This window comes from Gadus macrocephalus, chromosome 17 (genome assembly GCF_031168955.1).
Source record: "Gadus macrocephalus chromosome 17, ASM3116895v1".
Classification (NCBI taxonomy): Eukaryota; Metazoa; Chordata; class Actinopteri; order Gadiformes; family Gadidae; genus Gadus; species Gadus macrocephalus.
This window is the reverse complement of record NC_082398.1, coordinates 11,473,331-11,536,655: the sequence shown is the minus strand read 5'-3', so window position 1 is coordinate 11,536,655 and position 63,325 is coordinate 11,473,331. Positions and strand designations below refer to the sequence as shown.

At 44.4% G+C, this 63,325-nt stretch overlaps 4 protein-coding genes, 2 long non-coding RNA genes and 2 other non-coding genes across 10 annotated transcripts; 3 read left to right on the top strand and 5 right to left on the bottom strand.

The window, feature by feature from the left end:
• Positions 1–2,603: 2,603 nt before the first annotated feature.
• Positions 2,604–2,767, bottom strand: LOC132445802 (U1 spliceosomal RNA). The gene has a single exon (XR_009522694.1). It is a non-coding gene; the product is annotated as a U1 spliceosomal RNA (small nuclear RNA).
• Positions 2,768–11,716: 8,949 nt separating this feature from the next.
• On the bottom strand, positions 11,717–11,880 carry LOC132445801 (U1 spliceosomal RNA). Its single transcript, XR_009522693.1, has one exon. It is a non-coding gene; the product is annotated as a U1 spliceosomal RNA (small nuclear RNA).
• A 6,138-nt stretch (positions 11,881–18,018) lies between these two features.
• Positions 18,019–22,988, top strand: LOC132475427 (uncharacterized). The gene is made up of 6 exons (XM_060076564.1): positions 18,019–18,066; positions 18,152–18,496; positions 18,602–18,643; positions 18,909–19,040; positions 19,151–19,185; positions 22,742–22,988. The coding sequence occupies exons 1-6, from the start codon at positions 18,024–18,026 to the stop codon at positions 22,868–22,870; spliced, it is 726 nt and encodes a 241-aa protein (XP_059932547.1). The 5' UTR covers positions 18,019–18,023; the 3' UTR covers positions 22,871–22,988.
• On the top strand, positions 21,092–22,397 carry LOC132475432 (uncharacterized). Of its 2 annotated transcripts, none has more exons than XR_009529912.1 (4): positions 21,092–21,448; positions 21,538–21,878; positions 21,991–22,032; positions 22,301–22,397. It is a non-coding gene; the product is annotated as an uncharacterized LOC132475432 (long non-coding RNA). The 2 variants fall into 2 exon arrangements; XR_009529911.1 differs by having other exon boundaries at positions 21,534–21,878.
• Positions 22,989–23,297: 309 nt separating the features above from the next.
• Positions 23,298–40,127, bottom strand: LOC132445779 (uncharacterized). Its single transcript, XM_060035905.1, has 9 exons — positions 39,997–40,127; positions 38,757–39,187; positions 37,943–38,624; positions 37,334–37,346; positions 36,454–36,561; positions 30,975–31,408; positions 26,562–26,983; positions 25,682–26,398; positions 23,298–25,342 (listed from the first exon to the last, which is right to left on the bottom strand). The coding sequence occupies exons 2-8, from the start codon at positions 39,163–39,165 to the stop codon at positions 25,725–25,727; spliced, it is 2,742 nt and encodes a 913-aa protein (XP_059891888.1). The 5' UTR covers positions 39,166–39,187; positions 39,997–40,127; the 3' UTR covers positions 23,298–25,342; positions 25,682–25,724.
• On the top strand, positions 29,335–31,768 carry tifa (TRAF interacting protein with forkhead associated domain). 2 transcript variants are annotated; one of them, XM_060076567.1, is made up of 2 exons: positions 29,335–29,732; positions 30,851–31,768. In XM_060076567.1, the coding sequence occupies exon 2, from the start codon at positions 30,872–30,874 to the stop codon at positions 31,484–31,486; it is 615 nt and encodes a 204-aa protein (XP_059932550.1). In that variant the 5' UTR covers positions 29,335–29,732; positions 30,851–30,871; the 3' UTR covers positions 31,487–31,768. The 2 variants fall into 2 exon arrangements, with proteins under 2 accessions (XP_059932550.1, XP_059932551.1); XM_060076568.1 differs by lacking the exon at positions 29,335–29,732 and adding an exon at positions 30,597–30,668 and having other exon boundaries at positions 30,784–31,768.
• On the bottom strand, positions 33,917–37,901 carry LOC132475431 (uncharacterized). Its single transcript, XR_009529910.1, has 2 exons — positions 36,252–37,901; positions 33,917–34,704 (listed from the first exon to the last, which is right to left on the bottom strand). It is a non-coding gene; the product is annotated as an uncharacterized LOC132475431 (long non-coding RNA).
• Positions 40,128–44,872: 4,745 nt separating the features above from the next.
• Positions 44,873–53,432, bottom strand: LOC132475430 (cornifelin homolog). The gene is made up of 4 exons (XM_060076570.1): positions 53,294–53,432; positions 50,306–50,443; positions 45,359–45,516; positions 44,873–45,055 (listed from the first exon to the last, which is right to left on the bottom strand). The coding sequence occupies exons 2-4, from the start codon at positions 50,439–50,441 to the stop codon at positions 44,873–44,875; spliced, it is 477 nt and encodes a 158-aa protein (XP_059932553.1). The 5' UTR covers positions 50,442–50,443; positions 53,294–53,432.
• Positions 53,433–63,325: the final 9,893 nt, after the last annotated feature.

Sequence of the window (63,325 nt, the reverse complement as noted above, 5' to 3'; positions counted from 1 at the left end):
ACTGTAAAAACAAAAGGTAAAAACACAGCGAAAAACTACAATCACTAGGGATAAAGATATATATATATATATACATATATATATAAACAGAAGTGGGGGGGCTGACGCTGGAGCAGGAGCAGTCGATGAAGGTGGCTCATAATCAGCATCATCATCACTGTGGAACCCAAGAAGAAGAAAGAAAATAATGTAACTTCAAACAGACAAGTAACAATATGTTGGGGTAAACAAGACATGTACTGGGGAAGTCAACTAACAATCCAGTTTGCACCAGTTTGAGTGTGTGCATTTACTAAATTCATTGCAGGATAATAAATCAAATCCAAGTTTATTTATCACTTGCACAGCAATGCTTGGTTTGCTAGGTCGTCTCAACAATGCAAAAAGGAATAAAGAGAAGAAAGGATAGAGATAGTATCAAATAAACTATGTACAATATATTGATAATGATAATTGATGCAAATAATATCATAAATATAAATATAAGGCAAAGAGTACCGGTAGTGAGTGTGTGGAATGAGTAGAGTGAGTAGGGTGATCGATAGATAGATAATATCTAATAAGGTGATAGATCGTCAATTTGACACCAAATCAATAAGTAATCGATAACAGAGATTACATACCTTTCAGGTGATGGAATTCGATATTCTGAATCACTGTTGTCCGTGTCCAGTTCTGGCAACAGCAAGTCACTGACGTCAGACGACGACTCAAGAGGGACTACAGTAGCCCCACTGTCGCTAATGATAGCGAATGCCTCCGCAAAAGTATAGGTCTTTCTCCTGCCTGCCATTATTTATATTAAAATAATAACAAATAGAAGAAAAAGGCAAGAAAATACAAAATAACTAGCTAACTACCAGCTAACTAGAAATGCAAACGATGTAATAAGCGTGTAGTAGGAGCGTATGTCTCTATCTAGCCGGAGTGTCTGAAGAGTGCTCAGAAAGTTCTCGGCGCTTCTGGCGCGAATTATGCTGACCTTCCAGTCAAACCCTGGAAGATATCTTGGGTATCCATTGGTCAATTTGGATGATTGACCCCTCTATCGAACCGTTAGAGCCAATAGAGTCGAGGGACAGTCAAATCGAGGGACCCAAATTCATGTAAAAAAACACTATTCGCCAATCAAAAATATCACATTGTATAACGTTTTTTATTTGTTTATTTATTTTGCTCTTCTTTGGCTGCTAGTTCAGTGAGTTTTCGTCGTAGAGTGATGCCCGTTATATCATTGGAATCTGTGAAGCCTCAGCTTTCATATGACATATAGTTTGTTCGGGTGGCATGAAGTAGCGAAATCGGCGGCGGCCAGTATGAGCGCATGCACGTTTTGCGTGTTTTGCTATGGGCTCATTTAGTTGCTTGGTGTTAGAATTGTATTTTGTTTAGGTAAAAATGGTTATCATGGGCTTTTAGCCGAGCTTCTTCCCGTTACGTGGGTATGCACCATGGACATGTTGGAGCATGGTGGTGCTGTTTACAGCTGTTTACAGCACACGTTGGCGCAGCTGCCCCCGCCCCCGGGGGCGCTCGGGTTTAAGAGGTTAACCTTTGAATGTGTTCTGACCTTGAAACCATGTCGTAAAATATAACTTTGTGCCTGACTTAAATAAACGCCTAAAAACTGAAAAAATTGAATTGGTTCACCCAGGGCGAGGCTTAGCCATTGCACTTCGACTGCGCTGACCCGTGCGAATTCTTCAAATATGGGAATCTCAACTGCATAATTTGTGGTATTGGGGGACTGCGTGAGAGTCTGCATAAGAGTCTACATCTAGTGCTACCATTTGAGAAACATATTACAATCACCAGTCTTTCAACACAAATTACTAGAAATAAAGTGATATAGTTTAAACTTGTTATATAATGCACAGTTGTATTCTCCGCCCTTACGGTCCGTCGGGATCGATTTTGCTGCATCTTGAAAGTTGTGGAAATTTAACAAACCTAAATTATCCACAATTTCGTCAAAATACCACATACTACTGTCCAAAATTATTCTATTTTTTTGGTTCAGATTATGATAACAATGGTTGAGTTATGGCCGATTAATGTGAAAATACTAGTGCTGTCAAGCGATTAAAATAATTAATCGCGATTAATTGCATTAATGTAATAATTAATTAATTAATGCACAAATGTTTTTTCTATGCTAAATATCCCTTGATTTCTTTGTCCCATTAATTGTTCTCATTTTAATGCTCTTATCAACATGGAGAAGTGCATCGGCTTGCCTTGTGCAAATGTTTTTTTATTGATAACAACATTGGCATATACTGATCAAAACAGGACGATACAAAAAAAAAGCCTATAGTGCAATTAAACGATACAAACATACAAACATACTGCCTTGAACTTAGCAGTCAGGCTACTGCTTCTTTGTTTTGAGCCAAAGAAAAAAATAAAAGATTGCGTTAATCGCGCGATAAAAAAATTAATGCCGTTAAAATTGGTTTGCGTTAACGCCGTTAATAACGCGTTTAACTGACAGCACTAGAAAATACCATTATCCCTTTAGTAAACCAATCACGAGTCCGCTACAGAGAACTTAGAGGGATATATTACGTAATCACCAAAATATTTATTTTCCACAATATTATCAGGGGAGAGCGCGAACGCAGTCCCCCACTACCACAAATTATGCAGTCGAGATTCCCACATTTGAGGAATTCGCACGGGTCAGCACAGCCGAAGTGCAATGGCTGAGCCTCGCCCTGGGTGAACCACCTTCTTGATCATGGTGTCTCCCCTGCCAGGTAAGTATGAGTTGTACACGGCTCTCGTGCTGTACTAATTCTCCCACATAACAGTCTATATGATGGTATTAAAAAAAATGTGACTACAAAACTAGAACAACGGCTTGGCTATCAAACTACAATCAGCAGTCTGCTTTCCATAAGATACAATTAAAAGACAACTTAACTTAGTGATGTAATGAATATACTTATTGAGCATCTTGGTTGTTTCCCATCATGCATTTCTGTATTCTTCTGGGGTCTCCAGCTATAACAGTCTGAAGATACATCCCAACACTCAGTAGTACTATTGAGGATCTTCATCAACCACATGTCAGTTAAAAGTCCCTCCTAGGCACACCAAATCGGACTTTCAGACATTCAGAATATATATTACGGCAATTTCAGTAATAACATTCAACATCACTTGGTTGTGTGACTTGGAAGAAACGTCAGTCAAAAATATTCCTTTTTTTATTTGACTGCAAATGGGCTAAGATACATTTATCAAAGAAAACTGAACATAAATAACACACACCTTGCTACAGCAACTGTCAACAAATACAAAGATTAACGACCAAAACCGTAGAACCACAACAAAATGTAAATGTTTAGAAGGTTAACCAAGGTCTGTAATCTGAAGGTCATGCTCTAAACGAAAATCTGCAGTTTCATGGATAATTAATTAGATGTTAAAGATAATAGTATGCACATAACTTAATGTCTGTATTCTAAAGATGCATGAGTTTATATAAACAAGGCCGCCTTCTGATAGCCTGGACCTAGCTAGACTTGATATAGTCAAAGGTATATCCCGGTAGTAAAATTTATGCCGGTATATTTTTGAAAGAGATATGTAGTTGAGACAATATCACCATACCGGTATATTATATATTATTTTGATGTTCCCTTGCGAGCACTTTTTAATAAGGCAGACTGCTGCTCTCTGAGCCTACAAGCCATGTTCAGCTGCTCAATCCCACCCCTTACATGTACGTAGTGTTCTCCCACCCACGTTACGCATCACAACAATCTTTGAACAAAAACATAGCGGACACGGTGGTAGAGTGAGCAGTTGGTTACAAAGAAAATTAGAAGGCTCTGTTATTTGGAGTTATTTCGGGTTTAGGAATCAAGATGAACAGCAAAGCGACGTGATTTGCTAAACTGCTATTTATTTTTTATTTTATTTTTTTTGTTGCATTTTTCTCTTTTCTTTTAATGTGCATTGTAGCACTTTGAGATCATTGAATTGATATAAAGTACGTTATAAATAAAATGTATTATTATTATTATTTGTAAAGTGTGCAGGAAACAGGTTACGACAAAAAGTACAAATCTCTTCAGTCACCTGCAGCAGAACCACAACAGCTGTATCAAGAGTGTAAAAATATGTGGTGCTGCTGCTGCGGCCAAAGGCTTGCAGTCGCAGAAGGTCTCTCTCCCGAAGCAAAGCTTGTTGCAAGCTTCATTAATCAGTGCCGCGCCTTTTGACCATAGGTAAGCAGCGGCACGATATAACTAATTTGGTGACATTCCATATTGCAAAGGACATGTTCCCTATAGCTGTGGTCGAGAAAAAGGGTTTCATCAATTTGTTGAAAGCAATTGACCCACGGTAACAATTGCCCAGCCGTAATCATTTTGCTAGGGAGGTTCTGCCAGAGATGTATGCTACGTGCAGAAAAAAAACTTAGCGGAAAGACTAGCTAAAGTGACGCATTTCGGGGCTAACAACCGACATGTGGACAAGCCGCACATGCGAGCCGTATATGTGTTTAAGCGGGCACTTTATTGAAGAAAGGGAGATGAAAACAGCGTTCCTCCAAACTAGCTATTTTCCAGACAACCACACTGGTGAACACATTGCAGAGGCTCTTCAACATGCCCATGTTAACTGGGGGCTTGACGAAATGGGACTCGTAGCTATAACTACAGATAACGGGAGCAACATTATCAAGGCGGTGGAGCTGAAAGAGGATGCAGTGCTTTGGTCACAGACTTAATGTGGCTAAGTGTCTCCACATTATTATTGATGAAATAGTTTTAAAAAAACATTATTTGCAAGTTACACTAACATAATTATTTATGGCCATCATAAACAACTTGCTTGGATTTTTAGCTCATTCAGTAATGCGTTATTAAGTCCTAAAACAGTGTTGTGGGCTACCTTAAACAACCTACTTCGACTTTCCTTCATAGCGACCAGTTTTTTTTACTTTTAAATGCCTTTGGGTTTTTAGATAACCACTGGAATTGACTGAAAAGCAGATCAACCATATTTATATTTTTAAGAAAGCACTCTGCTGATCAAGTTATGATACCGATTCTCACAGGTCATGGGATGGATGACAGCCGCATCACAGGGGCCATTTCCCTGTGCACAAAGAGTAGTCAGGAGCTTTTCCTACAGCTGGCTGAGGAGGAGGGCGCTCTCTGAAGTCCAGCAACAGCTTGGCCTCCCAACTCATCAGCTCATTACAGAATCTGTCACACGTTGGGGATCAAGGCAGCTGACGGTCGAAAGGATCCTGGAACAATAGGTGGCTATCACCAAGGTCCCCTCCTCTGACAAAAGAGCCTAGTCCTCACATGGCAGGACATTGAGGTACTGGAGATGGTCCAGAAGGCTCTCAAACCTCTAGGATTGAGAGTAATACAGATCCTCTTAAATGGTGGAGGGAATATGAAATGATCTATACAGCGCTTAGCAAGGTAGCAAATAAGTACCTTTTAGTACCAGCAACAAGTTCTCCTTCTGAGCGAGTTTTCAGCTGCAGGGGTAACATTGTAAGCTGTAACTTACAAGGCCTCCCTGAGGCCTGAAACGGTTGACAGGCTTGTTTTGCTAGCACAGGACCTGTAAGTAATATACAAGTTTACATAGGAAGACTTGTCTTCTCAGTCTACCTCAGTGAATATTTTATTTTATTTTCACATTTATTGTTATTTGCAATATATCTAGCCATTTGAATATATTATGGATTATTTATTTTCTCTACATTTATTATTTTTGGTACCCATTAAGCAATTATTTTCATAGTTGACTAATTATGCAGCTGTATATTTTCAAACAGGTGAGGTCTGCACTACTGTGCAGGGGTTGACATTAAGGTTTCAAAAGCACTTGCCCATCGGGCAAGTACAGGTCAGGTTCAACTTGCCCGAATGTGATGTTCACTTGCCCAAATTATAATCAGAATCTTGAACAAGCCTCTTTTTGCCAGGCATGCGGCCTGGTTTTGGGGGGGCTCAGAAAAATCATCCAAGCTCAGACTGAAGCTGAATGTTAGCTTCCACACATGTTGTGTTTAAAAAATAACAAACCTTTGTTTACTTATTTATCGAGCGGTCACATCGTGCCATGAAGTGATTTCAGTCCACCGTTGCAACCTATTAAAGCTATCGCCAAGTTATATGTAGACCTAGGGCTGGGCGATATGGGCCAAAATGAATATCTCGATATTTTTTTACTATATCTCGATACACGATATATATCTCGATATATTTTGAATCTCCTCTAGAGCACATCATAAATGCTCGATTCAACCATGTCTGGCATAATGTTACGTCAGTAATAATTCTAGTATTACTGAAACATAAGTCTGCATGTAGATTACATGAAACAACATATTGTTTAAACTCATCAGTGCTTTCTATTGGAACAATTTAGAACTTGCACATAAGAAAAGGAAAATCACAGCAAGTTAGATTTACCAACACAGCATTTATTCAAACCGTTAATTATTTATTAACAGTTTGAATAATAATTATTATATATACACTGCCAGACGAAGGATCCAGTGCTATTCTTTTTCGAAACCAAATCCTCAGTTTCCATCCTTTTTTCTCTTTCTGGCTGTTCTCACTCACCAGTCGGAGGTACACGCACCTACAGCAGCGCGCCTTCCAGACTACGTCACACACGCGCGTCCATGAGAATCTCGTGGACTCGCAATGGGCGGGGGGAGTGAGTTTAGAGGGCCACCGGAAATAGCGAGAGAAGGGAACGCTGTGCGTGTGCGTTAAACAAACCCCGAGAAGCCCAATCCCTATGAGAGCTCCCCACGCTACGGCCATCAGGAGGCGCACAGAGCTTTTATCCGTGATATTATGTAACCAATTATATTATATTATATTATATATTATTATATATAGAGCTCCGGGAGTCGCAAACGGCAACAATCACTTTCTCCTCCGTGCTGCAGTTCACCCCGGACTGCACTGCACCGAGTTTGACGGTTGAACGCTGGTTGGCTGTTACGTTACACATGTCACTCAGTGGCCACGCTGTTGAACGCTGATTGGCAGATACGCGTCTCTACGTTCACTTTGTATGAGATCTTGTCGCCCCGTCGCGTGAAAGCACAATGAGTATGCCGGCGGCGGCAAAAAGAAACATTGCGTCCCAATTTATATTCGATGTTCGCGATATGGGCATTTTATACATCCCCTGGAGAACATCTCGCGATACATCGCATATATTCGATATATCGCCCAGCCCTATGTAGACCTGCATGATTTCATGCAAATGTACTTAACTAAATGTCAGAGGTAGTAGTAAAGATATGTCTTTTTTAACTTTCACGTTTCTTGTAGCTCTAACTGAATGATCACAATCGCTTTTCTATTAGTGTTGTCAGTCACGATACTGGATTTTCTAACTTTGACACTATACCTGGACAAATATCGATATTCTATACCATTTTCGATATCAGGGGGAAAGTTTTTTTTCAGGAAAGAACATACCCAAAGTAAATAGAGTATATCTCCACAACTGCAAGGGCGATAATGTCATCTTTGTGCCAAAAGAAAGATTGTTGTGCCAGTGAAATATTCAATGGGGATGATACTTGGTTAAAGTGAATAAAGCCATGGAACACAGCATAAGTGGAAGATAACATTTCCGCCTGAAATAATTATCAGTTGGTCGTTATCATTTGGGAGTGATGCCTTACTATGAGACACAAATAAAGGTAGATATCTTACAATTTTGACACTTGACACCTCTATTTAAATTTCAGGGCAAATATATTCAAATGCACCAAGCCAAAGACTCGCAAATACACATATGGCCACTAGATTGCGCTGAAGAATATGTTTTCTGATTGAAGGCAATTTACCTATTTCCTAAGAAACCTTCTCTTATTCATTGATTGAAAATACCATGTTTAGTTGCAAAATTTGGCCCAGACACTGGGTTATCTGTTTATGGTGGTTTTATTCGACCAGAATCAACTTTGTTGACAAAAATCACAAAGGTAATACTTCATTTTTGGTTGTTAAAGGTCCCATGACATGAAAATCTCAATTTATGAGGTTTTCTAACATAAATATGAGTTCCCCTAGCCTGCCTATGGTCCCCCAGTGGCTAAAACTTGCGTTTGGTGTAAAACGAGCACTAGCTGTTCTGCTCGCCTTTGAAAAAACGGAGGCTCAAGCGCGCTGATTTGGAAATCTGTGCTCATGACGTCATGAGGAATCTCAGCTCCTCCCCTTACTCTGCCTGGCCCGCCCAGAGACGTTGGCCCGCCAATGAGACTCGACCGTGCGAGCGCCACGTGTGTGTGTGTGTGTGTGTGTGTGTGTGTGTGTGTGTGTGTGTGTGTGTGTGTGTGTGTGTGTGTGTGTGTGTGTGTGTGTGTGTGTGTGTGTGTGTGTGTGTGTGAGAATACACACACTGTAACGCAAGTGTTTCTTGTCGGTTCTTTGACGTGTCTTGTATTTCCACAACGAGACTGTCGTGGGGGTTATCTAAGCCATGGTTGAGAAGGAATTGGGGGAAAGGAACTTTGGTTTGACTCGCTGAAGTACATGAACTGCGACATGCCGCCGGTTGCCGCGAGGCACCATCGCCCGGCAGCGGGCAGCCGGCCGCAGGCAGCGCGCGGTTCAGTCGACTTCAGGTTGATGTGGAAGAACCAGAGACGTCGCAGAACCCGACAAAGTCGTTTGTGATTCATAATATCGTCTGGAGGCGCACACAATATGTTATATGATATAGATATCTATGTATTATATGATATTATTTAGATATAGAGCTCCAGGACTGTAACGCAAGTGTTGTACACTTCCTTGTTATTTGGATAACCGTTCTGCTGTTGGTGTGATGGCGCATAACAGACTCTCGTATCTGGTATTTCTACAACGAGACTCGTATTGGGGGTTATCTCAGCCAAGGTTGAGAATGAATTGGGGGGAAGGAACTTTGGCTTTGACTCCCTAAAGAACATGAACCACGACATGGAGGAGAAAGGGATTGTTGGCGGCGAATGTCTCCCGCTTGAGCCCCGCTGAGGGACCACCGCTGGAGGCGGAGGTGCATAAGCGCTGCCCGGCAAAGATCCCTTTCTCCTCCTTGTCGTGGTTCATGTTCTTGAGGGAGTCAAAGCCAAAGTTCCTTCCCCCAATTCATTCTCAACCTTGGCTGAGATAACCCCCAATACGAGTCTCGTTGTAGAAATACCAGATACGAGAGTCCGACGTCACACCAACAGCAGAACGGTTATCCAAATAACAAGGAAGTGTACAACACTTGCGTTACAGTCCTGGAGCTCTATATCTAAATAATATCATATACATAGATATCTATATCATATAACATATTGTGTGCGCCTCCAGACGATATTATGAATCACAAACGACTTTGTCGGGTTCTGCGACGTCTCTGGTTCTTCCACTTTCACATCAACCTGAAGTCGACTGAACCGCGCGCTGCCCGCTGCCGGGCGATGGTGCCTCGCGGCAACCGGTGGCATGTCGCAGTTCATGTACTTCAGCGAGTCAAATCAAAGTTCCTTTCCCCCAATTCCTTCTCAACCATGGCTCAGATAACCCCCACGACAGTCTCGTTGTGGAAATACAAGACACGTCAAAGAACCGACAAGAAACACTTGCGTTACAGTGTGTGTATTCACATTGATGTGGACGTTGAAGAACCAGGAACGTCGGAGAACCCAACGCGGTCGTTTGAGATTCATAATATCGGCTCACACAGCTTTTGGCCGTGATAATATATATTATATGATATAGATATCTGTGTAGGCTATATGATAATATTTAGATATAGAGCTCCAGGACTCCCGTGTGTTCTAGAATATTTACAGAACACGGCTAAAGGCTGTGTGCGGCTCGCCATTGCGATACATCCACTGTAAACAGAGCGCATGGTGGCTGCAAGCTGCTCAGGGCCACACCCCCACCCTCCTCCTTGACACGCCCACCGAAACAGCGCATTTGGGGGAAGCTCAATGTGCGACTGGCTCGGAGTGGCTGTAACTCTGCACCACGGCTGAATTTAGGGAACGTCTTTGAATACTGTGTTAGTTGCCCACTAATACCTATATTAAAGAATACATAAAATAGCATGTCATGGGACCTTTAAAAGAAAAGGGGACGTTTCTTCTTAAGTTGTTATTTGCGAGTTTTAGTCACAGAATGATATGGTTTGGACTGTTGGAATAAGTGGAGGCTCAGCTTTCATGTAATATATAGTTTGTGAGGGTCCAATTTCGTGAAAAAGATCGCTATTGCTGTGCATGTGCACAGTTATGAAACCCAAAACCGTGTTCTTGTATATGACTTTCCTTGGTAATTTGCCTCAATCCAAAGTACTTCCAAACTGCACTCCTCCATCACTACTCCATTTTCCTTCTACCTAAACCGTTCGCGGAGGCGCTGCACTTGCGATCCTAGCTTTGTTGGCTAACCTTGAGCCAACACCTTCGAATCACGGCCAGAGAACGCACTGCGAGTGACAGAAGGCGGGGCTATATTCGCACTGAAGCGATGCGGGTCTGTTAACTCGCTTTCCGAGAGAAGAGAAGACGGCGCGCTGATCAATTGCAAATACTTATATTTTGTGTTATTTTGCGGCAAAAAAGGTTGTTCTGCAGTTTCTAAAAACATTTGAATAAATAGCCTTTCTATTAACATCCACCCAAAATCCACTTGCCCGTTCGGGCAACTGGATATGACTTTTGGTTGCCCCGGGCAAGCGGGCAACCGTTAATGTCGAGGCCTGCTGTGTACAATTGTATTATTTGCAGTGGTATGCCTGCCTATTAGAACAGAATATTGGCTTATGTAGGCCTGTGTTTTATGATATTTCTCTGTTTTCAATGTAATACTGTGAAGCCATAGGCCTGTTTTTGGGTCAGCCTGTTTTACATTTTTTGTTACTTGCACATTATACCTATAAGTGTAGGCTATTTGCACTGTTGCACTGCACTATGTTTATTTATTTTTTTACTTGACATGTTTCAAACAGGCAACACTATTGTTGTATATCTGTTGTTAAGGAACATCTGTGCTTCGTTGAGCAAAAAAAATGCAATAAACCTTAATAAATGGTTGATGGTGAATACTTGTGACGTGGAGTTAAAACTACACACTTTACCCGTTTTGTTCAAAATATCGTTATAATATCGTATATCTCCATTCAAACAAAAAATATCGAGATAGCGTTTTGGTCCATATCGCCCAGCCCTAGTCAAAGGTCACTCACATTCAAGCTGAAGCATTTATACTCAACAAGAATATCAGGGGATTGCTTTTCTAGTTCTCCCACATAAGAGTCTATATCTAGTGCTAACATTTGAGTAACATATTACAATCTGATACAATTTCAACACAAATTACTAGAAATAAAATGATATAGTTTAAACTTGTAATATAATGCACAGTTGTATTCTCCGCCAATACGGTCCGTCGGGATCGATTTTGCTGTACCTTGAAAGTTTGGGAAATTTAACAAACCGTAATCCTAAATTATCCACAATTTCGTCAAAATACCACGTACTACTGCCCAAAATTATTCTATTTTTTTGGTTCAGATTATGATAACAATGGTTGAGTTATGGCCGATTAATGTGAAAATACCATTATGCCTTTAGTAAACCAAACACGAGTCCGCTGCAGAGAGAACTTAAAGGGATATATTACATAATCACCAGAATATTTATTTTCCACAATATTATCAGGGGAGAGCGCGAACGCAGTCCCCCACTACCACAAATTATGCAGTCGAGATTCCCACATTTGAGGAATTCGCACGGGTCAGCACAGCCGAAGTGCAATGGCTGAGCCTCGCCCTGGGTGAACCACCTTCTTGATCATGGTGTCTCCCCTGCCAGGTAAGTATGAGTTGTACATGGCTCACGTGCGTTACTGGTTCTCCCACATAACAGTCTATATGATGGTATTAAAAATTTTTTGACTACAAAACTAGAACAACGGCTTGGCTATCAAACTGCAATCCGCATTCGGATATCCATATCCCAAAGATACAATTTAAAGACTACTAGCAATATAATTATAGTTTTATCTTTGTTGTTTCCCATCATGCAATCCTGTACTCTTATTCTGATGTTTCCCGCTTTGTAACATAGAGAGGCGCATCACTGCCCTCTGCAGGACATTTTAGGAACTACGCCAACAGCATGTTAAGTTAAGCTACCACAAGTGCAGCAAAGTGACACAAAGCTAGCCCTGTCACATATAGAATTAAATAAAGGTCAAAAATATATGAAGGTATTATTGTCGCAAAAGTACATGCAAAATAAATATTTAGGACTCCAAATTTACTGTTACACATTTGTGACTTTAGTGTAGGCTACGCTTACAAAATCTGCAGTTACAGGTGCTAAAGACTTTCGCCATGGAAAGGATCCAAAAAATGATCCACTTCACGTCAATGGTGTGAAATCATTGGTGTGTCGGGGGCGGAGAAACCTGGCGAGCATTTAGCCTTGACCCAAACATCGTAATTCGATATTAGGCCTACTTGGTTACAAAACAACCAATATAATTAATATAAACCCATAGGCTAAACAAATACAAACGTCGTTTAAAACGGTAAAATGACCATTTAGTGTTTGACCTACCGTCTCCCGTCGTGGAGGGATCAGGTTTCTGCTCCGACGACGCTGCGAGGGCCCGACTCCATAGGCTACTGTGGCCCTCACTTCGTCTTACTTCGCTTTTCTAAGGTGAACCACGTTGTTCAGTTCCCAAAACGGTAACAAAGTATCAAAAAACTAACCACTTGGGTTAAAAGTTGTTTGGCTCATATTTAAGAAATATTTCCATCGATAGGCCTACGTAACTTGGATTGGACTGGTGCATCAGAAAGAAACGCCTGGAAGGTATTCCCCAGATACATCTACATTATACCATACATGGCCCTACATCCGACCTGCCCCTCCGGCGACTTAATTGGCTTGCAGCACGTCCCGCCCCTTTTAATGGAAAGCAAATTTCACTCGCAATGTAATTTAATGTAAAATAGCAGCATAAAAAATAAACAAATTTAAAAGAAACCAAAATTGACTTTGTTTAGAAATGACGCGAAGACATATTATCAATAAGCCTACCGAATGTTGCACACGAGGCACCAGCAGACTAAAGGGCCCACCACCCTCACCTTTACCGCACAAACAAAATCCACTGCGGTGTATTGAATTGAATATCTACTTTCCTTTAGTTCTTTTTTTATCATACTTTTTCCACACATTGCTGTAGCCTATGTAAGGAATGGAGCAAATTAGTTATGAGACCATATCCGAAGTGCTTCCTTTCCGTTACTCACTTGCTACCCGGTTTTCAGTGCACGAAACAGGTTAGATGCATTAGTCTGCGCACACACACAGCGCAGGCGCCAAGGGCCGTCACTCATATTCGGTTAATTTGAGTCATTTTCTGGTAACTATGTCGTCAGCTTATGTATTAAATTAAGTGTTTTCTTAAAAAAAAAAAAAAAAAAAAGAACTAATAAAAACATATATATTGAAATAAAATAATGAAAAACATTGGTTGGCTGTTTCTCAAAGAGTCCAGGTACCCCTGTGCCCTCATAGGGGCCCATATGATCCAGCACGGCTCTTAAACACTATGTAAAGTTAATATGGATGAGTGCTAAGATACCTGCAAAGGTATCAAATATCCCATGTTGAATAATCCTCTTGATGTTGAACATATTGAAGTGTGATCTCAAATCTTAACACAAAGGATATTACATCACATCTCATTTTGAGACATTTGAGATATTGTTATTATTAGACAACAGAACTGAGAACCACATTATTATCATTTTATTTACTACAATGTGTTCCCGTTAAAAAAGATACCAATGAGTGATTGCCATCCCATCCCCCAAGATACATGACAAGTAATTAGAACAACTTTCATCAAAACCTCCTCATCCTCATCCTCATCCTCATCGTCATCCGCTTATCCGGGGTCGGGTCGCGGGGGGAGCAGCTCAAGCAGGGGGCCCCAGACTTCCCTTTCCCGGGCCACATTGACCAGCTCTGACGGGGGGATCCCGAGGCGTTCCCAGGCCAGTGTTGAGATATAATCTCTCCACCTAGTCCTGGGTCTTCCCCGAGGTCTCCTCCCCACTGGACGTGCCTGAAACACCTCCCAAGGAAGGCGCCCAGTGGGCATCCTTACCAGATGCCCGAACCACCTCAGCTGACTCCTTTCTAAGTAAAGGAGCAGCGGCTCTAATCCGAGTTCCTCACGGATGGCTGAGCTTCTCACCCTATCCCTAAGGGAGACGCCAGCCACCCTTCTGAGAAAACTCATCTCGGCCGCTTGTACCCGCGATCTCGTCCTTTCGGTCATCACCCAGCCCTCATGACCATAGGTGCCGGAGTGGGCGGTGTTCAAAGCCTCCATTGCTGAAGCTGCGGTGGCTAGCTGTGGCCTCAGGGTCTTAGGCTCCTCAAGGGGCGGTAACCCTCGGACACCGTGGTGGACTACGGTGGTCAGGGAAGCCGTCCGACTGAAGAAGGAGGCCTTCCGGGATATGATATCCTGGAGGACTCCTGACTCGGTTGCAGGGTACCGACAGGCTCGAAGGGCTGCAGCGGCTGCCGTGTCGGAGGCTAAGCAGCGGGTGTGGGAGAAGTTCGGAGAGGCCATGGAGAAGGACTTTCGGTCGGCACCAAAGTGTTTCTGGAAGACTATCCGGCACCTCAGGAGGGGGAAACGGGGAACCATCCAAGCTGTGTACAGTAAGGATGGGACTCTGTTGACCTCAACTGAGGAGGTCGTCGGACGTTGGAAGGAACACTTTGAGGAACTCCTGAATCCGAATAACACGCCCTCTATGTTGGAGGCAGAGCTCGAGGTTGATGGTGTTTCGTCGTCAATTTCCCTGGTGGAGGTCACTGAGGTAGTCAAACATCTCCGCAGTGGCAAAGCCCCAGGGATTGATGAGATCCAGCCAGAAATGCTAAAGGCTCTGGGTGTTGAGGGGCTGTCATGGTTGACACGCCTATTCAACATCGCGTGGGAGTCGGGTACAGTGCCAAAGGAGTGGCAAACCGGTGTGGTGGTTCCCCTGTTCAAAAAGGGGGACCAGAGAGTGTGTGCCAATTACCGGGGTATCACACTTCTCAGCCTCCCTGGTAAAGTCTACTCCAAGGTGCTGGAAAGGAGGGTTCGGCCGATCGTCGAACCTCAGATTGAAGAGGAACAATGCGGTTTTCGCCCCGGACGTGGAACTACGGACCAGCTCTTCACTCTCGCAAGGATCCTGGAGGGGGCCTGGGAGTATGCCCATCCGGTCTACATGTGTTTTGTGGATCTGGAGAAGGCGTATGACCGGGTCCCCCGGGAGAAACTGTGGGAGGTGCTGCGGGAGTATGGGGTAAGGGGGTCTATCCTCAGGGCCATCCAATCTTTGTACTCCCAAAGCGAGAGCTGTGTTCGTGTTCTCGGCAGCCAGTCAGTTTCGTTCTCAGTGGGTGCTGGTCTCCGCCAGGGCTGCGCCTTGTCACCAATCCTGTTTGTGATATACATGGACAGGATATCGAGGCGTAGTCGTGGTGGGGAGGGGTTGCAGTTCGGTGGTCTGAGGATCTCGTCACTGCTTTTTGCAGATGATGTGGTCCTCATTGGATCATCGGCCTGTGACCTTCAGCACTCACTGGATCGGCTGGCGGCCGAGTGTGAATCGGCTGGGATGAGGATCAGCACCGCTAAATCTGAGGCCATGACTCTTAGCAGGAAACCGGTGGATTGCTTACTCCGGGTAGGAAATGAGTCCTTAGCCCAAGTGAAGGAGTTCAAGTACCTCTGGGTCTTGTTCGCGAGTGAGGGTACTATGGAGCGTGAGATTGGCCGGAGAATCGGAGCAGCGGGGGCGGTATTGCGTTCGCTTTACCGCACCGTTGTAACGAAAAGAGAGCTGAGCCGCAAGGCAAAGCTCTCGATCTACCGGTCGATCTTCGTTCCTATCCTCACCCAAAACCGATTCATGAAATCGACAGAGGGCAGGGAGTACATTGCTCAAAGGTAGATGCAGGTAGATAAGGACCATGGGATCTGAACTAAGAAGTCACTCTATTATGGAAAGATGTTACATTTAATGTTCAGGAATATGTCATTTACAGGCGGACTTGTGCGGGTATGCAATGCAAATGTACTCAATAAAAGTTAATATCATAATACCAGGCACACCCAGATAAAGTGAGGAGCTAAACACATCTTGATACTTGCCTTCTGGAGAGTGTCATATTTTCGATTGATGGGAATGTTGAGGAGAAAATCTTGTTTTATTTGTATCCAGCATTTCCCTTCTGTATGTGCCTTATGATTCCTCACCTCCAACCCTCAAACACACTTGATGACATATTGCACAGTGCAACTGTAGCTTCCTCTTTGCTTCCTATTTCATCCTGCAGAGACTTCACTTTTTATCCTACCTATACGACAGCAGGCCTATAGGTCGTTTGTCAATATAACCCCAACCCCGCCCAAATGTACAAATACACACATAAAATTGTCATAATCTTTGGGGTTGCCCCACAAAAACCAGTTGGCCTAGTCTGTCACAAAGAAAAAATAATATATATTTTATTAAAACTGTTGCATTAACAAACAAACTCAACACTAAGCCTTAACTGAATGTCATGCATTTTGATACGCCGGACCGAAACCTGGTGCATTGCTGGTTCCTTGGACGAGCCCACGATCACATCAATATTGACAAAAAACCAGTTCAGTCATTTTGGCTAGAGATCATGTTGCACCATCTGTACAGGAAGTGGGCTGTGGAGGATATGAAACCTCTTCTTCGGGCACTGATCACACCTTCTGTGACACATAGTACTTCAAAACTGTTTTTCTTTTTCTTTCTTTATGTTTCTCCCTGTTTTATATAGCAAATTTTACTATTGCATATCGTTTGTCATTTGTACTGTAGCATCAACCTGCCTGATGGATTTAAAGAGGGAAATTAGTCAATGTACAATCTGGTACATTTATGTGTACTGTTGTACATGTTTATTAATGTGAATGGTCCTGAAATACAATGAATAAAAAATAAATACAGTTATCTTGATAAGAAATCCATAATGTAGAAGAAGTTATCTTCTACTATGTAGAAGATATCTTCTACTAGGTATTCAGGGCACCTCTGCCTAGCCATGCAAATACGATGGTCGACTGTGGTCGACTTTTATTCAGGAAACAAGTATCTTCGCTTGGACACGACGGATGCTATGAAAACATTTCTAATACTATAACTACTAACGTGTACTGGGCAACAAATTCACATTGAAAAATTAAAATGAGTGGGCAGGCATATGCGTCAACCACCATTTACTGGAGGATGTCTCTGCACCTGCTGACTCTACCTCGGTCTAGCCCCATGAAGAGATGAATCATAGGTTCTGAAGGAAAAGACAGATTAGCTAGTGGACTGGAGCCTGATGGGAGGACGCACCACAGTGCCAAGTTGTTCTATAACAAAGCAATCAGTTAAATTATTGGATGTGTCAGTTAACATCATGTACAACCATTTTGAAATAGGGCCTGGGAAAATTACAAATGAACTCTCCTACAGGTCTGGTGATTAACCTAAGGGGTTCTAACCAACAGCCTTCAGCCTGGGAAGTGAATCACCCTAACCGATTGACTACCGCCCCCTGCGTGTTATGGCTTGATGGCTCACACCTCGGGCCCGCATGTGAATGTCAGAGATTAAAATTGGTTACATTTCCTCACATGGGTTGAAACAACCTGATGTTTCTATTGCTGAGGAACACAGTACCAGGGACTTCAGTTCCACCTCAATATTTGTACACCGAGACTCTCTCTTTTCTGTGGCTTTGGATAAGACAACGGTAGCACATTGTTTTTTCAGTTAGCGACCATCGTGAGTGTATTATTGTTGTCGCAGTTCGTCATATTTTCCACAAGCCTTTGAGTGTCAAGGAAAAAAACTGAAAAAGTCGCCGCGCCTCTACATGCAAGGTCTAAAAGAAGCTTGCAGTGATGACTAAAACAGTGATACAATATCTACTTCTCAGCACCTTTGGTAAGTAGAACTTCTCTTTTTGACTAGGATTTGACCTCTACCCTCACTGCCAATTTAACATCTCTAACTTGTGTGTGTGTTACAGTTTGGCTCCTCAACTCCCTCTCCGTGTCTCAGACCGTGGAGGTAGAGGCGGGGGACACTGTCACCTTTTCCTGTAGAAATGTGTCCGATATTCCCACACTGTCTACCTGGATGAGGGCAGGTCGCACATCCAAGCCCTTTGTCATCTCCACTGGGTATGGAACTTCTCCTTCGACAGGGAGACACAGTGATGGTATCCAACAAAGTCGATTTGTAGCGGAATACGGTGCCTCTTTCATCAATCTTACAATAATGAAAGTGAATTCTTCAGACTCTGGCTGGTATTATTGCATTTTTTACATTAGGGGGGATTTGGTTGTCAACTCAACATGGTTGTTGGTTCATGGTAAGATTTATTTTTTCTATGATTTCAACATTCTTTGATTTTTTTTTAAAGAAGAATTAATCTTCTTTTTTTTTTACCGGTAAATATCTTTTTTCTTGTTTAAAGAAAATGGCACATTTCATGCAGAGGAAGACCCAAATTCTGAAAGTAACAATCCTTTTTAAACTATTTGTTATATTGTATAGTTGTATAAACAAGTTGAATTAACTGTTTATAATTGAATATAAACCTGCAGAAAAAAAGACGGTAAAGAAATATATACATATAGGCCTAAACAATTAAATCTCATTAATTTCCATTTTAAATTTAAATTAAATTAAATGAATTGTACTGAGATTCAGTTAGAGTTGGTTCATAAGTATAATATTGGTTCAAATGTGGATAAGAGATTATCATATCTTGACCCTCCCAGAACCCCGGCCAGTGAAGTGTGAGGGGAATTGGATCATGGTCGGAGGACTCTTTGGTTCTGCGGTCATCATCCTGGTTCTGGTCATTGTCGGACTCGTTTTTAGAATAGCACATCAACGTAAACTTCAAAAAGGTCAGCCAAGTCTTTCTTACAGATTTAACCATGGTGTGCCCTTGTTTAAATTGAGGATCCATGTAAGAAAAATATCTTCTGCATTAATATTTTTTATTGATATTTTTTAGATACTACAAATCAACCTCAACTACAGGAAAGCCAGGTAACACATTTCTTGATACACTTTACATTTTAAAATACACATTAACATCAGGGAAGGTAAACCTAATGTAGCATGAGTCTTATTTTAAAAAATGCATTGTCAAATTTGATTACGTATTTTTTATCTATTATTTTATATCAATATGAACATATATTTGCCCAGGGTCAGGAGCTAGCTGAAGTAAGCTACTCTATGTTGAGTTTCCGTCAGAAGAACAGAAGAGGGGGGCCCAGACCTAAGGACCTAGACACGGCCATTGTGTACGCAGCAACCAGAAGACTTTAGGAATCTATCAATCTTAACCATACGTTGAATAATTTTTTAAAAGACATGGAATTACATTGCATTACTATGAAGTCATTAAGAAACAAATAAGCTTGCAAATATATCTGGAAATATTTACATTTTGTTGACTACAATATGCATGTCGCTTCGATTTTTTTCTAGTACACGTGCACACGTTTTGTATGAAATGTATAGATTTTTTCTTTAAGAAAAATAAAAACATTTGCCAATTAAAGCTCTCCATGAATAATTATGGTTTACCTTTGCTTTTTATAAACCAATGAATTCTATAACAAAACATAAGTATTTCTTTATTTATGTCCATTTCCATCAAAGCTTTAATTTTTATGGGACACTACAACAACCCCAGGGCCTCATTTAGGTTTAATTTCCTCACGTCAAAAAATGGAATGAAATTAAAAAGCGGGCACACACACACACACACACACACACTGAATTACACAGACACTCACTTACAAAGCAAATATAAGCCATAAAAAGTTTGAGAAACATAGGCAATAAAAGAAAAACATGTTTTATTGGCAGTTCATTTTACAAAATGTTGACGCAATTGAGAAGAAACATTCCAGATTCTTGAAAGATCTACAAAAATGAGTAGGCGTTCTTGTTAATACTGTCCTGCTAATGTTTAAGAGGGGAGACAAATTCATGCTGTTTTCATATTGCCCATCTTTTGACCAGCTTACCTTACATCTGCATCGGTGTGAGACCAGGCTAAAATATGGTATATCTGCATCAGTTTATATGATCAAAATAAATACCTGACACCAATATCTAGGACTGGCTAGTCAATCGATACCATTTCTTTACGTCATAGAGGTCAGTGTTCATTTTATGGGGTCACATTGAGAGGATTGAAACTTAAGCTTTAAATTTAGACTAGCCTGAGCTCCATATGGAGTCAAATGAGGAATGCCATTGTGAGCATTTCACTGGGTTGATAAACTTATTTTAGCAAAGTGTAATAAGAGGGTCGACAGTGGTCGTCAACTTTGTATTTTATTCAGGAAACAAGTATCTTCCCAAGGAAACTATGGATGCCATGAAAACATAACTAATACTATAACAACTAACATGTACTGGGCAACAAATTCACATTGAAAAAGAAAAATGAGTGGGCATTCATATGCCTCAACCACCATTTACTGGAGGATGTCTCTGCGCCTGCTGACTCTTCCTCGGTCTAGCCCCATAAAGACATGTATCATAGGTTTTGAAGGATAAGACATATTAGTGGACTGGAGCCTGATGGGAGGACGAAACACAGGGAAAAGTTGTTCAATAATAAAGCAATCAGGTAAATGATTGGCTGTGTCGGTTAACATCATGCCAGACCATTTTGAAGTAGGGCCTGGGAAAATTACAAATGACCTCTTTAGAGTTTGAGCTTATTTCCAAAGCAGTGGATTCAGACATGTGGTCAATGAGGAGGTGTACGGGTGAGGCCTCCGGCTCAAGGAGGGCTACAGGTCTGTTGATTAACAGTAGGGCTTCTAACCCACAGCCTTCAGCATGGTTAGTGAATCACACTATCCAAGACTACCGCCCCCTGCGTGTTGTGGCTTGATGCCTCTCACCTCGGGCCCGCAAGTGAATGTCACAGAGATTCAAATGTCTATTTCCTCTAATGGGTTGAAACCACAAGATGTTTCTATGGCTGAGTGAGGAACACGGTACCAGGGACTTCAGCTCCACATCAATAATTGTACACCGAGAGTCTCTCCACTCTGTGGCTTTGGTTAACGATGAAGGTAGCAAACTGTTTTGCAGTCAGCTCGCATCGTGAGCGTATTATTGTTGTCGCAGCTCATCATATTTTCCACAAGCCTGAGTGTCAAGCAAAAAAACGGAAAAAGTCGCCACGCCTCTACATGCAAGGTCTAAAAGAAGTGCTTTGAGGCACAACTCGCAGTGATGACTAAAACAGTGATACGATATCTACTTCTCAGCACCTTTGGTAAGTAGAACTTCTCTTTTTGTCTTAGATTTGACCTCTACCCTCACTGCCAATTTAACAAGTCTAACTTGTGTATGTGTGTTAGTTAGGCTCCTCGTCTCACCCTCCGTGTCTCAGACCGTGGAGGTAGAGGCGGGGGACACTGTCACCTTTTCCTGTAGACATGTGTCCGATATTCCCACACTGTCTACCTGGATGAGGGCAGGTCGCACATCAAAGCCCTTTGTCATCTCCACTGGGTATGGAACTTCTCCTTTGACAGGGAGTCACAGTGATGGCATCCAACAAAGTCGATTTGTAACGGAATACGGTGCCTCTTTCATTAATCTTACAATGAAAGTGAGTTCTTCAGACTCTGGCTGGTATTATTGCCTTTTTTACCTTGGGATGGATGTAGTTGTTGTCAACTCAACATGGTTGTTGGTTCATGGTAAGATTTAATTTTTCTATGATTAGAACATTCTGTCGATAAACACAAACTTTGATATACATTTAATCTTCCTTTTTTTCCCCTGGTAAATTTACTTTTTCTTTGTTTAAAGAAAATGGTACATTTCACGAAGAGGACAACCCAAATTCTGAAAGTAACAATCCTTTTTAAAATATTTTTTATATTGTATAGTTGTATAAACAAGTTGAATTAACTGCTTATAATTGAATATAAACCTGCAGAAAAAAAAAGGACTGTAAAGAAATATATACATATAGGCCTAAACAATTGAATCTCATTCATTTCCATTTTAAATTTAAATTAAATTAAATGAATTGTACTGAGATTCAGTTAGAGTTGGTTCATAAGTATAATATTGGTTCAAATGTGGATAAGAGATTATCATATCTTGACCCTCCCAGAACCCCGGCCAGTGAAGTGTGAGGGGAATTGGATCATGGTCGGAGGACTCTTTGGTTCTGCGGTCATCATCCTGGTTCTGGTCATTGTCGGACTCGTTTTTAGAATAGCACATCAACGTAAACTTCAAAAAGGTCAGCCAAGTCTTTCTTACAGATTTAACCATGGTGTGCCCTTTTTTAAATTGAGGATCCATGTAAGAAAAATATCTTCTGCATTAATATTTTTTATTAATATTTTTTAGATACTACAAATCAACCACAACTACAGGAAAGCCAGGTAACACATTTCTTGATACACTTTACATTTTAAAATACACATTAACATCAGGGAAGGTAAACCTAATGTAGTACGAGTCTTATTTTTAAAAATGCATTGTCAAATTTGATTGCGTATTTTTTATATATTATTTTATATCAATATGAACATGTATATTTGCCCAGGTTCAGAAGCCAGAGCTGGCTGAAGTATGCTACTCTATGTTGAGTTTCCGTCAGAAGAACAGAAGAGGGGGGCCCAGACCTAAGGACCTAGACACGGCCATTGTGTACACAGCAACCAGAAGACTTTAGGAATCCAATCTTAACCATATGTTGACTCTTTTTTTGCAAGACATGGAATTACATTGCATTACTATGAAGTCATTAAGAAACAAATGAGCTTGCAAATATAGCTGGAAGTATTTACATTTAGTTGATTACAAAATGCATGTCGCAAATATGTTTTTCTAGTACACAGGCACATGTTTTGTACGAAAAAATGGTCGGTTAAAGCTCTCCATGAATGATTTTGGTTTATCTTTGCTTTTTATAAACCAATGAATTCTAATTCTAAATTATATGTATATAAAACAGCATTTATTTATGTCCATTTCCATCAATACTTTAATTTTTATGGGCCACTACAACAACCCCAGTGCCTCATTTTGGTTTCAACGCATGTCAAAAAATGGAATGAAATTAAAAGATAAAGTCATAAAAAGTTTGAGAAACATAGCAATAAAATAAAAACTTGTTTTATTGGCAGTTCATTTTACAAAATGTTGACGCAATTGAGAAGAAACATTGCAGGTTCTTGAAGATCTACAAAATGAGTAGGCCTTCTTGTAAGTACTGTCCTGCTAATGTTTCAGAGGTTAGACAAATTTAGACACGCTGTTTTCATATTGCCCATCTTTTCACCAGCTTACCATCTGCATCGGTGCGAGACCAGGCTAAAATATGGTATATGCATCAGCGAATATGATCAATGTAAATACCTGACACCAATATCTAGGATTGGCAAGTCAATCCATACCATTTCTATCCATCTTAGTGATCATTTTCTGGGGTGACATTGAGAGGATTGAAAATAAAGCTTTAACTTGAGACTAGCCTCAGCTCCATATGGAGTTTAATGAAGAATGCCACTGGGAGCATTTCACTGGGTTAATAAACCCTTTTGAACAAAGTGTTCAAAATAAATTGTCAATTTAAATCCAATTCAACATAGTGCGTTAAAAAATGAGCAGGAAACGGTTAGTGATTGTGCCAGTGAAAGGCTATAGGCTGCAGGTTCTACATCCACTATTTATCAAACGCATTTAAAAAGAGAACCAAACACCTGGTCACCACCTGGAAATTTAGTTATTTTTCCCTTCTTAGGTTCCCCCGTTCGGTTTCCTAAAGTGTAGTTTCCTAAAAGTCCTAAAGAGAGCTGTGTCGCATCAATGCTTAATCAGCAGGTAACCAACACAGCCAATGAGCGACAATGCATGCAACAGCAAGCCATTACCTTCTAGACGGAGTCATCTGGAACGCATAACATGTGCAGTGTTGGTGTCTGGTTCTCCTTTAAAACAAGTCACTGTGAAAACCTTCAGCACTCTCGTTACCTGTATCCTGGGGTTCTTGCATGTACTCACCTGAGGTTAAAAGAAAGAGCTCCACCACCGTGCCCCACATGAACGCGGTATAAATTAAAACACTAGGAGGACCTAAGAGCTGGAGTACAACCGGACTAGGATCTGTTCCAAGCCCACTTGAGAGTGATGGGGAGGATGACGAATAGGCTACGTGGACACGAGGTTGGCGGTTAGCCGTTTGTGATCGAGGCTTCTCACTGCCGGCAAAAAAGGCCCATTCTACCAGCAAGTGTGACGTTTAAAAGCCCCCCCCCCCCCCCCCCCCCCCCCCCTCCCTTTAAATCTACCCCAGTGCGACGTCACACATGAGATCAACCAACCAGACGTACGAGGGATAGATCAGCAACACCCAGTGGGCCATACTAACTGGTTATGCTGACCTACCCACCAAACAATCTGACCGTGGACACGCCCACGTGTGACGTCACTCACTAGGGTACATTTCGCTTGAAGTGGCTGACCAACGTCATACCTGGTGGTGGAAGCGGGACCCTTTAATGGGACAGTTAGTCGGTATACAGGGTTTAATGGCGATCAGACATTTTATGCAGGGAGCGACGTTAGTCGACGAATATATTATAAAGAAACGTGCGACTGAAGTATCAAGAACATCGGGATCACGGTATGAGGCCTTTATTGAAAACCATTTCCAACAAAGGAGGCGACATTTTTCTTTAAAATCGCATTTCGGTATTCTTTCTTTACAGACGATGTGATATTTAAGTCACAGCAGAAGTTTACCAAGCTGTTATACGCCGTTGGAACGGGATGGCCCAGCAGATGGACCCAGTGCGTACGTTCGATACCAAATAGAACCTCCAAAACAAGTGACGCTTTTAAAAAAGCTTCCCATGGCACACACACAATAGTAGAACACTAATCAACGTAATTTTTACAAAATTACAAAATAAAAAACGACCTATAGCCATAGACTGTTAAAACGACTACAGCACAGTGACAAAGATAGAATCGATTAAAAATATGAAATCTGCTCCAGAATGTTATAATTAAAATTACAAATGAAATATAATCCATAAAGGAGACGAGGACGACGGTTCCTCCTGAGAGCGGGGAACGAAACGCGCTCCACCGTCGCCGGGGAAACGAAGAGCGCCGAGAGCATCTGGCGAGCGGAACGATCCTGTGGGATAGAGCAAAAATATAGAAAACATCAACATCACGCTCTGCAACTAGAGACAGCGGGCACTGGGGACCTACTCTAAAATATATATTTAGTATAAGTGCTTTTAATTTTGAGTCGAGTACCGCATCTTCCACCACAGAGAAGGTACAATACAAAAATATATGACTCGTATAGTTTCTTACTTCCCCACATACGATTGAGACGAGGATGTTCGTTCCAGTGAAACCCGTCCTTCCTTACAACGTCCCTCCAACAAGAGGATTTTAATCAGCTTCCCTGCGAGACCAATGGACTCGGTGTGATTTATCGTTAGCGTAGCGCGCATGTTGTCCTCACCTTGACGTGCACGCTGGGAGGAGGGGGCGTGGGGGCGGAGGAGCTAATAAGCGTAGCGTGCCGGCGGTGGCGGAGGCAACCGCTCAGCGTAGGGGTCCCGGGGGCGGTGCACCACCCCGTACGGCGGCGGCTGCCTAGAGGGGGAGAGGCGGGAGCGCTCGTAGCCGTAGCCGTTACCGGTGGGGGGCATGGGGAGGGGCGGCGCCCGGCGGAGGGGGCTGCGCTCTCGGGGGTAGTACGAGGACGGTGGCGGGGGCAGGGCGCGGCGATCGTACGGGTCGAGCGGCGCCGTGAGGATGCGCTCACGGACGGCGATCGAGGGGGGAGGAGGGGGCACGGGGCCGGGTCGGCGGTCGTCGTAGGCGGCCGGCATGCCGTAGGGGCGGGCGCGGTACTTCTCGTAGTAGTCGACCACGCCGTAGGCCTCGCGCTCGCGCTCATAGGGCCGCTCGGCGTACACCGCACGCCGGGGGGGAGGGGGCGGGGGAGGGGGGGTGGGATAGCCGGGGGGCATGTGGTGGTGGGGGGGTTGGTGATGGTGGTGGTGGTGATGGGGTGGGCCCCTCATGTAGTTGGGCGGCGGTGGGGGGGGCTCGTGTCGGTCGCCCGGATACCCGTGTGGCGGCCAGTAGCCTCCCTCCTGGGGTGGGGGCGGGTAGTCGTCCTGTTCCTCGTGCCTTGGCCGGCTCTTGGAGATCTGCACGTGTATACGTTTACCTGGGGACGGACAGGGTGAGGTTTAGGAGGATAAATCGGTATGGAATGCACAGGCACAACGATAACTTTTACTTGATAGCCTAGATTAGGACTAAATTACACCCCGAAAGATCAAGCCATATTCATGTTGCCCCCTACTTTGTAACATCCATGTCCCCCTTACCTTGAAACTCTGTGTTGTCCAGACCCTTAATGGCATCCATGGCCTCCTCCGAGTTGCACATGTGAACGAACGCAAAGTTCTTGACGACGGCACACTCCGACACACTGCCGTACTCCTCGAACAGCGTGCGGAGCTCCCCGTCATCGCCCTTGTCCACGTTGGCCACGTGCAGCTTCACGGCACCCTGGTTCTTGCCGTGGCTCGCCTCCACGTTGATCTGGGAGCCGTGGAGCTTGTGCAGATGCAGGATCTTGATGGCCTTGACGGCCGCCTTGCGGTCGTCCATGTGGACAAAGGCGAAGTTCTTGATAATGGAGCACTCGGTGACGGTGCCATGCTCTTTGAAGAGGGCCTCGATCTCCTCCTGGTCCGCCTCCCGCGGGAGGTTCCCCACGAATATCTTCACCATTCTACTTTTGGATCTGTTTCAACAATGTCAAAATGGGTAAATTGTATGCGTCAGGCCTTTGGTGCATTACCAGTCAAGGTAATGAGAGCTGGTGATTATTTGCAGTGATTCCCATATTCTCCTTTTTTTAGAAGCCTGCTAGACAACATCTCATAAAAACCAGAGCATTTGATGGTGATTAACCCCTCAGCGACACATGCACTAGTTTACCTCGTGCAACCTACAGCACTAGGCTACCCTGACCTCATAAATCAGTCATAACCAAAGACAATTAAACATTTACGCATACGAAATAGTGTTATGCTTCTTAAACACATTTGCGTTACATTAACCGATATGCAGAGATCACCTTGGACGAAAGAATCCATTTCGGATAAATTGCGGCTAATGCTAAGTAGCTAGCTAGGCCATATTATCAACAAAGCCCCCCGATCCATCCACGGTTAATACCGACCTCCACTGCTTAATAAAATAATCAATACTTTCACTCTTTATTCCAACATTGATTTAACGTTGAAATCATGTACAATTGATCGATTTACAATAGAATACGTTAATTGTTACCTTTTAACCGGGAACCGGTAGCCTCAATGAATGGCGTTCAACCTTTGACTGTCAGAGAACCCTCTTCTTCTTCTTCCTTTTTAATGGGGTTCAACCATTAACTTATCGGGGTATTACCGCCCCCTATTGGCGGGCGTTCCTTTTCGGAATATTGGCGTGGATTAGTCTGGAATTGAGCTCGTTGGGAGGTATTTGGTCAGATCAAAAAGTGATCTGACCAATCAAATTGTAAGGGCGGGCTTTATACGTTGATGGACAGATGATACACATTAACGTAATCAATCACGTCACCAAAGAGCGCTCAGCGCTTTTACTTTTTTTCTCAAAAATGCTGACCGTGTTGCCAATTTGTCCGTGTATCCTTAAATTCTTTTTACAAAACCGGCATAAATCGTTTATGTCCATCTTCTTTTTCTACTTCTTCGAACGTGCGCTCAGTTGAGTTAGTTTGAGAATAGCTGTGCTTCGCACAACATACGTCACATACTACGTTGCTCTGATTGATTTTAGGTCTATCCAATTGAGCGAAGAGGCATTTTCCTTCCTGGTTCCGCCCTATAATCACAGCCCAATGGTTCGGTCTCAGACTCATATTCTGACTAGAATTATGAGTATGACATCGCCAGGCTAGGGATCATCAGTTTAACAGGACCCGAAGAAGCCCCTATGGACGACGAACGAGGAAGGAACACACACACACACACGCACGCACGCACGCACGCAAACACACACACACACACACACACACACACACACACACACACACACACACACACACACACACACACACACACACACACACACACACACACACACACACACGTGTTTCATTGCATTGTATCAAAGTTCCTGTGGTGTGATTCCAGTGTTGTGTGGTCTGTGATTGATCCCTGTGTGTCCTACCCGTGTTATAATACCCAAATTTCTTCCAACACCCACATGATGTTGGATTAAACAGATGTTTTTGCCTGTTTCACTGGTATGGTCAGAGAATGTCTAATATGACGGGCTCTGGTATGGTCCCTTTGGAGTGGCGAAGTCACGCCCCTTCCGGTAGGGCTCATGGGACCTATGAGATCGAAAAATATGAATGGGTGTCAATGGAGAGAAAATAATTATTTTCTGGTCCCAGTCTTTATATGCCCTGGATTACACATATGTTATATCGACGCATATGATATACGTCACCACACCCGCACTTGGAACTCGGCACAGAGATGGCGATCTCTCTGCTCCACTTCACCACTTTTTTCCAAGGCGATAAATGCATAGAAAGAGGTGAAAACCACTATAAGTCGGGGCATGTGGAGAGTTTTAGTTATGTGCCATCTCTATGTGCCATCTCTGTGCCGAGTTTGGTGCGGGTGTGGTGACGTATATCATATGCGTCGAGAGCAGCGAAGAGCTGTAGTTCACAAAGTGGCCTCACATAAAACCTAAAATTATCAAACTTCTTCACGAAAATTTTTAGTTTTCTTTGCATGAAAAATGATCATTTAAATCCACAAACAACATATGTGTAATCCAGGGTATATAAAGACTGGGACCAGAAAATAATTATTTTCTCTCCATTGACACCCATTCATATTTTTCGATCTCATAGGTCCCATGAGCTCTACCGGAAGGGGCGTGACTTCGCCACTCTATACACTAGAGGTTTTGTATGCCCATATATGGTTTGATCAGAAGCTCCGCCCCCCCCTGGCCGTGAGATGTTATCCGTTTTAAATCCAAGTTATTTATTGATGCTTTATGGTGGAGGAAGCAGGCGTTGTTATTCGGCTCTTCCCAGAAGAACTTCATCCCCTTCAATAAAGAAATGTAATGCAAATAAAACCGTCCAGCGAGGGTCACATCCGAGTAGAAAGCAAAGGAAGAGCATACAGTGATGTTCAGCTCACGTGTAAACTATTTGAATCGTTCATAAGTTATTTCCCGATTTTTCTGCCCATTTTGGAAAAACCGAAGCCACTATTATTAGTTACTTTCAGTTCTTCAACCTCACGTATCATCATTCTGGGAAGTGCACTCGCCCTTAAGATGAGAGCGTGGGAGGGAGTTGGAGAAAAGGGGGAGGATTGTTCCTGTCTGTCTACGCTCTATTAGAAAAGCCACCGTTAGAATTGTGCCTGAAGTCCCTCCGAACATTTCGGCCTGGCAGTGGATGTCGTAGAAAGTCGAAGCAATTTCATGCAAAGGTAGGCACTTGCGGATGATTTAAAATGACTCACAGAGCTGTTTAGAAAGACACCCTGTTTCAAAAGGCTACTTAAAGTAGTAGGCCTATGAGGATGAGTGGGATATTACTGAGCCTGTTCATATGCTTATCTGTCTGTGTGTCTCTCTCTGAAATTCTTTCACTTTTGATATCTGTAAATAGCAATATTTTTCGCATGTAAACATGTTAGAATCCAGGGTCATTCTTACTAGAGATACCACATTTAAAATAAAAATAAGATACAGGATTGCACAGGAAATTTGGTACAGCCTAAATATTTATTGTTTGTAAAATAAAACAAGAAATCATGTGGTCGAAAATATCCAATTTCAGAAAACAGACATCAGTTGCCTTTCTGTGTTTGTGTTGCAATAATAATTGTGACATCCTTTTGGCCATTTTTACACAAATGCTTTACAGACATGAGTCTAAATCCCTTTGACTTCTATGAGTCTAAGGGATGTTATATCAATATTGTGCACAAATAGGTAAGGGATAATGTATAGAACGCCGGTCATTATCGAGAAAATAAGCCCCGACAGGGCGAACAGGACACCGACGCGCAGCGGAGGTGTCTTGCTTCGCCATGAAGGGGCTTATTTTACGACAATGACCGGCAAAGTTCTATACATTATCCCGCTTATTACACGGCTACTTCCCAAAACTAAACAATTTATTTACAATGTATTTGTTACCAGCATTCATAGTGTTGGTCAGCAGAGAAATAGTCCGCCCAAGACGTTGACGTCGTTGCTTAGCAACCGACAGCGCTTGGGTTGATACATATCCCGCTTATTGCATTGACAAGTTACCGGACGACGTGCGGAGTGATACCAAAGGCAAAAAGTCGCCGCTAGTTATTACGCAAATGAACACACGCTTTTACCCGAGGCAACTTGCAGTGTAGTTTGGGCAGGTAATAATAATAATAATAATACATTTAATTTAGAGGCGCCTTTCAAGACACCCAAGGTCACCTTACAGAGCATATAGTCATCATAAATCGTTTAAAAAAAACAAGACATCAGTAGGTAGGGGTTAGGCTCACTCTCCGGCCTCAGTGTTAACTCGTTCCTGTTATTCTGTGTTGCATTTCAGTCCACCGCCAGCTTATCCGTCATGGACGTCTCCCAGACCCTGGAGACTGAGGAGGACCAGTTAACCTGCCTCTACATCAGCCTCTACCATCCACAGCAAGGCGCCAAGGGCATGTTCCGCCTACTGCCCCTGGGCCCGGGCGCGGGGCACCACGCCCATCCCGCTGACGAGCCGCTGAGGTTCGGCCGCGACCAGCAGGCCTGTATCTTCGCCCTGGCCGACCCCCGTGTCTCCCGCAAGCAGCTGTCCGTCCAGGCCTTCCGGACCCCGCGGAGCCCCCACCTCCAGTTCAGCGTTCAGAGCCTGAGCCAGCGGGGCCGGGTGTCCGTGGACGGCATCTCCCTGGTCTACCTGGAGAGGTTGGACGTCGGGTCCACGGCCCTGGTGAAGTTCGGCGACTACGAGATGCTGATCCGGGTGGAGCGGGGCGAGGCCGTGGCCAGCTTTGAGGTGCTCTTTGACGTACGTGAGGCCCGGCCGTCGAGGGCGGGGCAGGCGGAGGCGGGGCCCAGCATCGCTCCCGTCATGGAGACGGGGTGGTCGGAAAGACCGGCAGACCTGAGGAGCCACGAACAGGGGCCAATGGAGAGACAGGGGCCCATGGAGTCGGATGAGACCCTTCTGTATCTAAGCTGATCAAGAAGCTCTGCTGCTGTTCTTCTTTCCCGATCACCCTGGGATGATGGATGATTGTGTGGACATTTGTGGCCGCAAATTTCATTATATGTATTTGTGAACTATTTTTATAACTTTGTGTGCCACGTCAAATCCAACATTTATTGCAAAATGATGGTTAAATATTTAGTCAATGAGACTGATTTGAGAGATTTTATTATTGACTTAACTTGTACTTTTTATTTAATCAATCTTTATAGAAAAAAATCATTGTTTGCTATTAAATGATTGAAAAAACATTAAGCTGTTGGTCTATTTTTTAATCGATGATTAATGACAAAGCGAACAAGGGTTAACTATTCACTGTCACATTCTGAGGAACGGGTTTTTTTAAGAAGTCGTTAACGGACTGTGTCTTTATTCGAGGGTACTCAAATTACACAAAGCATTTCAAATCAGAAACTCAAGTTTTAAAGAGAAGCTTAACTTGCTTGTACCACTCTGCTTCAGCTCAATCAAGGGATCCTCAATCAAGCAATGATTAAGAAAAAATGCATAGGAATGAGAGTAAGTAACACCCAGGTTTTAGCAGGAAAACATCCGCCTAGGGAGATGCAAAAATGTGATCTGAGTGCATGAAACACTGACCCATTTGGATTATAGAAGCAGGCGCGAGGGGCATGGTCAGGCGTCAGAAAGCAGGTCACGCCCACTCGAGCGAGGTTAGTAGCCATAACAATCGCGTTTTACAGAGAATCACTCCCAACTTAACATAACAAAGCTAAGTCTTGAACCCATACACTCCTTTTTGTCCTTTTGCTATATGCTATATGTGCCGGCAGGAGTTTCGGCAAACATGAGTTGAGGATCCACCCATACTTACAGAGCCTTGTAATAGCCGTAACAGAAGCTCAAGCATGGAACCTGTGAATGGGTTGCTGTATGTCTTCAAATAGTCTCTGGTTTGGCCATTGATGTCTTACTTGATGCAGATACCAGTAGGTTATTGCCTCAAAATAGTCTATATTGTTCACATTCCGTCGAAGGGAAGGCTTCCTTATTAGGAAATTCCAGCCAAGAAAATGTACCAGACTCCTTTTTATTCACACACCAGTTGGAATGTGAAGAATCAGAATCAGAATCAGAATCTCTTTATTGTCATTGCACAAAGTGCAACGAAATTGGGGTAGAGGCTCTCAAAATAAGTGCTTTTTAAAACAAAAACTAAATGAGAAAAGGGTTATTTAAAAATATATATATATATATAGAATGTTGAAGAACTCAAACAAATCTATATATTTTAAAATGTCAGCCAATTTTAAAGGTCAGATTGGTATGATAATGCAATAATTTATAATTCTGGATTATTTAGAGAAATAACAGCTCTGGGGTGGAAACTGTTTTTAAGACTATTTGTTTTTGATCTGATTGCCCTGTAGCGCCTCCAAGAGGGCAACAGTTCAAACAGGTTATGGCCTGGGTGGGATGAGTGTCTCAGGGTGCTATGAGCTCTCCTGAGGCAGTGTCTATTGTAGACATCCTCAAGAGAGAGAAGAGGACATCCAATGACTTTTTGTGCCGTTTTTATGACCCTCTGGAGCGCTTTCCTCTCAGCTGCAGTGCAACTGGCAAACCACAGCGAGATGCAGTAGCTTAGGACAGTCTCAATGGTGATAAAAGGACTTCAGCATTTTCTCCGGAAGATTGTTCTTCCTGAGGATCCTTAGGAAATAGTCTCTGTTGGGCCTTTTTCATAAGCGCCTTGGTGTTTATTGTCCAGGTCAGGTCCTGCTGAATGTGCATGCCCAGGAACCTGAGGTCCGACTCTCTCCACACTCTCCCCGTTCATATAGATGGGCTGAATGTCCTGCTTATTCCTCCTATAATCAACCATCAGCTCTTTGTTCTTTGAGGTGTTGAGGATGAGGTTGTTCTCCGCACACCATGTAGAGGAAGTGAAAGAAATGTTTGAGCGTCGGACACATGTATCTGGTTGTAGTAAACCCTTAGTTTGTCAAGCATGACTTGTGTCACTTTTTTTGACCTCAGAATAAATGTTGATTTGAACCGTAAAGTTAAGTAGTTTTAATCATTTCAAACGTTAACCTCACATGGCCTATACAGCATTAGTCTATATTGACCTGATATGATTCTGTCGAAGGAACAATGCTAAAACTAAATCATGTAGTCATCAGCAGATGAGTTTGAGTGCTTACTTGTCTTGTGGGAAAGTGCTGTCAAAGTAGATATCTGGTCATAACCTTTATCTTCCTGTGATACCTTACAATCGAATATGGAAAAGCCAACTCTCAATAGTGTTGTAATGCCTGACCGTTGCCCTCAGTAAGTGAAAAGGAGAGGTTCTTTTCCAGTGACCTGCATTGATCACTTTGATTTCCGTGCAGTTTTTTTTTAGCTAGTGATTAGAAAAAAATTGACACCAAGGCAAGGTCTGGATCAGAATAAATGATTTATCTTTTTTTTTTTTATCCAACGATATGTTATCACATGTTACTCTGCCACGTGCACCACAGTAGTTTCGGGTCAAGAGATAATTAGGGTTGTTCCTTCTACAAGATATGACAGACCTCTCATGTGCATCATCACTGGGCTGGGCCTCAGCAGGGAGGTCGAGTGAGGGGCCAGTTTCACGTTCCTTGAGTTGAGGACATGACCGGGGGCCCAGCAGGGCCTCTTTTATCCGAGTAGCCTGAAGACTGGTACTCAGCACAGCACCATGTCTGCACAGGGGCAGACATGGATGAGAGGCAGCAGGCAGTCACAGTGGCCCGTCTGCCCCCAATTAGTGAACCTGAGACATCCACTCGGGCCGTCTCCGCTAACGGCCTGTGTAATCTGGACACCCCACAATTCTTCACCCCCTCCCAGGCAGGCTCAGAAACATACATCTAACAGAGCAATTCCTTTTTTTAGCTGGTAAGTAGAGTTGTGGCCAAAAAAAACAACGTGTTTTAGGTCTAATCATAAAAACATGTTTATTACGTGCTTTTAGGCATCGGGTGTGGGGATCTGTACATTTTCCCAGACAGAACAGACACCCACCATGACCAGCATCTGTGCCTTTTCATCTGCATTCATTATGGGTGGGCTGGGGGGGATGACGACTTGGTTTGGTTTCAGTTTCATGACTGCATCACTGATCTACACTGGTTTTTGATGTAGGGGTTCTGATCTGTCAGCCTCACATCCTTTCCATGGAGTAAGACCGTATCGGCTGCCTGCAGTTTAAGAAATTACGACATTTTTTACAAATACTGTAAAGAGCATTACATGGGATCTCAAACGACACAAGCAAACACCAACTCAAGAATGAGTCCAATGTTTTAAATGTGTGCCTCGTAGCTACTACAAAAAAATATTAAAAATAAAATGTATTTTCAAACCTTTGAAATTCTGGTACCCATTCAAAATAGTATGAGGTTGATTAGGCTTTAGAAGCCCTTTCAGAAAGTGGTAGGGCCCACCCAGACGTATGATAATAAATGAGTGCACCAGTTGCTAGTAGCGTAGGCTTGTGCCGTGTTCCAATACCCGTACTGTCCGCACTTACTAGCCAAAATTTGAGTACACAGTACGTTCCAATTCAGATCCGGCGAAAAGAAGTATACTTCAAGGACCCGGATGCCGTACTCAAAACGGCCTAATCGTGAAGTGTGGATCGAAGGACACTCCCCGTACTCAACGGCAGCCATCTTAGCTACGTAGCGGAAGAGGCGGAGCCAGGCTGAGCCAAAGTCGGCGCATTTTCCACATAGCCTGCATTAATAGTCATTTTGTAGTTTTTATAGCTTTTTATAGCTGCTAGGCGTAGAGTTCACCGTTCAAAGCGGGATGTTTATTGCGGGGGAGGAGCCACCATTTCCGGTAAGTGCACCACAGAGTACTCGATTTGGAACAGCACTCGCATCTAAAAAATTAGCGTACTCAAGTGAGTACGGATAGTGCAGATAGTGTACTTCCTTTAAGTATACTCATGGAAGTACGGGTATTGGAACACGGCACTGGTGTTTGAGCTAATTCTATTTTCTTTTAGCTTATTGAAGTCAGGCAAATAGTTACATTTTACAACGTTCAAGGTCAACACATTGAAAAGTTAACACAATTAAATACAATACAACATAACATCATAATATAACAAGTGATTACAGCCATGCGGCTTCTACAACCCTTCTACAGAGGGTGTTCCCTAGCTTCCAGAGTTCTTTACATCCAACAATTCCATATTTTTCCACCTTTGAATAGGTCACCCGGCCATGGCTTCAATAAGCCCCAAACCCTCTGAGACACCCCACATGACCACAACAAATGTGACACATCCTCATCCACACCACAGCCCTGGGACAATTTGCGCCCCCTAGAAGACCCATTTCCTTTTAAAAACTCTGTTTGGGAGGCATTTGTGTTGCTTGCAAGCCAGATCTTTGTATACATTAAACAAAAAGGAAAATTAAAAAAACATCCAAAGATTAAGGCAGCTGGCTTCAACCAACAGGCACCAGTTTAGATCGTTCTGGGCTTAAAGATTTAAGCCCCGAGTTCTTCAATCTTGCCATCCTCCGGATTTCACAAAGGCTTTTACCCTTTCATAGAGTAAGGCCTTTTCTTTTCAAGCAAGGTCTTACCCCCACTTCCTTAGTACTTGGTGACCTACCCAGAAGATGGCAAATCCTCCCAGTTAATATTTTCCATATTCTTTGTGTTTAGAGTGATCCATCATAGTTCGGAAAATAGGGACTCTTCCTATTGGGCAAGCCACTGAAATCACCTTTGAAGCCTACAGGTAGATTCCCATCAGCGCTGGTCCTGACTGCCGCTCAGCCAATACAGTTCAGCTGGCCGCAAGCCACCGCTGCCTTCCCACGACGGCTCCCCTGCGGTGAGAGATCAGGGTACAGACAGACAGTTTAAACAAGAGGACGGGATGTGCGCGGGATGTCACAGATAGGTCATTTTGATGTAGCACCTACCCAGCTCATCCTGTCAGAGGGGTCTCCTGATGGACACTTACCGTGTAGCGCCGACTCCTGGCATAGCGTTACGTCAACCCCTGTGCAGGGGGCGAGGGGTATGGTAACCTACAAAGAGCACAAACACTGAGGATACCAGAGTAGGTAGCGCCAAACAATGGGGTGAAGGGTTAAGTGCAGTGAGAAGGGGAAGCAAAGGTCAATGGCAAATGCGTGAGAAATATGCATGATGGGAATTACACAATTGATACATGTACATCATTTTTTGTTTATTAACAGTTGTCGAAGCAACACGCGACCATATCGGAGCTAGCAATTACGGCTCAATTGCTTAAATTGAAACAAGGTTTAGTTACGAAATTAAGGATAGTTAAAAAATGAAACTTGGACTAGAAGGCCTCACCTATGATCGATGCAATGATGCGAGTAGGAACGCCGAATTCTTTGTTGGTAACATGTGTTTATTTAAAAGACTTGAAAATGAAAAGAGGTCTGAGGAAAATAAAATCATACATGTCGTTGCTAGATGTATTAAAGAATCAATGTCCGCAAAAGTAAAAAATTATAATTTTAGAACAACAGTGGAAATGTGATTCGTCATGCGTCGCAAATATATGGACTGTTAAAGTTGAACAATCTGTGACAAGCGCTATGATTACAACGCCACTACAACGGCATGATTCCTGTGACTAGAAACAATTCATAGCATTTTGAAAAAGAACAAACAGAAAACCCTACGAATAAATTGTCTCACACAAATCGGTTATTTAACTGACGAACAAATTAAGTCACAGTTTTCTTAGTCTATATAAAATAATGACCGAAAAGCAGAAAATAGTTATTTTTGTCGATTGACGTTTTGTTTAAGTAGATGAGGCACCTTCACCAGTAAACTGCAAACAGTAGAATTCTGAATAGTAAAACAAACATGACAACAAAATAATAATCAAAAGAAAGGCGCCAACATCAGCCCAAGGATGAGGACGTGTGTTTCGAAGCCATCGAATGGTTTAAAAATTACGGACACTTCCGCAAGAGTCGCTTCCGTGAAGCCTCATGGCGAACGCAACGCAATCCGCCGTAGACTACAGTGGGCGGTTCGAAGGGGGGGTTGCGGGTATAGCGCCACGTGCATCAGCAGACGACGATCTTGACATAGTCTAAACCTGGAAAGAGAGCACACCACACAGGTCAAGCCGGCTTTACACTACAGGACTCGCGCAAGTCTCATGTTTAGCACTTTCAGTCAAGATGTCGATGGTCATCACAATACACGTAACGGCTTTCGGGTTTCTTAATATGGTTTAACAGCTTGAATATTCTTTTAACGCAAGATTCTCATCTTAACTGACCCAGCTCGTTTTATTCAAAGCGTTTTGGCCGCAGTATTGCCTCCTTCTCAACCTGGCGTGCCTGGTTCCCCCCACCTCGGTGCGCCCCTGGTCATGCTCCACTCACCTTGGGTCCCTCTCTTGCTTTCCAGCGATGCTAATAGCCAGCATAGCGTGGCGGCGGTGGCGGCGGAGCTCCGTACGGGTCCCTGGGTCGGGGCAGCGCGTACATGGGGGGCCGGGGCACCGGTGACAGCCGGGACCTCTCGTACGAGTAGCCGTTGCCGGATGGGGGCGGCGGGGTGGGGAGAGGAGTGCGCCGGATGGGACTCCTGTCCCTGGCGTAGTAGGCGGCGGCCGAAGTGGGTGGAGGAGGGGCGCCCAGGGAACGACCATCGTAGGGGTCGTAGGGCCGCTCCCTCGCAGAGGGGGGTGGTGGTGGGATGGGGGGCGCCCGCCTGTCCATGTAGGGCGCCGGGGCGTAGGAGGGCGCCGTGGCGTAGGACGGGGGTGCCGGGTAGGAAGGCGGGGCGGCGGAGGCGTAGGGCGCCGGGGCGTAGGGTCTTGCCCGGTACTTCTCGTAGTAGTCGACCACGTTGTATCCGTCCCGCTCGCCGCCGTATGGGTGCTCCGGGTAGGCGGGCCGACGCGGAGGAGGTGGCGGGGGTGGGGGAGGAGGGTACCCATGCATGCGCCCTCTGTAGTGCATGTCGGGGTGGTCCGGTCCCGGGTAATGCCGGGGAGGGAAGTAACCTCCCCGGTGCATGGGCGGAGGGTACTCCTCCTCCTCCTCTCCGCCCCGCGGGCGATTCCTCGACATCTGGACGTGGATGCGCTTGGCTGCAGGAAGACACTTTGTCAATCAGAGACCACCGACAACTCTATGCTAGAATTTAACAACCAAAGGCTTGCTTAGACCAGCAGCAGTGGGTACCATGCGACACATGAAACATGAGAATATGCAAGACGTACCCTGGAACTCGGTGTTGTCCAGTCCCTTTATTGCGTCCATCGCTTCCTCGCTGTTGGGCATGTGCACAAAGGCGAAGTTCTTGATGATGGCGCACTCGGACACGTCTCCGTACTCCTCGAACAGAGCGCGGAGCTCGTCGTCGTGGCCCTTCTCCACATTGGCGATGTGAAGCTTCACGGGCCCGTTGTTCTTGCCCCGGCTGGGCTCCACGTTGATGGGCCTGCCGTGGAGCTTGTGGCCGTGCAGCTCGCGGATGGCTTTGGTGGCCGACTTCCGGTCATCCATGTGAACGAAGGCGTAGTTCTTGTACTTCGCACACTCTGTGACCTGGCCGTACGGCGTGAACAGAGCCTCCAGCTCATCCTTCTCCGCCTCTTGGGCAATGTTCCCAATGAAGATCTTCACCATAGTAACGGCTCAGCGACGACCTCTAGAAGACATGACAAGAACCATAGAGTTTAAAACTATGTTTTGAGTCGCTCTCCAGCTTCCGCAAAGGACTCAAGACTCGCCGATTCAGAGTTCAACTAGACTCTGTATATCAACCCCTCCCACTTGTGGTATGTTGTAGTCCTGGCCCTTTATGTACGCACTTATTGTAAGTTGTACGTCCTGCCACTTAATTGTGTGGCCTCTTATCCTAGCTATAATGGTCTTATAAAGGGAATCAGTTAACCTAGCGATTGTTGGTATTTGGTTCTATGAACGTCCTTATTTCGACAGATATATATTGCACTTTTTTTTAACAAATGTACTCAATGTGAGTCGCTTTGGATAAAAGCGTCTGCTAAATGCCCTAAATATAAATGTAAAACAGCTCCGTAGTCGTGGTGTGTTAATGGCGGGCAGGAGAATGAGGAAGTCCAGGTCGACGTTCTACCTAACTAGCTGGATGACTTAAACGTAGACCTTGAAGCCCGCTACGGGAAGTACACAGGCTCCACAAAGTCGCTCCCAAATGTACAGATCATCTACCCCCATATATTCATATATATAGAACATATACGGTTGTAAAGAACACGATGAACCACTCACATTAACGGTACATGTGTTGCTAGCACCTTTGCTATCCTGATCAGTCCATGCTAACTCAAGCTAATGTAGCTTTTTTCCGCCATCTTACCACATTCATTTATGTTTTGAGAATTGACGAATATTCCTACCGTGCAGGTTTCATAAATTATCTGAATTACACCTTAAAATCCAATCAAAGTAGGATTAAAAGCGATGCGAACTTACCAAGACTGCCCGAACAACTACGGAGTCGAACACCGTCGAGTGAGGCTGACGTTGCGTGCGTCTTGGCGTGTACTACGTACGCAATGACGTATGCAACAAACTGTAGCGTCACGGTTTGGGAGGAAGGGGCGGGCCTTTTGAGAGGGGGGTTCCGGGGGTTACCTTCCGGGTGGGTGTGTCCGGTTGTGTTTTCGGGTTGAGCCATGGGCTGTTTCCCAAAGTGAAGGCTGCAGCCTTGCTAGGACGCGTCCTTGCTAGTCGCGTCCTATGGAGATGAGACTAGAGTGCTAGCTCGAGTGCTTCCTAGCGTTTGTAACGTCGGACTTTGGGAACGACTTGGTAGTGTGGAAGCGCTTCCGCTTCCGCTTTTTAATACTGCGTGTCCGCTTGTAAACACATGTGCGCTTATGAATAAAACATGGCAGCAATCAAGCTGATCGATATTTATTTGACTTTTGTCTGTTATGAATGCGGTCATGTCTCCTTCGCATGGAGCCTCTTTGGGGAAGTCACAAAAGCTTTGTTGTGGTTGATCGAATTGTCTTTATTAAAAGGAAAATCCATTCAATTTTTATAAAACTAAGTGAAATTGTCTGAGAACTTAATTCATGCATCACATTTACAGTACGGTTGATTACTATTATGCAGGGGGGAAAAGACAAAGAAAGAGATGATAAACGTGTATATATTTGGATACATTATTTAACTGATCTGATTCATTCATTTATATATGCCTACAATCTACCAGTGCTTTGAACACATAAGTATATCATATAAAATACAATTATATACGTTCATTAAAAATTACAAACATTGCAAATGATCGGTTGTGCATTAATTTTACAACATTGGATAGTGGCACTATCCCTTCCACCGGTAAACAAATGTTTGTGCGCCACCCTAAGGCGCACAAAAGCCTCCGTTTGCTGGGCTGACCCTAAAAAAAAACGATTCAACACAAATATAAATAGACATAAATAATGTAATCTTGTGAGCGAGTAAATAGACATTGGTGACAGTGGTGTTTAACACCAGCTACGTCCATGCAAAATATAGCAACGTATCATTAAGTTGCAAAAACGTTTGAAAAGTGGCACAGGTCTTTAGGCTTGATTATTTGCATTAACATGATGAATCTATAAAAAGCAATACGGCACAAAATATTTCTGAAAACTAATATAACTTCACCTCGTTTGAACGTGTACTGCTCTGCCATTTTCAAGAACCCGCCCAGTGAACGCAGAGGATTGTGGGTAGTTTTGGCTCGTCTAGGATGCAGCGATGCATCCTTGAAAAATCTCGGAATTCTCAAAAACAAAGGACGCAAAAATGGCGCGGCTTTCGAGTGTCCTCAACATTGGAACAGTGCTTGTCGGCGTTCTATGACGTAGCGTCCTTAAAAGGGCGGCCGTTGAGCATGCTTCCTTGACATTGGGAAACAGCCACGGCCTCGGGCTGCATCCGAATACCTAGTACATACTATTTCTGTCTAGTGTCTACTACTTGACCATACTACACTTGACTGTGTAGTGCCGCCGAAACTCCACCGGATGTTTGGAGATGACGTATCTCCCCCCAGATGGCGGTGTCACGTTAAAATTGTACCGGGGGCGAAAATTGTACCGGCCTACGTCATCGTTTGTTTACATCCTGACAACCTGCCCGGCAACAGACTACGCGATGCAGAAAACATGTTTCCAAACGACGAAATAACATAATACAGATAGCGGATCGCTATCTGTATTATGATAGATAGAGATAACACTTGTTTTTACTTTATATTTGTATTGTATTTAATTGTTTAATCGAAACAATAAAAAACTTTGCCCGCGAAACTGCAGAACGCGTCAAATGACAAATGTTTTGCCCGCGAAACGGGCGATCGCGTCAAATGACGTAGGAAGGTTCTTGAAACATAATACAGATAACGGATCGCTAGATAACACTTGTTTTTACTTTATATTTGTATTGTATTGAATTGTTTAATCGAATTTAGCTAGTAAATAAAGTAAAAACAAGTGTTATCTAGCGATCCGTTATCTGTATTATGTTTCAAGAACCTTCCTACGTCATTTGACGCGATCGCCCGTTTCGCGGGCAAAACATTTGTCATTTGACGCGTTCGGCCGTTTCGCGGGCAAATTTTTTTATTGTTTCGATTAAACAATTAAATACAATACAAATATAAAGTAAAAACAATTGTTATCGCTATCTATCATAATACAGATAGCGATCCGCTATCTGTATTATGTTATTTAGTCGTTTGGAAACATGTTTTCTGCATCGCGTAGTCTGTTGCCGGGCAGGTTGTCAGGATGCAAACAAACGATGACGTAGGCCGGTACAATTTTCGCCCCCGGTACAATTTTAACGTGACAGCGGCAAAATGTACCTGTTTTCCGTCTTGTTATCGTTGCTATTAAATAAAAAAAATTCTCTTTCTACGCGAATGGCTCTTGAAATGGATATCTCTGCTAGAAGGCGTCGTCACGCCTTCTAGCACACACACACACACACACACACACACACACACACACACACACACACACACACACACACACACACACACACACACACACACACACACACACACACACACACACACACACACACACACACACACACACACACACACACACACACACACACACACACACACACACACACACACACACACACACACACACACACACACACACACACACACACACACACACACACACACACACACACACACACACACACACACACACACACACATAAAAAGCCGCTGTTGGTGGTGTCGGGTCAGCCATCTCTTCTTCGTTTGTTACCAGACTCCGGTTGCATTGTGGGATAGCGTAGTGTGGTCCGTGGTTCACTTTGGCGGTAGTATGCATTCGGAAACGACTTCCGTACTACAGAATGCATACTAGAGTATTCGGACGCGCTAGATTTTTCGCATACTACAAAATGCATACTATATAGTATGCAAGTACGAGTATTCGGATGCAGCGGTCTTGTCCACGCCAGTCGCAGGGAGCGTGACGTCACATACGAGACGTGTAGTCTTTCTCATTGTGTTTTCTCTACTGAACAATTGCACGATAAACGGTCAAACTCTTGACATGAAAAATTATAATTTAAATCCACAAACAACATATGTGTAATCCGGGGCATATAAAGACTGGGACCACAAGATAATTATTTTCTCTCCATTGAAACCCATTCATATTTTTCCATAGGTCCCATGGGCTCTACCGGAAGAGGCGTGACTTCGCCCCTCAGTAGACCTTTATGGTTGATTAGGTCAGGGTCCTTGATGGTTGATTTGCTCAGGGTCCTTGATGGTTTATGAGGTAATGTCCAATCCTTTGATATTATAAACAATTTCTGTCGAACCGTCTCAGCTTCGGTCCTAACGCTGATCGTGATTAAACTGAGGCCTCCTGCTCTAAATCTACTCCTAAATGCGGTGGTTGACATATGACTGAAGGACGGTCAAGGCCGTACCTACCATTGAGGACACCGAGGTCATGTCCTCGGTATTTTTTCCTTAAGTTTCGTTTCTGTGATAACGGCGCAAAGGGCAATTAAAACGTGTTAATCCGCTGGTCCACCACTAGGTGGCACACAACTGCTATTGCCAATACGACATCAGTCTCCAGATGTGGATATAATTTGTGCTTATGATGAAGGAAGGAAAGTGGTTGAAGTGATGAGAGATTCATTGCCATGTACAAACAAGCAGCGGAGATGGCCAGTACCATTGGTGTTACCCCAACGAAGAAGAGGATTACCGTGAAGCAGCATCATGCAATTCTATCCTAATATTAAATGCATCCTTTGCATTTACCTCACATTGCCAGTGACCACATTCTCGTGAGAGGTATTTTTTGGCTCTACGCCGCCTCAAAACCTGGTTAAGATCCGGTATGGGGGATGAGAAGCTTTCTGGCCTTGCTCTAATGAATGTGCATAGAAAAATTCCCCTGGATCCCATGAGAGTCCTCGAGATGGGCTGCATCTGGCCAAAGAAGAATTGACACTTGTTTTGATAAGAGGTAAGACTTATTGTAAGATATGGTATTACTGTACTTATTGTTACCTATATGCATTCTTTAATTATCACCAGTTTTGAGTAAACTGAATTGGTATGGGTTAAATGTGTATCCAAGCAACTCTTTATATCATTGCAGAACTGAGCAGGATCTCCCCCTTTATCATCTCTTTGTCTCTCATTCACCACAACACTTAATGTAGATACAGAGATCATCTTAGTTGTAGTTTTTTGTGAGGCAGAAACACCACACACACGCACACACACACACACACAAAGACACACACACACACACACACACACACACACACACACACACACACACACACACACACACACACACACACTACACAACAGTTTTGCCTAAAATAAATGTTTCATCAGCAACACAGTACTTATGTGTTGCTGTTTTTTCGGGGGGGGAAATATTTTTAGATTTTTTAATGTAATGCAAAACTAAAAGTTTTAGTACTGGTGAATGCATGTTTTGTTATTTGTGTAATGGATTGGGTCCGTACCGTACCTTTTATATAGTTTTAAATTGTTCTATTTTCTTTCATCTTAAGCAGAGCTAGCCTAACGTATACAAAAATGTATTGAAATATCAATTAAGTAATGTATACAAATATGTATGTTAGATTAAATATAAAGAAAGTATCATGAGTCAGAATTTTCAGGCATTCATCTGTAACAAAATATTTTTGGACAAACTTTTATTATCATCCATGCAGGCAACGCTCATGCCCCACCGGCTCTAAGCAAACATTTCCCAAAAAAGCTCCACAGCAATACAATTGCACACCTTATTATCAAGTATAAAGCCTTGGGTCCTGCCTATTATTGTGGGGGACCGTAGCCTTGGACAGGGTAATATGCCGGAGGATTCGATGTGACCTGCACGGTGGTGGAGGAGATGACCTGTGTGTGACGGCACCGGCGTTCCTTGAGTTCCCGTGCCAGCTGACAGTATGAGCATAAGCCGCAGAACGTGACGATACAGCAGTCGTCACAAATGGAGCCCTGCAGTGGGAGGGAGGCGGTGGGGAATAGAGAAGACGCACACTAATTATTGATTCATTAATAATTAATTGATATTGTCTTTGATTTCATGGATAAACCCTATTTAATCTGTTAGGGAAAGAGTGAGTGAGTGAGTGAGTGAGTGAGTGAGTGAGTGAGTGAGTGAGGGGGGATGAGTGTGTATCATCCCTTTTCCAACCACAGGGGTTGTAAGAAAAAATTACTGTTATTGTGATATTTTGGATAACAATAAAGGAAATCAGGTGAGTTGTTGCATCGTAATTATTGTTGGGGCCCACGTGCCTTTATGCGGTAGCGCTCTCTCACGGAGACCCGGAGGCCCAGGGACACGGCTGGCACTACGCCGCTCCAACACTCCAGTATGGGGAGACACACACCCTCGCCGTGGTCCGCGCTGACCTTATAGGGCAGGATGAACGGGCACCAAAATCCAAGGCAGCCTGCACGGTGCGCCACAGTTGAGACAGGTATTATTATTTTGACAAAGCACGGTTGACTACTTGATTCTGATTGATCAATCATTCCCCATGGCATGCATTACTTTTCAATACCAGGACTCCTCTCCCCATTAAAATGTCAAAATCCTACATTAAAATCAGAACTACCCACCAGATGTTGTTTGAAAACCCTAAGACACTATTCTCAAAGCACAGCGGGAGAATATTTGAGCTGAATGTTAGTAACTGAGGTACAAGCAGAGTAAAGCACTGAGCCTCCCCCTTCCACCTCAGGGTTGGTCAGCCACTTCCACTTCAGCAGTTTATTCATTAGTGAGGGGACAAGATAGACGCATTTTGGGTGTTTGACTCCGAGCTCAAAGGTTCTGGGTTCGAGCCCGACATTCACAGTCAACCTGTAGTCTTCCCTAAGCAAGTGTCAAGTTATTGGCTTGTCAAGTTGACAAACCATTCACATAGACCTCTGAAGAATAAGTCTTGCCTCGAGGATCCGGTTCCATCGGTCAAATGTCAATGGGAAATAACATTGTGTTTTTGAATGATCGTAGGTAACAAACTCTGTAGGTGGCGAAGAAGTAAAAGCTTCTCACGTTTTGAACTGCACACCTTTTCCATATAGATTCCACTTGGGTTTTGGATTATCGGTGCCGTTAATGCTTCGTCATAATAGTTAACTACTTTAACGTCACCGACAATCCAAAACCCTAGAGAGTTTGTTACGTGCGATCAGGGACGTCCTTAGGGGGGGGGGTCAATTAGGATGATTCCAGGGGAGCATCACTGACGGGGGCGCCCCAGAGGACACTGGTGGCAGTGGCGGACTCAGAGTGTTTGAAGGGCAGGGGCGAAAAAATAAAAAGGGCACATTCTGGACAACATGGGGCCCCACCAGCGGACACAGTGGCTTTTCTAACTTGATGGTGTTTTGTTCCCCCAACGGAGCCTTAAAGGCAGCGCTGCCTGGAAGGTCCTATCCCCTAACCTTAGCAAGCGCTGCCTTGAAGGTCCCATTCGGGGCACTTGTTACATCTCCATGTAGCACTTAAAAGAATAGTTGGGCTCATAATTTAAACGGGGGGTCTGGGGGTCCACCCCCATAAAAAATGTTGCTTCAAAGACACTGTTTCCCCTTATTCTAGCGACTTTATAAACACCAAAATGAGTTTTTCACATCATTGTGCACTTTCACATTTTAGCCAAAGAAAGGAGGATGCCTTACTGCTTTCATCTTTCCTAACATTTAAGTAAAAATTAGACTGGAGAAAATTCAATGTGCCGCTACCATACAGTCTTTGACCGCTGACAGCCAGCTACGGAAACATTTAAGGAAGTTTTCCTTCATGTTGAGGTGATAGCTGACAATTATCGTCTCTCTTGGATGAAATGACCTACACTTGAATGATCTTGAACGCTCAAAAAATGTATATACATTTTAAACGGATTATGCAAACTGAAAATATTAAGTTTTTCTAACTTGGCATCTAATTGCGCTTTTCCACTATGGGTACTGACATACTCTTAATCCGCTTTTGCTTCGTTATCCAGTGGAGATTTAAGTACCACTCGATGTACCTGTTTGTCATGGCGACGCCACATGAAAGCAAAGCCTCGCATTCCCCGTTCGTCAGCTACCAAAGAGAGGAACGTCTGTACCTCAATAGCTAACCACAACATGTTTTTTTCGGTTTGCCATATTCTTGCTCCAGAGGGCACATCGTCATCATCATGGGCAACCTAGGGCACTCATTAAGTTTTGTCCAAGTGTAAAGGGCAGCCAATAAGGCACTTTCTCTCATTTTCAGAACCATAGAGGGCACTTTAGCACACTTTTTCAACCATGGGGGCACCAGACGGGCAGAAGAGCACTAGAAGGGCACTATAAGGACCAGACGAGCAGATGGGCACTATCAGGGCACTAGAAGGGCACTGGAAGGGCATTGGAAGGGCACTAGAAGAACCAGACGGGCAGAAGGGCACTATCAGGGTACTAGAAGGGCACTAGAAGGTCACTAGAAGGACCAGACGGGCAGAAGGGCACTATCAGGGTACTAGAAGGGCACTAGAAGGGCACTGGAAGGCCACTAGAAGGACCAGACGGGCAGAAGGGCACTATCAGGGTAATAGAAGGGCACCAGATGGGCAGAAGGGGACTATCAGGGCACTAGAAGGGCTCCAGACGGGCAGAAGGGCACTATCAGGGTACTAAAGGGGGCACTAAAAGGGCACCAGATGGGCAGAAGGGGACTATAAGGGCACTCATTAAGGCACGTCATTGAATTTTCTTGTTCTAGAGGGCACATCATCATAATTTATTGTATGAAGGAGCACCCTAGAGGGCACCTAATCATGTTTTGCACGTGAAAAGGGCAGCCAATAAGGCATTTCCTCTCGTTTTCGACACTCTCGCAATGCATTGTGGATCCGTCCGTTCCGTTGGAGCTTTCGGCTCCGTCAAAAAGTTGAAAAATGTTCAACTTTTTCGGCAGCGACGGATCCGTCATCCAATCAGATCGCGTAGGCAAATTTAAGCACTGTGACGCGCCTCGGGCTCTGACGATACTGGAAAGCGGGAAAGCGGGTCATCTTGTGCTGCTATCCATTTGGATGTACGAAGTGGTAAAGTCGCCAATCTCCCAGCTTTCTTGCGGCATTTCACTGAGGCACGCCCCCTTTCGGTCGTATCTCGTCGCTTTCAAAGTAGAGCGAGCAGATCTGTACAACTAGCAAACAAGATGGCTGCGCCCATAGTCAATGGGGATTGAGCTGTATTTTATTTTTATTTGTACCACGTTGGGGGTTGTAATGTCGATTTTAAATCCTCTTACACACTTGATTTCATTGCTGCTTTAATCCGGTCACCAATTTATGGTCTTGCTTTGCGTGAAATTCAAAGTAGAGTTGTGTTTTCAAGCTGGTTTGCCAAAGAGGCTATGTTGCTAAAGATGACTAGCCCGCTACTACCCCTCGTGGCTCGACAGAAACACGACAGCACTTGTTGAAATAAAAATTGGCGAAAATGGCAAAATATTATTGCAATGTAAAAGGCTTGCAATGTTAATGTTTCTGTAAAGGCTAGCAACATTATACACTGGATTATTTATTTTTTCCAAAATAGTTCTCTTCTTAAACTCGTCGGACACAAATAGCAAATTGGAAGGCTGGAGCAAGGGAAATACGTCACGTTCTCGCTGAAGCTGGTCGTTCGTACCAGCCTACCATCCAAATGGATAGCAGCATTGCATCGCAACAAGCAGGAAGAAGTGGGAAGAACCCGGCGAAGCGATTTGATTGGCTGACGGATGCCTCTGTAAAGACTACTCCCCCATCCGTCAGCCACGCCTTCCCACGTCCGTGGACTGACGGTGCAGTGGGCACGAGGCGTCGCCCGAGACTGTCAATCAAAGGAGGGCTGTCAATCAAATATCGCGCTTCAGAAACGGCCAATCATAGGAAAGCCCGCCCTGCCTTGGTTCCCTCCCCCATAGTGCCAAAATTAAATTCGAGCGAGAGCGCAAAACATCTTTCGTGAGAGGCTGTTACGCGCGAGAGGCTGTTTTGCGCGCGCAGAGGTAATTTGCACTTGCGAGAGGCTGTTTTGCGCGCGCAGAGGTAGTTTGCTGTTTTATTAACTGCGAGCGCGCTGTTTTGCGCGCTCGCAGTTAATATCTACGCGTGTGGAATAATATAATACGCCCGAATGCATCTTTTATCACATTAGTGAATTATGGCACTAATGTGTCGCCATATTGCAAAGACTACTCCCCCATCCGTCAGCCACGCCTTCCCATGTCCGTTGACTGACGGTGCAGTGGGCACGAGGCGTACAGTGGTATAATGAGCACATACCACAGCCTGTTGTGATCTATTGCTTAATAATGCAATGATTAACATTCCATACTGCTTGCCAGCATGATAATAACATTTATGTAAACAGATTTTGAATATTTTGATTGGCTGCATTAAAATATTAGCAGACATTAAACGAAGGATACTTACATTTTAGCTGACTTTAGTTAAGTAGTCTACCCTTAGATTAATAGCTGCTATTTATTGTAGACTAATGCACCAAATCAAAACATACAAATACATATTTAGAAATGCCCAGCTCAATCAAATCAAATAGACTGTTGACAACATTGTTTAATATGTTCAGATAATGATGAGACATATTCTGAATTATATGATGTATCTTAGGGTGCACTCAGACTAGGCCATCTGGCCGTGGCCGTGGCCGTTTTCACACCTAACCGTGCTCAAATCTGCCAGTGTTTAGAGTCAGGGCCCTCTTCAAGCCATGATGAACCCACAGAAGAAACCAGTAAGGTTGAAATAAAAGAAGGGGAGAAGGAGGACACTCTAAGTAGAAGCAGTCACAGTCTATTAGCTTATTTCTGTCTATAGTAACTACAAGCCAGGTAAATGTGTAACTATTAACTAAATACTAACTAACTATCGGTGTGTGTGTGTGTGTGTGTGTGTGTGTGTGTGGGGGGGGGGGGGGGGGGGCTCCATAACTGAATTCTGTCAGGGGGCTCAGAATTCCTAGGGACGTCCCTGTGTGCGATCATTGAAAAACCCCATGTTATTTCCCATTGACATTTGTCGGATGGAACCAGGAGCCTCGGAGGCGGGACTTATTCTTCAGAGGTCTATTTCAGGTAACAAATATAAGAATCCGATTGGCCGAGACGTATAGAGTAAGCTTTCTCATTGGTGGACTGCAGAGACTGGGGATGGTATTGAGTCAGTGGGAATAGAAACAGATACCCACATATCTCCATGTCGTCACAGCAGCTGAACAAGCTGGATGACCACATCTCCCTCCCCGGCTCGAAAGCCGTGGTCACCACACCCGTGGTGACCACACTGGGCTGGTTGGTAATCACCTGTTGTTGGATCATCGCCATGGCTACGGACGGACAGACACAGACAGGGAAAGAGAAAGATGATAAGAGAGTGATAGACAGATGTAAAACATGGGATGAGAGAGTATGAGAGTGTTTTACCACATGGTGTTATGAAAGTCGTCTTGAGATATGAAACCAAAGCTGTGGCATGAGTTTCGGAGAAAATAAGGGTTTTTGAAACTTGCCTCAGATGGTTTAATAGGGAACCTATGAATTGTGGGTTTCTTGTTTACCTACTAGGTACTGCTTTCCGTGAACAGGGTGGTACAGTCATAACACCACACAAAAATCTCGTCCTGTTTGTTGCTACCATTTTTAACTGAAAGTACAGCTTGAGTGTTTCTGGGGAATATACTGTATAACAATGAACCGAATAGATACTAAAACCCGCCAACCAACCAATGTCTTCAGGTTACTGAGTAAGAAATAAGGTAATAGAGGCTGACAAATTGCTTCGTACCATTTAGATCTTGGTAAAGTAGTAATGGGGTGCAGTTTGTAAACTTTTGCTGCTGAAAAGGGTGCCTCACTTAACCTACATTTTGCTTAATTTTTCTCAGATTTTGGTAATAAACACCCCTCCAAACTACACTGCCATTTACATGTCATCTTTTCCACATTAGAATTATATATTAAATCTTAAATCTAAATCGGCATGCTGAATAAATCAAATCTTGTATTGAAATCGAAATCCTAAATCGAAATGCTTAATCTCAAACTAAATCGTATACATAAATGGAAATCTTTACATATAAATCCAAATCCAAATCTTGAAATCCTAAAACTAAAACTTTATTGTAGATGAATGAATGAAGCAGCTCGAGTTAAATCTGGAACAAGTGAAGCCCCTTTTTTAGCAGCCAGTTGTTTGTACCAACGATATATTTAAATGCATCAGCACACACCCTCAGACCACCCAAGACCAAGATCCGCACCATGGGCATCAGGCTTTCCCCGCTGCTGTCCCAAGACTATGGAACTCCCTGACCACCTGAAGCCCCCACAGACTACAGCTGTTTTTAAAAAAAACTTGCGACTTATCTTTTTTAAAAAGCCTTTTGCAAATTTCCCTTTTACTGTTTATGCATTATATGTTTAAAGGGGACTTATTATGCTTTTTCGACTTTTATGACCTATAAACGTTTTTAGAATGATTGATAGTCATGTTTAACCATACTAAAGTGTCAAATAATGACGTACATGCATTTCGATGTATTCCCTGCTGACAGTCTGGGGTGGCTGTGCACAGCGCTAAACACTCGGGACAACAACATTTGCGATTCATTTGTTCACATTTCCGGGAAATCATCTACGTAGAGGCACTCCTGCCTCGCCCCCATATGCCTGGTCAAATCTGCCCGCGTGCGTGCTTCAAGGAAGGTAACCAATCACAACGGAGTTGGGTTGGCAGGAGGGGGGCAAGGGGGCGGAGAAGGACGAAACCGAGCATTGACAGAGAATGCTGAAAGCGCCCAGATGAGAGGAAGAGTTTCCCGAAAATCGACATTGTTTTTTGTGTATGGTTAAACATGACTATCAATCATTATAACAACGTTTCTAGGTAATAAAAGTCGAAAAGCATAATAGGTCCCCTTTAAACAACCCGTTTTATTTATTTTTTCCTCTCTCTTAAACTCTATAGCACTTTGAGATTTCTGAATGTAAAGTGCTCTACAAATTAAATATATTATTATTATTATTATTATTAATAAATATATCTAAACACAAAATCTGCATGTCTGGGTTACTTATGGGAGGTAGTGCAAATGTATTGTGGTTAGAGTTTGAATTCATTGGGACTAACTGGTCCGTGGGTTTTTGTGAGACAGAACAACAGTCCAACACAGGCACTCAAAACAAAATCCATGTGACTTTTGAATGGTTGGATCCCTCTTTGAACTGTCTCCTCTCGTTATAATACCTGGAATCTTTTTTAATTATTTATTTATCTTCCACTATGGAGGTAATACTATTTATTCACAAGGTTTAGCAAGGATTTTATTTTTATTTTTTTATCTGCCATGTCTAGTGTGGGCTTATGGAGTGTGTGCGTGTTTTTGTTCGTATGTACTATTGGGTATGGTCACACCCTGCTGCTCCTCCACGTATGAAGTTCCTAACGGAAAAATATCGTTCTTTGAATTTAAATGAGACTAATGTTATTTGCCTCATATTGGTCAAGCTAATATTGTTTCTGTAGTCATAGCTTAAGATCATTGTGATGGGTGTCTCTGTAAGGACTGTGTCTGTGTGCCACAGACACATCTCATGGGCTCGGCCTCTCAGGTGGTTTGGATGTTAGAGAGCAGGAAGCAGATGTTCGGATAACTACTTCCACTTTTGTGTCTCGTGCATTTATTAATGTATTTCTGAAACCCTGTGAATTCTGCTGCTGCCCGTCTTTGCCTCAATCAAAGAGATTCATTTAAAAAGTTTAATAAAAAAGTAAAAAAATAAAATAATAATTATGAGTCAGGTGGTAACAAAAGTACTTTTAGGAAACTGAAGGTTTCCTAAATGTCTTTTGACGACAAAGACTTTTGTCGTTGCCTGCATTTACACTTTTAAAAAAAAAAACAGCATTCAACCCAACATTTTACATTTTTTACGGAAATTATTCATCTCAGATCCATGTTAATCTAACATAGGATTGAGCGATTCCAGGGATAAACAATATATTTTTTTTTATTGATAATCATAATTTCTAATGGAAGCACTTGAACTAGCCTTAAGCATATACTTAGAATAAACAATGCAAACAAACTAAAATAATTGCTAAATAATATTTAACCTCGACAATATCAAACACCAAACACGGGAATGAACTATATTAATAAAAAATTGTGACAAACCTGCTTTTGAACGGAGCAAATGTCAGCCTTAATGTGGAGATGCAACTTAGATTGCGCATTTGTCTGAACAAGCAACTTTTTATGTCCCCAGAGTCTATCGTAGCTCTCAGGATGTGGCTTCCCAACTTCAAACATGTTTTTTAGGCTAACACACACACACACACGCACACGCACACACCGACACAGAAACACACACACACACACACACACACACACACACACACACACACACACACACACACACACACACACACACACACACACACACACACACACACACACACACACACACACACACACACAGTCTTGTCGTAGTTGCTGGTTTGTGTTACAGGTATACGAATGAAGCTTGGTTCTTTCTTTTGCAAAACCTTTATTTCCTGTTGGAAATATAAACAGTTCACATTAGAGATGCGCTCTCTTTAGCGTAGTGTACATTCATTGGCTATACTTCATGTACTGTCCTACTTCGGTGCTACTGGTGTCAGTCACTGATGCCCAGCCAACTGTAAGACCTAGAGCGCGCTCTGCTGGTGAAGACGAGTTCGCCCAGCAAATAATGTAAGCCATTCAAAATACCTTGTGATATAAGACAGAACCTGCGTTTAGCTTGTTGACTTTGGTGTAAATATTGAAAGGGGGGTAAATCCTCCTCTGTCTTTTAAAACACAATGCCACAGTCTCCCCCCAAAAGATGAAATGGCACCTGACATTTCTGTGAACCTTAAGGCATTATCAATGTTTTTAACAAGCCTCACATACCCAAGGCCTCCAAAAGGTATTATGTGTAACCTGATTCTCTGTCACCTTACAGTTTCGCGGCTGGCCTAATCAATCATAACTCAGTACCACAGGTCCCTGTCTCAGCCTCTGGGGTGGTTGTCTTACCATCTCTACCTCCCCATTGTTCAGGGCTTGAGACTCTGCCCCTGACTGACCATGCTCAGGCCTTTCAGGACTCGGGTCAGATCTCTGAGGTTATAGTGGCAAATCGTCTTCGCTCTGTAGTGGCAAATCCTCTTCGCTCTGTGGTGGCAAATCCTCTTCGCTCTGTAGTGGTACATCCTCTCCTTGGTGCTGAGGCTGGAAGGGCTCTGCCAGAGGATCCAGGTGCCTTAGACGCCTCCCCCTGCCAGGTCTGAGATGCCAGTGGAGGTTGCCGGTGTAGTCGTAGTCTTTGTCGTCGTCGGTGTTATCTGGCTCTGGCGGCTGCGATGGTTGATGTCTTGGTCTTGTTCCTTTCTTTGCAGGTCTCTGGGCGTCTTTCTTGGGCTGCAGATTCGTTGCTGATGGCTGGTCAACAGGTAGGTAGTCGCAGGGCAGCAGCAGGTTTCTGTGGACGACCCTGTCCCTTCCTTTCCCATTTTCTGGGCTGATCTGGTAGACGGGGCTGTCATCCGCTTTCCTGTCTTTGACCTTGTACTCTTGGTCCTCCCAGTAGGACTGATTCTCGCCGGGCCCGCCTCTGGGGGTTAGGTTTCGGAGGAGAACTCTGTCGCCTGGCTGAAGGTCTCTTCCCTGCACTTTCCTGTAGGGGTCTAACGACACACGTATTTGTACCGAACTGTCACGGTACAGGCACTTCGGAGCGGTTACAGAGGTGTACCGCGGTACGTAAATGTGGCGTATATAGCGTTAATATGGCGAATGTAAAGGCTTGTTTTGCGATGCAGAATTTAAAACTTGAATTCGGAATTCCACCCGGAACGTTTAGCCAAAGTATACTACTCTGACTCTGTAATCCGACTCCGTAACTATGGAGATCCCTCAGCAGCTCTCCGTTGGGATGTCGGATACGCAATGCAATTTGCCGCCCGATCTACTGTACCTGATACACGTTGACTACAAACCATTTAAGCAGTGTTGTAAATAAACTTCCAAAGCTTTTCAAATCTTATTACGTGTTTTATAGTTCCTTGAGTTGCAAAAGGTAACTATGTACAGAGTAATTAAGGTGCAAAGTCAAACCGGAGAAGTGATTCCGGAAATGAATTTGTTCAATCACAGCCCTGTTTGACCAATCACAGCCCTTGCCGTCTCCGTTGCGTCGACCAATTGGTCCATGGCGTCGACGGATAGTTAAAAAATATTGGATGATCTCCGGCTATGGAGAGGGCTCTCCGTGTCTACGTACAGCCCTTCAACATGCACACGCTAGGGATGGGCAACGATCATCGAATAGTCAGAGTCACGTAGAATATCGAGAATAATGAATGTGACTATCGTTATTTATCACACGGATCTTCTCAATGCTGTTGAACGCTCCGTTGACTTGCATGGGCCTTCACAACTTCCGGTGGTGAATAGCTTCCTCGGTTGCGAGGCGACGTCAACGTCTTTGGCGGACGATTTCTCTGCTGATCAACACTACGAATGCTGGTAACAAATAAATTGTAAAAAGACAGAAAGTGTGAAGTTATTTTTGTTGGCGTGTCTAGTTCACCGTCATGCAGACTGTGTTCAGTAAAATAAATAAATAAATAGAGATCCGTTTTTTGGGTGCATGTAGGTCTATCGCCTAAGCCCACGTTGAACATTTTTGACGTTGAATGTCGATGGTGCAGTTGTTGAAATAAACAGATTGATTTCATCCAAATCATAAAAGCCTCTCCCTGTGTCATTGTGTGTGCATGTATCCGATGTGCGTGCGTGCGTAGGGGGTTCATGATTGACCGATTTTCGAATATTATTCGAATACTTCTCAGCGAATATCGAATAGTATTTTTACCAGAAATGCACATCCCTAGCACACACATTTGGAAAGGCACCATCCAGGTGTTACCATCACTGTTGCTGTGGAAAATAAAACGAGCCATAAAAACCCAGCTCAGAACACTATTTCAACAACCCCTGTCTGGGAATTCAGAAATCCAAATGCCATAACCAAGTTTATTGGTGTTTTCATTGCTGCTGATCTACAGCCATTTTCCGTTGTATTCAAACAAGAAGTTTTCTTTAATTTTCCCCTTAACTATGAACCGTACCGTACCGTGAGTTAAAATCCGAGGTACGTACCGAACCGTGACTTTTGTGTACTGTTACACTCCTACGTTCCTGTCATAGTGGGTCTTTCCACGAACTGCTCCCTTGTCAGCTGTTTTGGCAGCAGTCTGGTATTCATCTTGCATTTTCTTTTTCCACTGACTCACATAGTCATTGTACGTTTCATGGGCCTCATCTTCTTTAAGATTGAACAGCAGATCGATGGGCAAGCGAGGAGAGCGTCAAAAGATAAGGTGGTAAGAGGCGTAGCCTGTTGCCTCGCTCTTTGTGCAGTTGTACCCGTGGACCAACCCATGGACCAATCTACCTTCTCCTTGTCCTCCAGGGTGCGCATCATGGACAACAGGGTACGGTTGAATCTCTCCACCTGTCCGTTACCCTGTGGGTGGTAAGGTGTTGTATGTGAGCCCTAGATGCCAGAGAGTTCCTTCAGCCTTGCCAACAGTCTGTTGCCAAACTCTTTTGACCATGTCGTGATGGAATCTGTTTTGGAAGCCGAACTTGAATGCGTGGTCGTTGAAGATCTTGTCAGCAACAGTTTTAGCAGTTTTATTCTTTTTGGCGTAGGCTTGGGCAAACCTTGTAAAATCATCCATGACCACTAATATGAACTCGTAGCCGTGTTTGAATTTCTCCAGGTGAGGGAAGTCAATGGAGACGAGCTGAAATGGATAGGTGGTCTGGATCGATGTCATAGGTTGCTTACTTGGGTTCTTCTTTTTGAGACATTCACACACTTCAGTAACAAAATGTTCTACATGCTTGCTCATTTGTGGCCAGTAGAACCTTTCTTGAATGAGGTCAAGCGTCCTTTCGACCCCTAGGTGACCCGTGTCCTGGTGTAGCTCTTTGAGAACCAGCGGGTGAGGAGCCTTTGGGATCAGCAGCTGTGCTCGGCGCAGGACACCATCTTGGTCTACGTGGCTCTTTAGCCACGGTTTCAGAAGCATGGCTACAGCAGGGGGCTCTTCTTTCATTTCAACTTCTACTACGCCTCTTTTTCCGTGACTTGTACTAGAGGACTCTTGACAGGATCTCATCCTCTTCCTGAGCTTTGCGGATTTGGCCTGGAGTGAGAGGTTCACTGGTTTCACTGTCTTTCATCAGGCTTAGGGCACTGACGTGGACCACCTGACTTCCCCGGCCAGGGTCTCTCCTTTCGACTGATAAGCTCTCTAAAGATGCACTTATGACCTTTTGAACTCCCTCTGCAGTACAGCTGCGAATGTATTCCTCAAAGTCCAACGGCATCCACGACAGCCCATCAGCATCTGAGCGGTGAGCAGTGAGGAGTCAACCAAATAGCTAGTGTCACAACGGATGTGCTTGCACACACACACACACACACACACACACACACACACACACACACACACACACACACACACACACACACACACACACACACACACACACACACACACACACACACACACACACACACACACACACACACACACACACACACACACAACCAGGATATTTAACCAGGCTGTCTTGTGGGTGTGTGCACCAGAGAACTGCGAGGAGGCTTGTTACAAATAAAGTAAGATCAAAAAGATCATGTCGAGAGAGAGGTTCACTTCCATTTTTGTTTTATTTGATAAATTGTATTTTGTGGAATGAACACAAACAAAAACAAAAGAAAAATTATGAAATTGCTTTTGAGAGCGGTTACCAAGACAACAGGTGACGGCGTGCGAGCTGCGTCACGGGCAAGGGCGCGCTTCCACTCCACCATGTATCTACAGATATATCAGAAACCCAGAGGGGACCCCCTCCCAACGCATCGACCTCACCTGGCCAGCCTCCCTGCGCCCCACCTCCTCATCTCGGAGTGTGTGTTTATGTGTGAGTGTGTCTGTATAGGTGTGTATGCGCTCAGTCCCGTAGGACCCCTCTCAGGCACAGTATAGGCTTCCTTTACCGTTTCATTATCTATTCATTTGTCATTTTGTAATTGATTTATTTCTTGTTCTGGCTACAGAGCTGCTGGAACCCTCCACCACCCCTCCCCCCCAAGCTGAGAATAGGAGGGAGGCCGAAGTGACATGTGACGTAGGAGACTCGTAAGGCGAACGCCAGGACCCCTTATCCCACCCCTAACCGTTTCTTTTAGTGGACCCCTAACCGTTCCGCGCACGCGCCCTCACACCTCCGCCCACGTCCACGCCCCTATGCCGCCGCAGCCGACAAGCACTTGAATTTCCTGTTTGGCACCAAACATCCCTCGCTCTGTTTTTATTAACCCATTCACCACTGCCGCTCCTGTACTCCTCGCTCTCCGCCGCCACTAGTAACGCCCTTGAGCGTGTGTAGTCCAGGGGCGTTTCTAGGTTTCATGACCATCCGGGAAAATGAAAATGCGTGCATAGCGAGCGCCATTTTTTTATATGCTTTACTTTTCATGCGAATGTTTTCATAATGCTTCATCTAAATAAAAAAAATACGCTATTTATTATAGCTTGAAATAGCTACCTGACTGCTGTGCTGCTTATCCCCAAACATCTAAAGATCCATTTAAGTTATTTCAGAGTAAAATAAATACAAGTGAGACTGACCTTACATATATTTATTACACGGTTCTTCTAAATAGCATGCAACACTCCGTTCACTTGCATGGGCCCTTCGCAACTTCAAGCGGTGAATTATTTTTGATAATTCACTGTTGCTAATTATAATTGTCCATTGTCAAGGAAAATAAAGGATTTTTTTGCCTCTAATGACATCTTTGGTATCACTCCCCAAGTAGTCCGGTAACTTGTCATACCCCAGCGTCTTTGGTTGCTTAGCGACGTCCACGTCTTTGGCGGACTATTTCTCTGCTGATCAACACTACGAATGCTGGTAACAAATAAATTGTAAAAAGACACACCATGTGAAGTCATTTTTTCGTTTTGCCAATTAGCCGTGTAAAAAGCGGGATAATGTGCAGAACGTCGCCGATCCTAATCAAAAATAAGCCCCTTCTGTCTGGGCTTCCTTTCCCGATAAGGACCGGCGTTCTATACATTATCCATGCCGGTAATTTCAACTGGGAACGGGGGGGACATGTCCCCTCCTCTTTTCAAAATCCTGTTTGTGTCCCCCCCACTTTTTAACCGCATAAATCATGCTTATTTACTGTTTGGCCAGCCGTAAGATTCTGGCTAAGAATGTGAATTGAGCTGCTGATTGTAGGGCCTCAATATATATAAAAAAACAAAAGATTAAAAATGTCCACAGACAGCCTACCTACGTGTTCCAGCAAGAATCCGTCAACAATGTGTGAAAAGCAGAGTCTCTCTCGCTGCTGGTTTACTTTAACGGACTCACACACCACAGGCTCAATAGGATAACTCGACTCTGCTTTCATAGGTTGACCAGATGTCCCGCTTAGTGCGGGACAGTCACGCATTTCAATTAGGTACTTACATGTTTTGTGAAAAACATAAACACTTTCATACGGTATCTCCGTAAAACGACGGCGGAAGTTAAATTTTTTGAACGTATATTACGCTCATATCGGACAGAAATTTTACGGAGGGGAGGAGTCTCGGAGGAAAAACGGACATGACGGAGAATCACATAGGAATGAATGGACTTTCGGTCGGAGACGGTTGGATCGCATACGAGAATGTACGTATGTGGAAACGAGGCGTAAGGGCTTTCATCACAGGGCGGGGCGGGCTGTTTGATCATGTCAATCAATCTGGGACGCAAACACTTTGATGTGGTGTTTTGAGTTGTGCTGGGGTTAGTGCTCTCTGTGGTTGGAGAAAAGGCACATTAAAGTACAATACTTGAAATAACAATAGTTGCTTTGACTGTGTGTTCTGTTTGATTGTATACAGTCAGGTGTGTTAACTTGAGGCACTGTGAAATAGCATGAAAGCTCCATGCCTACTATGTTGTCTCACGTGAGAGGACTTGGGAAAGTTCCATTTAAATAAGATATATTTGTTACGCCTCTCCTGGAACCGTCACCTTATCGTGGTGGAGAGGTTTGCGTGTCCCTGTGAACCTGAGAGCTGTGTTGTCTGGAGCCTTGTGCTCCTGGTAGGGTCTCTCATGGCAGAGTGGTCTCAGGTGAGGGGCCAGACTAAGAATGGTTCACAAAACTCCAATGAAGAACGAAAAAAGAGGAGATGTGACCCGGCCCGGAGGAAGCCCGGGGCCCCCGTCTGGAGCCAGGCCCAGACGGAGGGCTCGATGGCGAGCGCCTGGTGGCCGGGTTTGCCACGGAGCCCGGTCGGGCACAGCCCGAACAAACTACGTGGCACCCCCCCTCTCTTCATCCCATGGGCCCACCACCTGTGGGAAGACCCGTTGGGGTCGGGTGCGCAGCCACATGGGTGGCAGCGAAGGTCAGGGGTCTCGACGGACCAGACCCGGGCGGCAGAAGCTGGCTCTGGGGACGTGGAACGTCACCTCGCTGTGGGGAAAGGAACCGGAGCTTGTGAGGGAGGTGGAGCGCTATCAGTTAGATCTGGTGGGGCTTACCTCCACGCACAGTCTCAGCTCTGGTACCGTACTCCTGGATAAGGGTTGGACTCTATTCTTCTCCGGAGTTGCCAAGGGCGTGAGGCGCCGGGCGGGTGTGGGGATACTCATAAATCCCCGGCTGAGCGCCGCGGTGTTGGAGTTTACCCCGGTAGACGAGAGGGTCGCCTCCCTGCGCCTAAGGGTTGTAGGGGGGAAAACTCTGACTGTTGTTTGTGCGTATGCACCAAACAGCAGCTCAGAGTACTCGGCCTTCTTGGAGACCATGAATGGAGTCCTGTATGGGGCTCCAGTAGGGGACTCCGTAGTTCTGCTGGGAGACTTCAACGCCCACGTGGGCAACGATGGAGACACCTGGAGAGGCGTGGTGGGGAGGAACGGCCTCCCTGATCTAAACCCGAGCGGTCGTTTGTTATTGGACTTCTGTGCTAGTCATGGATTATCCATAACAAACACCATGTTCGAACATAAGGGTGCTCATAAGTGTACCTGGTACCAGAGTACCCTAGGCCGAAGATCAATGATCGATTTCGTGATCGTGTCATCTGATCTGAGGCCGCATGTTTTGGACACTCGGGTAAAGAGAGGGGCGGAACTGTCAACCGACCACCATCTGGTTGTGAGTTGGATCAGGGAATGGGGGAAATTTCCGGATAGACCTGGTAAGCCCAAACGAGTAGTGCGGGTGAACTGGGAACGTCTGGAGGAGGCCCCCGTCCTAGGTATCTTCAACTCACACCTCCGGCGGAGCTTTTCTGGCATTCCTGTGGAGGTTGGGGGCATTGAGCCGGAGTGGGCGGTGTTCAAAGCCTCCATTGCTGAAGCTGCGGTGGCTAGCTGTGGCCTCAGGGTCTTAGGCTCCTCAAGGGGCGGTAACCCTCGGACACCGTGGTGGACTACGGTCCGACTGAAGAAGGAGGCCTTCCGGGATATGATATCCTGGAGGACTCCTGACTCGGTTGCAGGGTACCGACAGGCTCGAAGGGCTGCAGCGGCTGCCGTGTCGGAGGCTAAGCAGCGGGTGTGGGAGAAGTTCGGAGAGGCCATGGAGAAGGACTTTCGGTCGGCACCAAAGTGTTTCTGGAAGACTATCCGGCACCTCAGGAGGGGGAAACGGGGAACCATCCAAGCTGTGTACAGTAAGGATGGGACTCTGTTGACCTCAACTGAGGAGGTCGTCGGACGTTGGAAGGAACACTTTGAGGAACTCCTGAATCCGAATAACACGCCCTCTATGTTGGAGGCAGAGCTCGAGGTTGATGGTGTTTCGTCGTCAATTTCCCTGGTGGAGGTCACTGAGGTAGTCAAACATCTCCGCAGTGGCAAAGCCCCAGGGATTGATGAGATCCAGCCAGAAATGCTAAAGGCTCTGGGTGTTGAGGGGCTGTCATGGTTGACACGCCTATTCAACATCGCGTGGGAGTCGGGTACAGTGCCAAAGGAGTGGCAAACCGGGGTGGTGGTTCCCCTGTTCAAAAAGGGGGACCAGAGAGTGTGTGCCAATTACCGGGGTATCACACTTCTCAGCCTCCCTGGTAAAGTCTACTCCAAGGTGCTGGAAAGGAGGGTTCGGCCGATCGTCGAACCTCAGATTGAAGAGGAACAATGCGGTTTTCGCCCCGGACGTGGAACTACGGACCAGCTCTTCACTCTCGCAAGGATCCTGGAGGGGGCCTGGGAGTATGCCCATCCGGTCTACATGTGTTTTGTGGATCTGGAGAAGGCGTATGACCGGGTCCCCCGGGAGAAACTGTGGGAGGTGCTGCGGGAGTATGGGGTAAGGGGGTCTATCCTCAGGGCCATCCAATCTTTGTACTCCCAAAGCGAGAGCTGTGTTCGTGTTCTCGGCAGCCAGTCAGTTTCGTTCTCAGTGGGTGCTGGTCTCCGCCAGGGCTGCGCCTTGTCACCAATCCTGTTTGTGATATACATGGACAGGATATCGAGGCGTAGTCATGGTGGGGAGGGGTTGCAGTTCGGTGGTCTGAGGATCTCGTCACTGCTTTTTGCAGATGATGTGGTCCTCATTGGATCATCGGCCTGTGACCTTCAGCACTCACTTGATCGGCTGGCGGCCGAGTGTGAATCGGCTGGGATGAGGATCAGCACCGCTAAATCTGAGGCCATGACTCTTAGCAGGAAACCGGTGGATTGCTTACTCCGGGTAGGAAATGAGTCCTTAGCCCAAGTGAAGGAGTTCAAGTACCTCGGGGTCTTGTTCGCGAGTGAGGGTACTATGGAGCGTGAGATTGGCCGGAGAATCGGAGCAGCGGGGGCGGTATTGCGTTCGCTTTACCGCACCGTTGTAACGAAAAGAGAGCTGAGCCGCAAGGCAAAGCTCTCGATCTACCGGTCGATCTTCGTTCCTATCCTCACCTATGGTCATGAGGGCTGGGTGATGACCGAAAGGACGAGATCGCGGGTACAAGCGGCCGAGATGAGTTTTCTCAGAAGGGTGGCTGGCGTCTCCCTTAGGGATAGGGTGAGAAGCTCAGCCATCCGTGAGGAACTCGGATTAGAGCCGCTGCTCCTTTACTTAGAAAGGAGTCA

Bases quoted from the DNA above. Each gene is read 5' to 3' on its own strand.
- LOC132475427 (XM_060076564.1), top strand. From the start codon at position 18,024: ATGACTAAAACAGTGATACAATATCTACTTCTCAGCACCTTTG. The intron at 18,497-18,601 runs GTAAGATTTATT...TCTTGTTTAAAG, and splicing joins AACATGGTTGTTGGTTCATG to AAAATGGCACATTTCATGCA. The intron at 18,644-18,908 runs GTAACAATCCTT...TGACCCTCCCAG, and splicing joins GGAAGACCCAAATTCTGAAA to AACCCCGGCCAGTGAAGTGT.
- tifa (XM_060076567.1), top strand. From the start codon at position 30,872: ATGGACGTCTCCCAGACCCTGGAGACTGAGGAGGACCAGTTAACCTGC.
- LOC132445779 (XM_060035905.1), bottom strand. From the start codon at position 39,165: ATGGTGAAGATCTTCATTGGGAACATTGCCCAAGAGGCGGAGAAGGAT. The intron at 38,625-38,756 runs GTACGTCTTGCA...GTCTTCCTGCAG, and splicing joins GGACAACACCGAGTTCCAGG to CCAAGCGCATCCACGTCCAG. The intron at 26,984-30,974 runs GTAGGCGGAACA...TTGTTGAAACAG, and splicing joins CGCGCCCGGGCCCAGGGGCA to ATCCAAAAGTAGAATGGTGA.
- LOC132475430 (XM_060076570.1), bottom strand. From the start codon at position 50,441: ATGGCGATGATCCAACAACAGGTGATTACCAACCAGCCCAGTGTGGTC. The intron at 45,517-50,305 runs GTGGGTATCTGT...CGCACCGTGCAG, and splicing joins CTGTGACGACATGGAGATAT to GCTGCCTTGGATTTTGGTGC. The intron at 45,056-45,358 runs GCACGTGGGCCC...CTCCCACTGCAG, and splicing joins GAGAGCGCTACCGCATAAAG to GGCTCCATTTGTGACGACTG.